The sequence below is a fragment of the Mercurialis annua genome, linkage group LG8 (genome assembly GCF_937616625.2).
Source record: "Mercurialis annua linkage group LG8, ddMerAnnu1.2, whole genome shotgun sequence".
Classification (NCBI taxonomy): Eukaryota; Viridiplantae; Streptophyta; class Magnoliopsida; order Malpighiales; family Euphorbiaceae; genus Mercurialis; species Mercurialis annua.
Window position 1 is genome coordinate 27,589,590 of NC_065577.1, and position 72,089 is coordinate 27,661,678.

Consider the following 72,089-nt stretch of genomic DNA (forward strand, 5'->3'; position numbering starts at 1 on the left):
TTTGGAGGTTGATAGTGGTGATATGCATAGTGTTCCGATAGTGAATGAGTTCACTGATGTGTTTCCAGAGGAATTGCCTGGATTACCACCTGATCGTGATATTGAGTTTTGCATTGATGTGGTTTCTGGTACAACTCCGATTTCGATACCGCCGTATCGGATGGCTCCTGCAGAGCTGAAGGAGTTGAAGGACCAATTACAAGAGTTGTTGGATAGCGGGTTCATCAGACCGAGTACTTCTCCGTGGGGTGCTCCGGTTCTGTTTGTGAAGAAGAAAGACGGTTCCTTTCGGCTGTGTATCGACTACAGACAGTTGAATAACGCTACTGTCAAGAACAGATATCCTCTTCCTCGCATCGATGATCTGTTTGACCAGTTGCAGGGTGCGAAGTGTTTTTCCAAGATTGATTTGAGGTCTGGGTATCATCAGCTACGGATCCGTGATGCAGATGTGCCTAAGACTGCTTTTCGAACTCGTTATGGACATTTTGAGTTTCTGGTTATGTCCTTTGGTCTGACGAACGCACCAGCAGCGTTTATGGATATGATGAACAGAGTGTTCAAGCCGTTTTTGGATCAATTTGTTATCGTCTTCATTGATGACATTTTGATCTATTCTCGGAGTGAGGAGGAGCATGCTTACCATTTGAGGACTATACTACAGATGTTGCGTGAGCATCAGTTGTACGCTAAGTTCTCAAAATGTGAGTTCTGGTTGGATCAGGTTACCTTTCTAGGACACGTGGTGTCGAAAGATGGGATCAAGGTTGATCCGAAGAAGATTGAGGCGGTCACGGATTGGCAAAGGCCAAGGTCAGTTACCGAGATCAGAAGTTTTCTGGGTTTAGCTGGCTACTATCGTCGGTTCGTGCAAGATTTCTCCAGAATATCTGCACCTTTGACTAAACTGACACAGAAGGGTGTCAAGTTTGAGTGGACTGACAAGTGCGAGGCAAGCTTTGAGAAGCTCAAGGAGATTTTGACTACAGCTCCGGTTTTGGCATTGCCTTCTGGCATTGATGGTTTCACAGTGTATTGTGATGCGTCTCGGATTGGTTTGGGTTGCGTTCTGATGCAACATGGACAGGTGATTGCCTATGCTTCCAGACAGTTGAAGAAGCATGAGGTGAATTACCCTACTCATGATTTAGAGTTGGCAGCTGTGGTTTTTGCGCTGAAAATCTGGAGACATTATTTGTATGGTGCTACTTGTGAGATTTTCACTGATCATAAGAGTCTGAAATATATCTTTGATCAGAGAGAGTTGAACTTGAGACAGAGGAGGTGGTTAGAGTTGCTGAAAGACTACGACTGTACTATTCAGTACCATCCTGGTAAGGCTAATGTGGTAGCCGATGCGTTGAGTCGCAAGTCTTCGGGCAGCTTGGCTCATATCTCTGAGATTGGGCGTAGACCCATGGTTAGAGAGTGGCACAGTTTGATAGCTTCGGGCTATGGTTTGCAGATTTCTCAGGCTGGTTGTTTGTTAGCACAGTTGCAAGTGCAACCCGTTTTGATTGATCGGATCAAAGCTATACAAGCTGAGGATCCACAGTTGAAACGGATTATTGAGGAGGTTCAGCAGGATGGAAATTCTGAGTTTACATTTGTGGATGGTGTTCTGAGACATGGTTCGAGATTGTGTGTTCCGGATTCAGATGGTTTGAGGGACCAGATTCTGGAAGAAGCGCACAAGTCTGCTTATAGTGTTCATCCGGGTTCTACTAAGATGTACCATGATCTTAAGGGTACCTATTGGTGGAGCGGAATGAAGAAGGATGTCGCTGAGTATGTTTCTAAGTGTCTGACTTGCCAGCAGGTGAAGCTGGAGCATCAGAGACCTTTTGGCTATCTGCAGCCACTACCTATTCCAGAGTGGAAGTGGGAGCGGATTGCTATGGATTTTGTGGTTGGTTTACCACGTACTCGGCAGGGGTACGATTCCATCTGGGTGATAGTTGACCGTATGACCAAGTCAGCTCATTTCCTTCCGATTAAGGTTTCGTATACCGCTTCGAGGTTGGCTCAGTTGTACATCGACAGGATTGTCAGTCTGCATGGTGTACCGGTTTCTATTGTTTCGGACAGAGGTTCTGTGTTTACTTCGAGGTTCTGGAAAGCGTTACAGGAATCCTTGGGTTCTCGATTGGATTTCAGTACAGCTTTTCATCCTCAGACTGACGGTCAGTCTGAGAGGACTATTCAGACGTTGGAGGATATGCTCAGGATGTGTGTTCTCGATTTTCAGGGTAGCTGGGATACTTATTTGCCGTTGATTGAGTTTTCTTATAACAACAGTTACCACGCGAGTATCGAGATGGCGCCGTATGAGGCTTTGTACGGGCGCAAGTGTAGATCTCCTATCTGTTGGGAGGAGGTCGGAGAGCGTAAACTCTCGGGAGCGGAGATTATTCAGATTACCTCAGAGAAGGTACCGTTGATTAAGCGGAGGTTAGAGACTGCTTTTAGTCGGCATAAGAGTTATGCTGATCCGAAGAGGAAAGACATTGAGTTCCAGGTTGGTGATTTCGTATTTCTTCGGGTTTCGCCTATGAAAGGCGTGGTTCGTTTTGGTGTCAAGGGAAAGTTGGCACCGAGGTATATTGGTCCTTATGAGATTTCGGAGAGGATTGGAGCTGTGGCTTATCGTCTGGTTCTACCGCCAGACATGTCGTTAGTACATCCGGTGTTTCACGTTTCTATGTTGAGAAAGTGCGTTTCTGATCCTTCGCACGTGATTGTGCCTCAGAGTGTTGAGATTGACCAGGAGCTGTCCTATGAGGAACAGCCAGTTGAGATTGTTGATACGCAGGTGCGTAAATTGCGGAACAAGGAGATTCTGATGGTTAAGGTTCTCTGGCGCAATCATTCTGTAGAGGAGTGTACTTGGGAGACCGAGTCGGATATGCGGAATCGCTATCCTTTTCTTTGTCCGTGAGGTACGATACCTTGATTTCTGTGACTTTTTATAATTTTTACTGTGTTACGTGTTGTTCTGATGTGATTTACTTGTCGTGATAAATTCGAGGACGAATTTTTAATTAGTTGGGGAGAATGTAATATCCCGTAAAATTTTTAAATTTATTTTGTTAATTTCCGACGTGGTTCCGGATGTGTTTTGAGGGGTATTTGAAGTTTCGTATTTTAATTGTGGTTCGATTCATTTTTGGTTCGGTTTTTTTAAAAAAAAAAAATAAAATGAAACTTGAACCATTCCCGTTCGAGAATTGAGATTCTCGAACGGGAATCTCATTTTAGGCCTGGTCTCGTTCGAGACCAGGCATTCCCGAACGGGAATCATGGCCTGAAAGGCCATTCCCGTTCGGGAAGCATATCAGCCATTGGACCCCTTCGCCCAGCCCACTTCGATCTCATTTACGACCTACTTCCACTCATTATTTAAAGTCGGTTTCTTCATAAAAAACCTTGATCACGTAACAAGTTAACCCTAGCCGCTTTTCGTTTGTTCATTCGCTGCGTATTGAATCCGTAATCATCCTCCAAAGTTTGCTGTTCAGTAAGTGTTCATAATTCCCATTATTTCAGATTTTACTTATGAACGACATTACGTAATTTGGTTCGTTCTCTTTCGTTTCTAGATCGAAATTGATTCCGCTTGATCTCAGACGTTCTAGACTCAATTCCCTACGTTTCCCTATTTCAGTTTTTGCTAAACGGTACGTAATCGATCTCGTTTTAATCGCCGCCGTTTTACCGTCTTGTTTGTTCATATAAACTGTTTCTGTTTTGATTGGGTTACTGCCGTTTGTTCTTGGATCCTTATATGGATTCTTGCTCTCTATTACTTTAGTTTGAATGATTCTCAAATCGGTTTTCATCAACAATTGTCATCATGATCGTAGTCGACTCGGATCCGTAGTAATTTGATTGTTCTTGGTTTCGTTGTTAAGTTTCTGCCATTGTTTTGATTTGGATTCCTTCTACTATGCTACTGTTTATGGGTTTGATTAGGTGATTAGTGTTGTTGTTCATTTATGAATTATGTTGCTTTGTCAAGTTGGTATAAGATTTTGGATGGCTTGGGGTTTAAACGTGATGATTACTGTAACTTGTGTTAATGGAGGGAAATGGTTTGTTTGAAACAAAAGAGATGGTGAATGGGTCATTTTAATCACCCAATTATTTTGTGTAATCAATCAAATCCTTTTAGTTAAACTTTACCTTTTGCTTTGGATAATAACCTTGGGTTTAGATTTGATTTATAGTTATTAAATTGAAAACGATTGCTATTTATAAATTTAGCTAATATAATTACTCGGGTAATTATAATTAAATTCAAATTTCAAATTGGTTTAAATTGGCTAAATTACAATTCAGTCCCTAAACGTTTTAAAACTTATTTAACTTAAGTTTTTAATTAGTAATTTTATGTTTTGTTTTAATTATAAATAAAAGCAAATAAATTGATTTCGGATATCAAATTGACTAAAGTACAATTTAGTCCCTATTTAGCAAAAGTACAGTTTAGCCCCTAATTGGTTAAAGTACAATTTAGTCCCTGAATTTATATTAACTTTAAATGATTAAGTTTTTGATTTGTAACTTGGGTTACTTAGAATTGAAGTTATTGAGTTCCGCATTTAAAATGGATTATTATTTTGTTAATTTATTTTATAAAAATAAACTTGGGTTTATTTTGATAATTGTTTTGAGTCGGGTTAGACTTGGGTCACCCGACCAGTGAGGTTAGCTTGGTAGTTATTGGTAACTCGGCTAACCCACTATTTGGAAATTATTTATTATTTAAAGTTATTAAATAATATTTATAAATTGGATTTTAAGCGGGAACTCAGTAGACTTATATTAAGTGGGCTTTATTACCTAATGGGTATGTTTGTGTGTTCTGGTTTGTTTATTTCCGACGTGCTAATTGTGCTAGTCCTATGTGGTGTCTAGTACTCTTTAGAGTTAGGGTCTGTTTTTAATAATTATTTTATTTGTCTAGACCCGTCTATTGTTCGTGCTCCAGAGGCGAACCAGGATTAGTTGCTTGCCGGTATTCACGTGGATTAGCAAGCTGTGAGTTTATATTTACTATTTACCGCTTTATTAAGTAAATTGTTATTTTAATATTAATTATATATACTGTACGTATATTTCGAACTGTTTTTATATTATGGCTCTTAGTTGGAACATGCTACCTAATGGGCATCATTAGGACTGCGTGCGCACCGGTATTGATCTGGGTAAGGTATATATGGAAATGTGGTAACTCGGTGTGAGCATAGCTCTCGGGACCAGGTAGAGTAACTCGGTGTAGCTCAGCTCTCGGGACTCTGGTATAAGTGTGGTCAGCGGTAACTCGGTGTAGCTCAGCTCTCGGGACCAGACCTATTGGATTATGATTATTATTTAGAATTGTGGATTAGGGTTCCAACTATTATCCGTAATATTGTTATTAAACGTTTTAAACGTTTTAAAGGTTTTCCACTTAATAAATGTAAATAGTGGTATGAACTCATCTCAGTATATCTGACCCCGTTGTTTTCCCAATTTTTCCCAGGGTTATGATCTGAGAGAGTCTGGTGATCTCCGCATTTACTTTTCCTCGGAGGTTCCTTTTATTTTGATAAACTGTCAAACTATTTTATTCTTAGACCGCAGTAGTTGACTAGACGTCTTTATTATTATTACAGTTGTTTGTCGGATTGGTTTGACTGGTTATATTGCTCTGGCATGTTATGTATTTATTTCGGATTATTCATGTTATGCCTATTTTAGACTCAAAATTGAATAAGCATGTTATATTAACTGTTGATTATTATAACTGCTAGTTTAGACTGAAGTCTCGGTTGCCCCCGAGCATTGGTTTTCTGCAGGTTTATGTGTTTATGAATTAAATGAAAGGCTAGCTACGGGTTTCGGTACTACATTACCCATACCCTAGCGCCGGTCGCGATTCATGAAAATGGGTCGTGACAGACATGCTTGGTAATGATTATCACACAAAACCCAACTCAAAGCTAGTCGGAAATATAAAAAAACAACACGAGTTTTGCAAGTTCGATTCGACCGTGTCACAACACAATCAAAACAACCATTAAACTGACAAAACCTCAACTCAATAACTCATTCTTACCTTGATATGAAGCTTGGGGAATATAGAGGATTGAATTCCGAGAAGATCGATATAAAGAACGCGTGATTCCGTCGAGAAACAATCAAACCCTAGCCATCATCAACAATCTTCTTCAAGTTTGCTATCTGATGTTCATTTGATCATATGAACATTTCATATTCATAATTATATCCTTATATATTTAGGTGAAGATGCTCCTTAGGTCCTTCAACTCTTTAATCTCTACCATTTCTCTTTGTAACTTTCATTTCCAATCAAACGGTTAATTGTTCACTTTAACTCAAATACATACGTATTATCTATACCCAAATAAATAATACTAATCCATAATTATTATTTTCTGTCGATAATCTTTTATTTGCAATTCTCGATAATTAATTTATTATTTACCAATTTGGGACTCAAACTCTATTTGAATAACTTTTCTTACCGTTTCCTTTAGTCCCAAATTCCATTCTTTTAATTAAGTTCTAATACCAAATTTTCCATATTAGAGTTCTCAAAATCGACCTACTCGGGTCTTGTCTTAATTTATAGCTTCGATAATCTTCATCCTACTAGCTCGGGTTATCGAAAAGAGAAAATTGCCTACTTTGGCAACATCAAATGTACGAAGTATTACAATTCTTGTGACAAAACAGGCTTGGCACGTCATGAGGGGTCTCCTCACGTCGTGAGGACGTAAAATCCAGCTCTAAACACGAATCCGACGTGTTTCCAACTCAATTCCAACCTAATTTCACGTACCCATTAATGCCACAAGTCATAGAAACATCAAAAACGCACAATCCAAGCTTAAAACTAATGAATTACGTAACTTCGATTCGGTTTCATCGAAACCCTAACCGTTCTAACAAAAAACCCATCAATTTAACTCAAACAAACAGCAATACAATCACCTTACCTTGATAGACCTTCGATTTATGATCGTTTTGCAACGAGAATCGTTGAAATCGATTAAGAAACGATAACCCTAGGTGTAGCCGAAGTTTGACGTGAAAATTGAGCAAAATGAAGTGTGTATCTTCATTTCCCAAATGAAGAAGAAGACTAACAGATGGATTGGCTAAAGTGCAACTAGGCTCAAGCAGCTCAATCTCGTACTTTAACTCAATTTCTTAATTAACGTCCACGTCCAATTTTAAAACGACCTCGGCATTACACGTAACTTTTCTGATAAATTCTTAAAAATATTTTACGGACGACGGTGTAAAAATTATAAGCTCAGGACCTATATTTTATTTTATATAAATTTTCTTGACTTTTACTTAGTTCCGCTAATACCCGCTCTAACGAATAATAATTTTCCAACTAAATTATTATTCTGCGATCAATTTTATAAACTTATTCCTATAATATTTCATAGCATGATTCTTATTTCCGACCTACTTGACCTAAATTTCATAATTTAAGACACATGGTACGATCTAACACCTTAACAATTTATGGGTTATTACAACATGTGTGATTAAGCTAAGGATGTAAAGGTTTTCTTCAAGAACATGCTTAATATAGTATATTTTAGTTTACTCTCAAATCGTATGGTCAAATCCTATGAAATTTGGAGGAAATCATCCTTCTAGGTATATCCATAAAGCCTTATAAGAGTTTTCAGATTTTATGATTTTTATGGGTGTTTTGTTGTTAATGATATTTGATGGTTTGGTGGTTTATGTGTTTTTGATGATGATGATGATGATGGATGGATGGTTTTCATGTTGTTAGATCATGACATTAGGTGGATTAATTTCTAGAAATAAATATATGCACGATTAAATTGGATTTATTGATTAATTTGTCATTAAAATGGATTAGAAATTATTAAATTTATATAAATATGAAATTTGGTGGCTTTGCAAGTCATGGAATTTTTGCCTTGATGATTGAAATTATGATGTGGGTATATGCTTAGAATTGTTTTTAGATGAATTTGTGTAAGTTTGGTAAGATTTGGATGAGTTTAGTTAAAGATAAAGTTTTGAGGTTAAAGTGTAACTTTTGTAAAATTGAAGGAACAATCCGTATTTTAACCATATTTCCGGATTATTGATATGTATACTCTGATTTGAAATGATTTTAATAAATTTTAAACAATTTTGACGATTTTTTGAACAAATTTGTGTGTGGTTGCCGATTTTTAAAGTCTAAGGACTAAATTGCACTTTTTGCAAAACTTAAAGAGGTATTAGGTCTTTTTACCAAAATTCCATATTATGAATGCATTATAATATGAGGTTAAATAATTTTGGGTGTATTGAATGATTTTATCAATTTGAAAATAGATTGGTTTACGAAAGGATCTAAATGGTCAATTTGGAGAAGTCTGGGGATAATTTTGGTAGTTTAACCAAAAGTGGAATTTAAGCCAATGTGGGGTTGTTTAAATAGTTTTCTAGAAAATGAGTTTGATTTCAAAAGTGTTTTATCGATTTAAGCTCTGAGATGGAAAAATGTGGATTTTTGATTTTAAATCGCCGTATCAGAAACATCAAACTTAAAAATAATGCATAAGTCGGCAGATTGATACGAGGGCAAGATTGAGAAATTTCAGTTGAATCTGGAATTCGAGACATTTGATCAACGTGCCGGATACGTCATTGATGATATGTTTTGAGATAATGATTTTACCGAAGCTAAATACGATAGCGAGATTTTAATAAGGTTTTAAACATGATATCTTGATTTGTTGATTTGATAAGTTATGCGTTTAAGTGGTCTGTGTATGATGTGTTTAATTGTTCTAGATTAAGATAGTGACATTGTCTTAATGTCTTAGGATCCCATGTGTTATAAGCAGCGAATAGAGGATCAAATTACTAACATTAACATGTGTCAAGGTTTTGGGATAACAAGTTGTGAGTTGTACTTTATATTTCGGCATTATATATATATTATATACCTTTAAAAGTACAGATATAATACTAACGAAACAAGCTTTTCTATTGGGAGACAATAGAACTGTGTGTACACTAGTAATAAAATTAATATAAATATATTAATGTAAATGTGTGGAAATACCGGACTGCCGTAAAGTTTCGGGTCTGAAGGATTAAGAAACAGACTGAGAGTTTGAAAGTTGGGTCTCCCGGCTGAAGACACGGTGAGCTAATCCCCGATAATCCGAGGATTGGGAAGATTGCAAAAGTATGTATGTACGAATACTTTGTGTAAGTTGCACGTCTGCAATCGTGATGAAAGTTATGAAATACCAATATCTGAAAGATCGACGAGAAAGTCGTACTAATAATATCCTATAATAACTATGGATTCCGGTTTAAGGTTTTGTCTAGAATATATATGAATATATGTATTATCTATTTTTTTAATATTTATTTGTAACGTGCAAACTCACAAGTTTTAACTAACCCTTTTTACAATTGAACTATTTTCAGGGTTGGTTCAAATGTTTTGAAGATTACCTGCCGACTTCTTGTTCTTGGAGGTATATTTTGGGGTTTTAAGAGTTGTACAGTTCTCACTCTAGAGAATTCGCAGTAAGCAGTAAATAGTCTGGTATTAGTTAGCCGTCGAGAAGATGAGGATGTCAGACCATAGTCGAGTCTGTCCATATGTTGTTTATCTACGTAGCTATTTGTCTATATGCTTTGTACATTGATACGATTATGATTGTATGATCAGCTTGGGCTGTTATTATGAGATTATGAGTTGATATGCCATGTTAGGATAACTAATACTTAGACATGAGATAACAATAATGTATGCTCACATGAATGCAGAATAGTAAGAGTAATAATATGTTGAATAATAATGTGATTGGATGCATGCGGAACATGTTTGTTTGAATCACGAAAAACATTTATAACGGATTTTATAAAAGGGTTTTAAAGAAAATGTGTTTTGTTTAAAGGCTTGTTACGGGTTCCAATGCAATCACTCCCGTTACCTAGCGTCGGTCGCGACTCATGGATTTGGATCGTGACATGTATCTCGCTAATCACTCGGTTTAGGCTCCCGGGACAAAGATCTCGATTGAGTAAAACTTTCTCTGAGGACTAGACCTTATAATAATGTATCGCCTTTTTGATATGGTTGAAATAAAACATAGCTTGAATCAAGATTCCCTATATTTATAAAGTTCAATACTTTGTATATACAACCAAAATGAGAGCGATTGGTAATACGTACAAGATATATCAGTTGGTTTTGCTATCAATGTCAGGCATATAGGACACATCGCTCGGCTTCGCTATCGATGTCAGGCATATAGGTTACATCGGTTGGCTTCGCTATCGATGTTAGACGAATAAGATACATCAGTTGGCTTTATTATCGATGTTAGACGAATAAGTGTTAGTGATATGCACTAGGTCAATCATGTTTGACCATGTATTGACTTTATCGTTTTGTTATTTATTGATTGGCAGTTTTTATCATTTTATATTATGATTAAAATACTTGAATGGTTAATTCTTTATAAGGTTATCAAGTATGTGACTTGATAGTAGAACCCTTAGGTTTTATAAAAGAATTTTATTCCATCTATCCCTAGTCTTAATAGTACATTGAGACTAGTATGATGTTGACTGATGATTATGTTTTACTAATCATGTATATGAGATATAAAGTCAAATCATAGGTGCTATTTGAGAAATAAGGCACTGGATGACCCACCATGAGAATACTACATAGATAACTGTCATAAATAATTCTCATTACAGTTCTATTAGTATAATCCTTTGACCTTGAAATCATCATGGATTTCTACATAGCTATTTCATATTTTGATACAGTCTTACATTATCTTTAACAGGATAGTGGAATAGATTGTCATTGGATATGCAAGTAACTATGTGAGAAATGTGAGTGACTGAGAAGGAATTTGCCCCTCATTTATTTGAGTAAGATATCTATGGGCCCCTTGAAGAAGATAGACTGAAAGAAATGCATGGCATGCTAAATGAATTGATAAAGAGTTATCATTTTCAGTCTACTTAGAATCAGGAAACTAATGATTGAATATTATAAGTATGACAGGACTATGCCTTATATTCAATCAGGATATCGAGAGACACGGGGATTAAAATATTATTGTAAATGGTTAAATCAGATTATCGATATTCGTATAAACGTGGGTAGTCATAATGTCTTGCTAAAGGCCACTTCTGACTTATGGGCTGAAATAGGGATTTCGGGCCTACTGCCAACGTTATATGAACCTACAGGGTCGCACACTAAGAACATGCCCAAAACAGTTATTAGTTATACAAGCCCAATGAAATTAAGTAATTAATAGATTATTATATATATATATATATATATATATATATATTAATAAATATATATTAATTGAAATTTGAAATTTAAGGATAAGTGTTTTTCTTAAAATATTATCTTTTGAAGATAATAATAATAATAATTACTCCGTCCATTCCACAATGTAAGTCGTTTAAGCCTTTTCTAAATATTTCTAAATGTATGATGTTATGACCTTTAACACCTATTTCTACCTAAAATAACCATGTGTTAAATAGAGTTTTCTCTTTCTAAGTGAACAGTTCACTTTCTCTAACTCATCTTCTTCCTTGGACATTTCTCTCTGTATCTTTACTCACACAGAAGTTATGTCCTTTAAATATGTAAATTTATTAAAAATCTACTATTTATTTTACTCCCTCAAATTTCAACTTCAAAAAACAAGTTCAGATCTCTATTTTACAAGATAAAAGAAGAAGCTTTCTTGTTGAGTAATTGGGTATAATAATAATACATAAATTTCTTCTCTTTTCTCTAAAGAAATACTAGATCCGTTTTTTCTTTTCAAACCCATAAATCATTTGACTTTTTTTTCTTTCATTGACACTCTTGTATTTTTTGTTTTTTTTTTATTTCTTAAATTTCCAGAAGACCCATTTTTCATTTCTGCATTCTAATAATCCATGTATAAATAAAATGCTTAGTGTTCTTGGATTATTTTTTTGTTTTACATCAGATTTGCAGGTCATAATCAAGATGAAGAAGATGAATGAGGTAGGGAAGACGAAAAAGAGTTAAAATTAGTGGCTGTGCAAAGATTAGATCAGACTCTTTAATAGGGGTAGTTTAGGAATTATAATGTGTTTTACCTATATCCTTAATATGTGTGCCCCATTCTACAACGTCAAATATTGTTGAATGGAGGGAGTAATATATATGTGTAATTATCAAAAAGAGTTTTTGATAGACATGAACTCAAAAGAGTTATCAAAAACGTAGTGTTTGTATATGATTGCAAAACACGTTTTTGAGTAATAACTAGATGTCCTATTTTCCTATAAATAGACTCTTAAGGCTAGGGTTTTGAGTTATGTGTTTTTCGAAATAAACACAAGACACAATCACTAAATAATTTGAATTGCTTTGTAAAGCAATAAGTGCTAGCACACAAGCACTAGTTTTGACTAAGGTCTGTTCGTGTGGATACTCGTAGAGGACGCGTTCTTTTAGAGGCGTTTCTGATCTGAGGCCAGGTATCACCAAAGTGAACCACCTCCTTCCTTCCTACATTGCTGTTTGAATTCAGCATACAAGTAAGTATTTATTATGTTATTAATCTATTTATTCAAATTACATGGATCTTAGTTTGGGTTTTAGATAAAATTTTAAAATTCCGCTGCGTTATGAACCTAGAAAACCCAACAATAAGATACCAACTGGCTTTACTATCGATGTCAGGTAGGTGAGGCTAAATATGTAATAGTTATAAGTTAAAAGTCGTATTATATAATTGAAGTATGATTGTATGGTTTTACGAAATATTTTATATGAATATTTCCAAAATATACGTAGTAGGTAGTTCAAATGAAAAATGTTTTCAAAAGACTCTAACTACATAAAGTGCCTTTAAAGTGTTTTACCCTTTATATAATATTTATTAGTATTATTCTGAACTCACTCGGTTTAATACTGATCCATTGTCCATCCAATTTTTCAGGAAAGACAGATAGATTCGAAGAAAGCTTCTGAAGTTTTATTTTCTCAGGAGTCATTTCGTACAAGACATGAAAATAAGATTTTATATTCTAGAAGTCCGTAGTAGTATAGGGTTTTGTGATTGTGTAAATGATATGTCCAGCGCGCGCCCATATTGATAGAGTGTGGATAGAAAATGTTAAGCCTAGGCCGAGTCCGAGCTGGGCTTACATAAAAATTAGTAAAGCCCGCCTGTGCCCCGCCTACCGCTAGTCGACTATCGACAACTAATGACCCTCCGACCGACCATATTCGACATCAATCCATATTATAAAAGCATAAAGACTAAGTATATATAATAGGAGAAGGGGCATATATGGCCTTAGTATGTGACATGTATAACTAAACCCATTATGATATTTCGATCTCATTTAATCCATTAAAATTTTGAAACTAATCTAGTTAAACCCTTCAGATTAACAAGTTTAACAAATTAAACAATTTTTTCAATTTTTATTTACATGGAAAGTTTTTGATGCTAACGTGTTGGATATGTAAAGAGAGTGGGTTCCATCCCATATGTGCATGTCCATAAAAACCTAAACCACTGCTTAGCTATTATCATTGAATGCTCTCTTCCACCACATCAAATATGCCTGTTATTTAAAATACCTTGTTTTTTGAAATTTTTATAAAAATACCTTTTTTTTATAGTTTATAATAAGTTATTGATAACTCATTGGTAGATTAGAGGTAAAAAGGTGTTTTTACAATTTGTTTTTTAAAATAAGGTATAATCGATAATTTTTCCAAATATAATCCTCCACCACCTTTTATATTAATACCAGCGTCTACTTTTCTATGTCACTTTCGACACTTACTAACAGGGCTGTGTAAAAACCGAATTGAACTGAAAAATCGAACCAAACCATTTTTTTTTCGGTTAGGTTTAGTTTTTTGGTTAAAACGGTTTGATTCGATTTTTGTCAACCTAAAAATTTGATATTCGGTTTTCAATTCGGTTTTAGGTTCTTGCAAACCGAACATACCGAAAAAATCGAATAACAAGTTTTTTTTTGTTTTTTTGAAAAAAAATTAAAATTATTATATATATTTATACTTTTTTAATATTAATTTTTTTTAATTATATCTAATATATAAGTTAACAAATTTATTATAATAGATAAAACACATTAATAATATATGTAAAGTTATTATAATCAACAATTTATTAATTTTTATTTAAAAAAACTGAAAAAAAATAATTTCAAAAAATCGGTTTTAAACCGAACCGAAATTTCAGTTTTTTTATTTTGGTTTGGACCAACCTCTTTTTCGGTTCGATTTTGGATTTTTCTCCAATTTCGGTTTTTGGTTTTTTTGGTCCGGTCGACTGAACCAACTGCCCTACCTACTAACGCTTTGAAGGTGGTGGAATGTTTAAGTTTTAAAACGAATTTTCACTCATCTTAAGCTATGTTTGGTTCATGAAATGGAATAACATGGAATAGAATAGCTATTTCATAAGGAATGGAATAGCCATTTTTTAGTTTTTGAGAGGAGTACTTATTTCACAAAATCATGGAATAACAATTTCATGAAATACCTATTCGATGAACCAAAGCAAAGAATTGTTATTTAATACGGAATAGCTATTCCATTCCGCACCTATTTCATGAACCAAACATGACCTTAAAGAAACCCCAAAATGAGTACCAAGTTGGGTTCTTGAATATATTTAGAAAAATATCTATATTACACTTCTAAAAGAGAAGCAAATAAACACTGTACATTGTACAGTAACTTTTAATTCCTTTAATAGCCCTTTCTATCTTTTGCTTTGATATCACTACATAATTAGGTTTTTATGATAATTTGTTAGTTTTACAGTCCCTTAAGGACATTTACTTTGTTGTGTGCAGAATTTTAACGTTGTTAGCTGAGAGTGAGATATATAAAGGAGAAGTGAAGTTTGGTAAAGCAAACATGTGGTGTTATTTACAACTGACTGTGATGAAGGCCGTTACAACACTGTTACATACATCACTGACAATGATAAACACCGTTTGGGCAAGTTTTGTACTGCTGAAGGGACATGACATTCCAGCCTTTCTTCGACATCTGATGCTCTTCTATTGGCTGTGTATAACTAACTCATATGGCAGCTTCATGTCCATATGTTTTTTATTGCCCTTTCCTTCTTTACCCATACAATGAATACTATTTAAGTTAGCTTTCGGAAAGAAAATGCAAACACTTCAGCAAGTTTCACATTTGATCAAGATAGGAACACACAAAAAAAAGTTAATTATTTTAGAGTAGACAGCCATTTTCTTTGTATTTTCGATTTACAAAAACTTCACTAGCTCTTAGATTTGGTTCTTTGCTTATTTACAATTCCAGTATTCATTTATGGTTTCATATTAATACAGTTTTTGATCTTTGCGTAAATATTATTTCAGTATTCATTTACAGTATTATATTGTTATAATTTTGTTGTTCTGTGCTTATATAGTATTCATTTACAGTAACAATTTTGCTTATTAGCTACTATTAATATTGAGGAAGAAACCTATAACCAGAACTCATTTTTGCATCTGGCACTGACACCTGGGTTTTTTTCTTTGTCATCTTTTAAACACGGACCAAGATCAAATGCCAATTTCTCATGTGTAGTCTGGCTTCGTTCTTTATTTTTCGCAGTAGAGCAGATCTGAGGTCGTCCGCTACGCGTTCTTGCTTGAGTCCGACTCCCACACCTTAAGCCTCTTAAATTTATTTTAAAACACCGTCGTCTCTTCAAAAATTGTTCCCCAATATTTTAAAACACCGTCGTCTCCAAAAGCCGGCCGTTTCGAATGCTTCCAAAATTGTTCTTTTATTTTTAGCAGTTTCTTTTTACTGCTAATAATGAAAAAAAAAGTGCTTTCAATTCAAATTTTCTGGGTTGTGTTGGTTAGCTCCTTAGGGTAATTCCAAATAAAGAAAATAAATAGAAGATGAAGAACACGGTGGCTCTGCTAGATCAAGAAAATATATAGGGATTTTAGGCTTTTGATTACATAATGACTGATTGGGATGAGTATAATTAGGATTTTTTTATATTAGCTTTTCTACCTCAACTCCACGCATGGGCATTCAGGGCTGTATTTTGGGCTAGCGAGACATATTGACTGGATGACATTTATTTTAGGGCTAAGTACATAAATCACCAAAATAGTCCATTTGCTCTCATAAATACATCATCTAATAAATATATGCAGATATCTCTCAATAAAATAATTAAGTTTTCATAAATACCTCAAAACCAAAAACACGGAGATTTACTATTAAAATAGGACAATTCTGCCCTTCTTACCAACTCCTTTCTTCTTTCTTATATTTCTTCAAATCATCACCATCTTCTCTCATCACTATCATTGTCGTCGTTCTTAATCCTTTCCGCCGTTACTCTGTTCTGTTATTCCGCCGTTATTTTGTTCCGCTATTCCACCGTTCCGCCATTCCTCCGCTCTGCATTTTTTCTTAAAATTGACGATGAGCCTCTGTTTTGTGAGTTTCTACATCTCAAAAAAACCAAAATTTCATTGAATCAATTTTTTAATGTTTTTAGATTTTTTTTATAACTAAGATTTGCAATTGAAAGAGTTTTAGTTTGACAGAGAACTTTTAATTTAATAGTTAAATTATAATTGAGTGAATTCAAATTGAAACCAATTCACTTAAATTGAGCAAGAATTGATGAACATGGAATATAAATTTAAAATTGTAGTGTTAATTAGTTGAAGAAAGAAGAGAATGAATTGGTGCTTGTTGGTGTTTCCTCGTGGCAGATCAGTGGAAATGTTGGTGATGGAGTGGTGATGGACTTAAAGTGTGTTATACTCCAACCTAATTGCAACTGAATTTAGTATATTTAGCCTAGCTTTTAATTATTGCATGCACAAATTAATTTGTTATAAATTGATTCTTTAATTTCATTTGGCAGAAGACCATTTGGTCAAACTGAAAGTGAAAAAATGGAGAGAATCAACAAATGGAGATTGCAGGAGAAACGCGGTTACTGGAGGAATGACGATTAGAGGAGGAGATAATAGTGGTTGGATGATGATAGAGATGGCGGAGACATCGGCGGTTCAGATGACGGAGGAGAAAGCAGAGAAAGACATGGAGTAGAATGGGCGGTTGTGGTGTTTAACGGAAGAAGCAGTGACGCCGTTGTTGCTATGGACATTTTGTTCGGTTTGGAAGAAGAGAAGCAAAATGGCGCCTAGGGTCATATGTATGTATGAGTTTGTGTGTGGAGTAATTAACGTTTGATATTAGGTGATATCAGGTTGATTTTACGTTGAACTTAAAATTATCTAATATGTACTATTAATTTGTTTTTAAAATATTAAAACTGCACAATTCAAATTGAAAATGTTTGTGTCCTCACTTCTATATTAGTGAAAAAGAATTTTGACATTTGGTTGATTTTCAGTTGATCTTTGGTTGACATTCAGTTGATATGTAGTTGATCTTTAAAATTTTATCAGATTACATATATAGAAAAATAAATTTTAATAAATTAAAGAGAACTCGTTAATATAATCAGGTTGGGCAAATGGTAATAATAGTTTTGAACTGTTTTGCGTAAGAAAAATAAAAAGTAAGTCTATTATAATTTAAATGAATTATATAGTGGATTTCCAGTTGATGTTCAGTTGATTTTAAGTTGACTTTCGGTTGACATTTAGTTGATTTTTAAAATTTTGTCAAATTAAAAGAAATCAACAAATTACAGAGTACTCATTAATATAATCAGGTTTAGTAAATAGTAATAAATTTTTTGAATTGTTTTGCGTAAGAGCAATGAAAAGTAAATCTATTATACTTAAATTGAATTATATAGTTGATTTTCAGTTGATTTTTAGTTAACTTTCGATTGACATCTGGTTGATGTTTAAAATCGACACCTGTCAACCTTAAGATTGGAAAAATGATAATAATAATTTTGAACTGTTTCGCATAAGAGTTTCAACAAATTCATAAATATATATTTAAAATATAAAGTTGATAACGAGTTGATTCATGATTACATATAAACATATGCTAAAATAATAAAATATTTATTTAATATCTAAAGTTGATAATGAATTGATTTATGGTTATTTAAACATATGATAAACTAATAAATATATATTTAAAATATAAAGCTAACTATAGTTTGCTTTATAGTTATATAAACATATGATTAATAAATATACATTCAAAATTTATGGTTGACATGAGTTGATTTATGATTATTTAAATACATTGTTAAAGTAATAAAAAAATCAATCTAAATTTAAAGTTTGATTTTAGAATCAGTTTACTATACTCTCATTTAAAATATAATAAAAAAATAAATAAAATGTCAAATAACTGAAAGTTGATTTAAAGTTGATTTAAGGTTGATGTAAATTTTATATATCTCCAAGAAAACAAATTGCACTGTATTACTATCATGTTTGGGTTTTTTTCCTCAGAATTAACACTCACCAAAACCATATGCCATTAAACATCTATAAGCTAGTAAAACATAAGATACGCTTCATACAAAGAGAACCCCATAACTTAAGCACGTTGATTTTAATCAAGCAATAACTAGCTACAGAAACCAGTCATTTAATGGCACCCAACAGCTTTAAAACCTATGTCAAAGCTTACAGAGAAAAAGAATGAAATAAGTTGCAGTTTTAGTTTGGTTTGGCTTAAAGGATTGAAGGGGTAAGGGTAACAGAGAATTGAGATTCATATTTGCAGTGATTATTTCATTTCATCAAAAAAAAATCTCCACCAATGGTATACTCCAACCAGCCCCAATTCTTTGAATAATTCAAGAAAAAAAATTCTTGTGCGAGTAACTGGAGATTTTCAGCCACCAACAACTGTTGAACGACCGTCGTCTCCTTCCTCTAGCGGTGGCGCTCTGCAACTCCTCCTCCATCGTTGTTATCATCACAAGGTGAATAATTTTTTAGATCTGATTTGAAATTACCCGAAATCTCACTAAACAACGGTCATCGGAACATAAACGGCGGTCATTGGATATGGATGGCGACCGTCGTCTCCTTACTCCGGTGGCGGCGACCTCAGCGGTATGGTTGGTGGTCGTCATTTATCCGGTCATTATGTTGGATTATAAGGTCTGAGGGAAGTTAATGGGCAACATGAATAAAGCAATGAAGGGTAAAAGGGAGACATAAATTATAATGAGGTATAGATGAAAAGTATTTAAAATAAATGAGAATTCTGCACTTTTTAATATTTTGAGTCACTAATGTATACATTTAGAGAAATTGATGTATAGGGTGTAATTTCCTCTTTATTTTAACGTTTATAATGGAATGATGCTTTCATATGCTCTAACAAATAAACTTTGCAAAATTAAAATTTATATCAAAATAATTACAATAAAGTAACTATTTTGAGAACGAAAAATTATTAGATGAAATATTTAAACTTTATAATTATCAGCCAAAATAAATTTAAAATCTTCTAACTTAAAAAAGACTATGCTAGCAAAATGGTGACAAAGACTAAAATTATAATTAACTATAATTATTTTAAATAAATTTAATTTTAATATTTATTTTTAATACTCTTATAAAGTATCGTATAAAAACATATCAAAAATTTATTTTATACACGTATTAAAAAGTTAAATTGATTAGTATTTTTGTAATATTATTAATTTAATTATTCCAACATTGTAAGTAATTACTTCACACAATTTAAAGTTATTTAAAACGATTAATTGTACTATTTATTTTTAGAATTTTAAATTGTACTATATAAAAGGATAAAATGAATTTGAAATTTATGCATGGTACAATCATGCATCGGCATTACTTTGAAATTGTCGACAGATAATTTCGCAACTTTTAAAAAATAAAGCTTAACTAGATGATTATATTATGTTTCTTTATCGTAATAATGCATTTTGATGTTTGGCTATTTATAGCAAGACATTGCGACTGGTTCCAAATTTAAGAGTATCTCCAATACAATGCTAAAATGGAATGCTAATGTCATAATTTAGCATTAAATCTTAAAATGCATTTCCAATCCAATGCTATAGTTTGTGTTAAATTTAGCATATACTATATCACGTGCTAAATTTAGCACAGACTATAGCATATGCTAAATTACAACCAATAGCAATTCATTATTAATTACAATTTTACCAGGATTAATTTTTTGTATTTATTATCTTAACCTATTTTTATTTTACTTTTTTATTTTTTATTTTAAATTTTGTACTTCTATTTAATTTTACGACATCGATTTGATTTTTTAATAGTAGACCATACATCACTATAATGAAAACAATTAAATAATTTATTTTTAGTTCATCGTTTTTTTTAATTATTTCTTTTGAAAATCTCATTATTATATTAAAAAAATATTACATAAATTTTAGTTTGAAATATCTAATTAAAAAAATTATTAAATAATTAGCAATTAATAAAATTGAGAGATAATTATCCTAATAAATAATTATAACATTTTTTTTTTAATTTTGTTCATTGGAGTAAAAATTAAAATGCTATGTTATCTATAGCATTTTACCATTTTTTCATGCAAAATTTAGCATAAAAAGTAGCATTCCATTGGAGATGCATATGTTATAATTATATTGTTCTAATTCTTTTTTAATTGTTTCGATTTATTTTTAAAACCCCGAAGCAACGCGAGGGTGAATCTACTAGTTGAAAAATAGAAAAGAGTTTGGCAATACATAATTAGAGCATCCCCAATGGTATTCTTTAAAATAAAGAGCATCTTTTGTAAAATAAAGAGCATCTTAAAGATAAAGAGTGATATTTAAATTTTTACTCCAATAAACTCTTTAATCAGTTTTTTATTGTATATAATTTAAATAATTAATAATAAAATAAAATTATTAAATAATGATAATATTAAATTAATTGTCTCTTTAATATTAAATTTTATTTTATTTTGTTTTCATAAAAAATATTAATAAAATATTAAATATTAATAAAATAATTTTTTAATTTATTTTATTATTTTTTTATTTATTCAATTTTTTTACTAAAAGTAAAAATATCTATACTATATATAAAAGCACGGATGGGGGGGACAAACAAATTTACTGAATAATCCTTTTCAGTTTACTATTAAATAAAAGTTTTATAGTCATTAACTAATTAGTTATTTGATTAATCATTATTGTAATTAAAGTTCTAATTAGAATAGGTAGTTAAATTATCTCCAATTTAGTATTTAGTATGTAAAAAATAACTAAATTGTCTCCAAATTAGTAGGAATACCTATCTTTTAGTTTGATTGAACTACAAAATTAAAATATTGTTTGGTCAATATATTATTATTTAAATTTTTATCTTATTATTTTTAAAAATATTATTAATAAAATTAAGTTAATTATTTAATTATGGTTATTATAAAGTCAAAAGAATAATAAATTCAGTATGGAAAAAAAATTAATAACCGAATATATTATATTTACTTTTACAAATTTTTTTAACTAATTTAATATTAATTATAAATAAAAAATTAATATAATTATAATTTACTAATATGTTCATTAACGAGTTACATTACGAGCCACGTGCATAGCACGTAATGTGAAACTAATAATATTTTTTTTGGTACAGGGGGTGGAGGCATAAGCCTAGAAACTTAGCTCAACAAAACAGATCTACTGTATGAAACACCATGCTTGTCATGCTCAAGCCAATGGATTAAACTAGGAGGGGGAGCTGTGTGTCTAATGACTCCCAAACAATGATCATCCCCTAGAGAAGCCAAATGGTCAGCGGCATAATTAGCCTCTCTGTAAACATGCTTGAACTTCACAACCCAAGTTCTCGATAACAGCGATCGGATCGCATTCAACACATTCGAGTAATGACCAATAGAACTATCATTATGCAGGTGATCTACAACAGTGCTATTATCCACCTCAAGCTCAAGCTTCTTCACTCCTAAAAACCAGCATAATTCTAACCCATGGAGAACCCCTCTCAATTCTGCACTAAGGACTGTACCCATACCAGTATTAGCCGAGAAACTGCCAAGCCAGTTACCGTTGGAGTCTCGCAAAAGACCGCCAGCTTTAGTGATTCCCGTTGAAGTATTAAATGCCCCATCAGTATTAACCTTCACCCAAGTTGGAGGAGGACAACACCAGGAGATATCAATGGTACTATAATCATCTTTAGGGATCCTAGTGTTCATACACTCCAATTGAGACTTTGAAATGTAGATAACGTTTCTTTTAACATCATTAACAATGTCATTTAAAGATACGATAACATCACTAAATATAGTTTGATTTCTCCAATTCCAAAGATTCCAAATAGCCACACCAAAGAATAAATTCCAATTACCAACTTGACCCATGCTTTGCTTCCCTGAAATGTTTTGCATAATCCAGTCATTACAAGACAGGTTGAAAAAATGAACATGATCTTGAGGCGGAATAAAACGAACCCTGAAAGCCCGAGCTTGGAAACAATCACGCAGAACGTGAATTGCTGATTCTATCTCAGACTTACAGCGCATGCAAATGGCCTCGCTAGAGATATGACGACGCATTCTCTCGGCGTTAGTAAGTAGCCTGTCATGAATCACTAGCCAAAGGAAATGCTTAATCTTCTCAGGTCCCTTCCAATTCCAGATTTGCTTCCAACAGTTAGCTTCAATATTCCTCTCATCTTTAGTAATCTCATGGTACGCGGATTTGGTAGTGAAAGACCCAGAAGTAGAATGACCCCAATACATGACGTCAGCTCCGTTGTCAACACTCGGAGGAATAATACTCCCAATTCTACTAAGCCAATTAATAGGAAGAAAATGCTCAAACCTCTCCCAATCCCACTGTCCATCCTCTTTGACATAGTGCTTAGCCTTTTCATTGATAATACTATCAGGAATCTGAGTAGTAACCACCTGGCAAAGAGTAAGATTATCTCCAAGCCAAGCATCAAGCCAAAATCTCACACAATCTCCATCACCGAGAGCCCATCTGATCCCATCAACCACCTGCTGCCAAACACCATTAAGAGAGCGCCAGACAAGAGAAGCACCATGCGTTCTATTCAGGGACTGGTAATTCAAATTATTCAGATTGTATTTGGTTCTAAGGACTTTGACCCAAAGAAAGTTTTCATTAGAAATGATATTCCAGCCAATTTTCATGAGCAAAGCTTGATTCATCTTGAACATATTTTTGAAACCCAAACCACCACAAAGCTTTGGTTGCCTAACATCCGGCCACTTAACCAAACTGATCTTCGTCTTGTTCAGATGAGACCCCCAAAGAAACTTACGACAATTCTTCTCCACCTCCAAGCAAATACTCTTCGGGATTGCCATAGTTTGCATGGCGTAAATGGGAATTGCCTGAATAACAGAGTTAGCCAAAGTAGAACGACCAGCTCTAGACAAAAATTTGTTATGCCACCCTTCTAACCGCTGCGTCATTTTATCAACCACCATTCTCGAATGCCTTTTGGAAACTCTCCCATGGATGAGAGGAACTCCTAGGTATTTACCTAGGTCCAAAGTTTTTGTGAATCCCAAACTGGTTGCCATTGCAAGACTATCATAAGCAGAGACATTCGACGAGAAACAAACTCTTGTCTTTTCATTATTCACTCGTTGGCCCGAGGCTCTGCAAAAAACATCAAGCACTCTTTTCACCACCTCCACTTGATCAAAAGTAGCTTCACAGAAGAGCATGAGGTCATCGGCAAAAAACAAGTAGGAAAGAGGAGTCCCTCCTCTGCTCAGCTTTATAGGCTTCCAGGAGTTATTAGAACATTCAATATTGATGAGATGAGCTAGCCTCTCCATACAAAGAACAAACAGATAAGGGGATAACGGGTGTCCTTGTCTGACTCCACACGACGGCTCAAAAGTGGAAGTAGGGCTACCATTCCAAAGAATATTCATTGACGGAGTGGAAATACATTGCATAATAACTCTTGACAAAGAGCTAGGGATACCAAGAACATCCAGAGTATCCAAAATGAAGTCCCACGACAGCCTATCGTATGCTTTCGCAAGATCAATTTTGATGGCCATGAAACCTTTCTTTCCTTTCTTTTTCCGTAGGGAATGAACAACTTCTTGAGCAATTATAATATTATTCGTTATATGCCTGCCTTTCACAAAACTTGTCTGAGCCGGGCCGATAATCTTAGGCATAATACCTTTAAGCTTATTAGCAATAATCTTAGTAATAATCTTATATGAGACATTACAAAGACTAATCGGACGGAATTGGCTGGTGAAACTAATAATATTAAAAATAAAAATAACCACCTTATTTTTTAAAATTTAAAATTTTATTATTTCAAAAATGAAATAGAGAGTGAAAATGGCTCTTTATATGTGAAGAGTTATTTTCACTCTCTACTTTAAATATAAAGAATAGAGAATTCATTAGACTCTTAATTTGTTGTCAAACTCTTCTTTAGGTTAAAGAGTTTGACAATTTTAGAGAGCGCATTGTGGCTGCTAAGTAGTTGCAAAGGAGATGCAAAAACCCCTGCTCTCAACTATTCTCTTAAACCCTAACACTATGCCACTCTCTTCTGCTGCTATCCGTTTATCTTCCTCTCTTCTCCGTCACCCCCACACTTGTCGCTTCTCTCGCCCATTCTTCTCCACTAAACTCGCCCCGTCCCAGCGAAACCGCAGTCTGTCCGTCACGCAAGATTGCAATGGAGGTCGCGTTCTTCCTGTCGAGCTTCATAAGGAGGCCACCGAGGCTTACATGGCCTATGCAATGTCGGTCTTGCTTGGCAGAGCTTTGCCTGATGTTAGAGATGGCTTGAAGCCTGTACACCGTCGAATTTTGTAAGCACTTCTTCTTTTCTCTAATTTTCTCTATTTTTTTCAGACCTAATTGTCTTTATTACTAGGTTTGCAATGCATGAATTGGGTCTTTCTTCTAAAAAGCCCTTCAAAAAATGTGCTCGAGTTGTCGGCGAGGTTCCAAATTCTTCCTCCTCACTTTGTTATTACTATTGCTATTAGTACTGTGTTTTATTATTCCTATGTTTTTCAGGTTCTGGGTAAGTTCCATCCCCATGGCGACACTGCCGTTTATGACGCATTGGTTAGAATGGCGCAGGATTTCTCCTTACGAAGCCCCCTTATCCAGGGACATGGCAATTTCGGTTCCATTGACGCAGACCCTCCTGCTGCAATGCGTTACACAGAGTGCAGGCTGCAAGTATGCTCTTCTCTTTTCTTTTTGCTTTCCTACTTGGATACTTTACGAAATTGCCCAATAACTTTGCAGGCACTCACAGAAGTAGTTTTGCTCGCTGATCTTGAGTTTGATACCGTAAGAGCTCTTCTTTTATATGCATTATCAGTTATGCTTTTTCCTCTTTTAACTTGCCCATTCTACTATTCTAAACCTTTGTTTTCAGGTTGATTTTGTTCCGAATTTTGATAATTCGCAAAAGGAACCTTCACTTTTCCCTGCACGTCTACCGACATTGTTATTAAATGGATCGTCAGGGATTGCGGTAATGTTATAGCTATTCTTGTTTGCTTAAGGTGCTTTATATGCAAGTTTTCTCCTTCTTAAGATAAATGTTCTTTTGTTGCACACAGTAGTTAATGTATATAAAGTATTTGACATTTGGTAGGTTGGCATGGCAACCAATATTCCTCCCCATAATCTTGAAGAACTCGTGGACGCGCTGTGCGCGTTAATTCACAATCCGGAAGCCACTGTAAGTGCTGAAAAATGTAGCTGAATTATTTAACTTGTATATGTGATGAATGTTAGTGAGTTGTAACACTCTATCTACCCACTCTCTCTGTCTACTATCTGTCTATCAATGCTTAGAGCACTGGTTACTTTTGTCATATAATACGAGCTGGTAACATCTTTGTATGATTTGATACCGAGGTTTTTTCTGTCACTGTATTGTTATCTCTAGCACTGTCACTATATTACAAAAATATTAAATGTTTGGATAAGGTATTAGATGAAGTTGAGGTGAAATTTTCTGATTAACATAGTAGTATTTCTGAAACTCAAAATCTCTAGGACGATTTTAAAACACTGTTTCGTGATAGTTGGCGTCAAAGTTAGCTTGGTTTTCGGCAATAAATAGTCTTTTTTTGCTCTCTGAGGCCCATTATATTTGTTAACATTTTCCTAGTTTAGAACTTTAGATTGCCTTTCTTTAGAGTATCTAATTGGAATATGAGTCTGTATGGCTACAGATTTACAACTGATGCTATGGATTCCAACACGTAGCTAATGCAGATTAATGTTTATTCTTCGCACAGGGTTATCTCTTATATGAATCATTTGTTGTTACAGTTGCAGGAGTTGTTGGAATACATGCCTGGACCCGACTTTCCAACTGGAGGACTAATTTTGGGAAACCTTGGGTAAGTTAAATATGTAGAATCTTCTATTTAGTTTCTTGTTTCATTGATCAGGCATGACGAAAAGCTTTGGTCATAAATCACAGCTTGTAAACCCATATGACTTGCTTGCCATATGTACCACAGACCCTTTTTAACATTTCGATTTCTGAAGCATGCAGCCTTCATAGTTAATATTCAAATTACATGTTAAATGATGTTAGGCAATGGTTTTATGTGTTGAGTTTTCGAAGCAACATACACAACTATGCATTTTTCCCCAGTTAGTTTTGGCCGGCTATGTTGATTTCTCCCCCTTCATTTCAAATGCTGTTTGAGCTACGTGTGAAGCCATATATCTTCTTGCAGTTCTTTTCTCCAGGGTTGGTAGGGTCTACTGTTTCTTCCTACACTCAATCTACCCTACTATAATTGACCTTCCTAACTGGTGCATGAGTAGTATATGGCTCAGATGTCCAATTAGAAATCACCTTAATCTTCATTCTCTCAATTTGTTTTCAGTGTGTGCCACACTACCACTCCAACCTTTTTCCTTAATTAATCTCGTTATAGACGTCATCCATCTCTATATATTTGGACATCCGTCCGTCTTAGCTTCCTCATTTTTCTAACACTAATCTTGTGGGGATATTGAGTCTTTGCTGCTTTCCCATACATAGTATATGTCTGTCTTCTCAGTGGTAAATTTTTACTTTCAGTTGATTTTGCATCTTGCAGCTGCAGTAACATAGAATTCCTATTGTATTTCTCCGCTTCGTTGATCACGCGTCAATTTTATGGCTAGTGCATATTATCCTCCCCCTTCTCCCATCTTCAAGGTCTTTGAGGCAGTGCTGCACCCTTCCTTTTCATGCAACTCCCTTTCTTTCTAAAGCAGTAGCACTACTAGTGTAATTTAGCGGGTACTGTGCTTTGCAACCAAGTAGCTTTCACAAGGACAGAAACTTTGAGATAGATGATTTCAGTACTGCAGCTTAACTATGCTAAATCTTGAACGATTATGCCTACATTAGAATGTGAAAACCTTTGTTGTGACAGTTGTTGCCAATTTATGTGTTCCAGCTTGTTAAACCCATAGAAATCAGCTGGTTATAACAATACCTCATCTCGACGCCTACAATGGTCAGGAATGTACAGCATGGATATTATCTTTCTACTCTGTTATAACCGACCTCTTCAAGCACCTGGCTTCGTTTTCTAGACAGTCTTATAGTTTTAATAGAATTGGAAATAAAGGCTCATATTTCTGTGGATTATTATAAGAAATAATATTCATTTAGTAGTTTCTACTGAATTTTTTTTGAAGTTATTAAATGTATATTTTATCTTTCATGATTCTGAAAAGAATTGAGTTGCTGTATTTCAATGTGGTCGTGCAGTCACCAATATTTATGTTATTGGCTCTAGATCATAATTTAAAACTTATACTTTCATGCTTCCTGTTTTTTTTTTTATATTTTAACTTGTCTGCAGGATATAAAAATGAAGTTGAAAACCATATTAAATCATCATCTGTCTGTTTGGGGTTGCATTCCTTTTCATCTATACATGCGTTTGGTTTGAAACTTAATGGTTGGAACTGGCTTCAAGTAGAGTTTTATATTAGTCTTAAACTTACTTTTCAGCACAGCATGTTTTTCCGCTTTTCGTTAAATTACTTCTACTAACCACTAACAGGAAATCTACCACAATAGTAAACATTGTATTTGGGAGGTGTTGCTTACTTTTTTGGTACCTTGATTTTCATTTATTCAGTTTTTTATTAACTTCCTTAAGAGAAAACTAGACTTGAGAATCTTAATATCTTTACAAGAACTTTCTACATCAAGTAAACAATTCTTAGTTGTAGAGTGATCAAGAATTCAAGGTCTGTCTTGCATCAATATGATATGCTCTTGCATTTGTATTATGGCATTTATCCTCTCTCTCAATCTTTTAAAAGTTTGACCTTGATAGTCATTTATTTATAAATAAAATTAGTACCTTCTCTTATCAATCCTTTAAAAGTTTGACCATGATAGTCATTTATTTATAAATAAAATCAGTAAGAGCATCTAATTATAGGTTCCCTTCAGGTTGAATTTGAGAGATTCTGAGATAAGAAGGCAAAAGAATCAACCAGCAAGTCAAAATGATTGCGATATTAAGACTTAATGTTCCAATTAGCTGTATGTGGATTCTGATGTTTGCATATTTGTCAAGGATATTAGATGCATATCGAACCGGGCGAGGACGTATTATCGTGAGAGGAAAAACAGAAATTGAATTGCTTGACTTGAAAACCAAGCGGGCTGCAGTTATCATAAAAGAGGTGATCATTTGTGTTGATTGTAGGTCTTATTATCGCCTGTATTTTAATTTGTAAGATGAGAAGAGAGTAATATTTTCCAATCAAACAGATCCCCTATCAAACCAACAAAGCGTCACTTGTGGAAAAGATTGCTGAACTTGTAGAGAATAAGGTAATTCCCATATTATTTGATGTACTTAAATATTTTTGTGGTTTGCAATTGCAGTATAGAATGTGCTGGAGCTGGTTGAATAGCAACTAAAATGTCTTCTATTCCCTTTTAAAACAATAATTTCTGTGATCAAATGATCTGTCATCTGCGTGATTGTCTGCTAATTTTCTATTATTGATTTGTATGAAGGTTACTCACTTGTAAGTCATGAACACGTAATCTTGCTTCTTGTTTGGTTCTAAATTAAAAGTAAGGAAGGTAATAAGGTATTAAAGGGAGGTGATAATTCCTAACGAAGGTGGTATTTCTATCCTCTGCTAAAGAAAATACTCCCTCCGTCCCAATAGACTTGTCCACTTTGCTTTTATCACACAGTTTAAGAACAGTAATTATTGTGTATAGGTTTTATAAAATTTTACTTACTTTTTTTATAATACCCCTATTTAATATAGGGTCCACATGCAATTTACTATCACTTTATTCATTAGTGGATTTTAAATAGGGGTAATATAGAAAAATTGAGTGTAAAAATTAGTTACTGTTTGAAAGTGGAAAAGAGTTTTGGGACAAAAATATTTCTCAAAGTGGACAACTCTATTGGGACGGATGGAGTATAATAGAAAGACAGTAAGCAAGAAAAGAATATCATTGTTTCCACTTTGTGATTTTCATGTCTGTAGGTGGTGTTTCTGATCAATTTTGTTTAAGTTCATATAAGCCCGTGCTCATGTCTTCTTGCTTTCTAAGCCATGCATTTACTGTCCGAAAAGACATATTTCCATGAATTGTCCAAAGAGACCCATTTCCATGAATTGTCTTTTTGAGTTTATGGAGAGCTGAAGAAACAGAATTGACTTATCTTGCATAATGGTGGTCTAATGATCTGAAAAGTGACTGATAATGTTAATTATGTTTAACAATTTCATTATCAAGTTATGCATGTGCTCCTCAAATGTATGTCACATAAATAATTGAGCGTCGGCCTTTAACTTTCGAGACTGTTTCATGTAGTTCCTATTATTAGAAATGCCTGTTTAGCTTTGGTCATGTAATTTTTGTTGGCAGTCCTAATTAAGCCTAAATCACATGAATATTTGATAAGCTGGTGGTCCAAAGTTGAGTCAAAATTTCAAATATTGAATTAATATATTTTGTTTAATCTTTTTTCTGGCAGAGTTTGGATGGCATTAGTGACATCCGTGATGAAAGCGATCGTTCTGGAATGCGTATTGTGATTGAGGTAAGTAAATATATGCGGTGCTTCTTTACACTAAATTTATTGGGGTACTTATGCTAATGTCTTCTCTCTCATCTAACAGCTGAAACGGGGATCAGACCCATCAATAGTGTTAAATAATCTTTATCGTCTTACTCCTCTTCAATCTAGTTTTAGCTGCAATATGGTCGGGTAAGTAATTTATTCCTAGTATCCTAATTCAAACTCGCTGGACATTCAAGAATATAGATTCTGTTACACTTTAGGTTTACAATCTTAACAGTTTTTTTATATGATGTTCTCTACCTTGTGATTTGCCGGTGACAATTCAACTCTTCTTTCTAAACTTTTTGGCCGTATCTATTATGAATTGTGTTCAAAATATATGATTCATGATCCGCATATGATTTGAGTCTATTCACTGCATCATCGATACAAATCTTATGGGTGAATTGAAAACTATAAGAACGACTCGCAAATCCATAGAATCACAGGCGAATTGAAATCAATATGAATATCTGATTTGCACTGATATTTACTTATTTAAGAAAAGCCAAAAGATCTGTAGAACTGATATTTTTAAACCAATAGGAAAAATCATAAAACCTTCATAGAACTGATATATTTTTTTTGGAAAAAAGAAATTTTATAATATAGTAAAGGACAAGTCAAACCAGAAGTGTAAATTGTTATGCAAACTCCCACTATGATTTTATTGTTTCCAACACATATCCCATTAAATCTTCAGTTTGAACCATAGTTGTTAAAGCGCTAAAGCGCAAAGGGCCTCAAATAGCCCGAGGCGCTAGGCGCAAAAAAAGCGCACGCCCGAGTGAATCTAGGCGCATATACGTAAAAAAGTTAAATACCTATTATAGATATATAAAAGCTTGCTCAGATGACATGATTCTTTGTCCATGACCTTGATTCTTATTTTAATGTGATAAAAAACAAGATCATCGATCAAGATAGAGGAGTCTTGAGCATAATAGTTTTTAAGTGCAATATTTTTATATTTGTAAGGCTTCTGTTTTCTTTAATTGTTTTATTTATATTTGATTTTTTAAAAGCTCAAAGTCCAAAGCCCAAAACTTTAACAAATACAAAAAAATAGGGTTTCCAACAATGTCTCTTGCCTGGAAAAAGCGCACTTCATGCCTTAAGCGCACCCGAAGCGCACCCAGGCGCACCACCCTCGCCTAGCGCTTTTCTAGCGCCTAGGCACGCCTGAGGCGCGCTTTTGATAACTATGGTTTGAACTAGTACATACCCAACTTAACTTGTGGTCAAATATTTATTTCATTAAATGGTGGGAAAAGATTTGGAGTTTGAACTTTAGATAGCCAAAACAAATAAATAACTAATAAATCCAAAGGTTTAATTATCACGAAAGGTTATAATTATGGTTTTATTATCTCTAACATATTCCACACGCGAATGACCATTGGAGTTGAAGCTGGATAAGTACAGACTCTCCTTACTTTGTGCTCACATATTTAAATTGCAAAGATTTGAAACTGTAAATCATTCAATTTGATCTTCCTTGTATACTGCTCTTTTTAAAATTGACAAGTGTGATATATAATCTTGGTATCTAGTTTTTACTTCACTAATTTGAGACTTGCACTAGATTTCTTTAGTGAAAATAGACTACATCTACAATGTCCTTATACTTGTACAGCTCTACTTTCCTTTTATTCTTTCAACTGTACAATCTCTTAAAAGGTTTGTTTTTTTCTTTAGTCAGTAAGCAAAATGGCTCGATCCCACTAGGCTATTATTCGTTTTGTATTGTAAAGATATTGCATTACTGTATCCACTTGTTTCTAATATTAAGTTTACTGTGCAAAACTTTATTTTACATTCTGGTGTGCTTATGCTGCGTCATAATTTGTTGAAACTTGCTCGGTTTTTGCAGTATTCTTGATGGACAACCCAAACAGATGGGTCTGAAAGACTTGCTACAGGTTAGTGATTACAATTCACTTGTCAAGTTCTTGTTCTTACATCCCCTATGTATTTGAAATTTTTATTTGCAAATGTGCACCTTCTGCTATTTTAAATTCTCTTCAAATTTTGTTTTTATTGTTGTGTTTACATTTCCGTAGTATTAGAAAATGGAATCGAGTTAACAACCTTTTTGTTCCTATTTCCAGGCATTCTTAGATTTTAGATGTTCTGTTGTTGAAAGACGTGCCAGGTTCAAGCTTTCTCAAGCACAGGAGAGAAGACATATTGTTGAGGTATGTCGAGGACCTTAGAATCTATCTTGGGGATCCAACATTTATATGCTTCATTTTATGTCTAAGCTAAGTTCTCTTCGTTTTCTTTCTCTTGTTTTTCATTCTCTTTTCTTCTACCGTTCTTCCTTTTGTGACAATGTCCTTTATGTCTGTGATGCCGCACAGCAGCAATAGGTAGTTGATTTTTCATTACTCTTTAAAAGTGAATGGGTTGACTTCCCTATCATGAGATGCTTTATTTTGATTTATTTGTTTATATATATGTTCAATTAGGGTATTGTGGTGGGACTTGATAATATGGATGGAGTAATTCGCATAATTAAGGAGGCTTCAAGCAATGCAGCTGCATCTGCTGGCCTGATGAATGGTAAGCTTTGATTCCTTTTTATATTACTTGTTTTTCTTTTCCCACAATTCTGCTTTGTAGTCTTTGCACACTTATGCCTTGGATAATCTTGCTTCTAACATGCAGTTGACATTTTTCTGCCTTTTGATATACATACTCTTAGTTTTCATACATTATTTGGGTGCATTACCCAGAAATTGCTGTGCAGCTATAGTATTTAATACATGCATCATCCTGAATTAAAAGTTGTCTTGTGCATAACCTTTCCAGTTATGCTTGCACCTTGGAGATTTCAGTGAATGGTTGGATGTGAGGATGCCAAATGCATTATCTGCACAGTTGTTTCTTTTGGCAATCTAGAGAGAAATGAGCAATTTTTTTAGTATTATTTAAATGGCTTTTATAATTCATTAGAAGTTTCTATAAAAAACTGAGCGTAAAAGTGCCTTAACAAGTCAAATTTATAGAACAGAAAACAACTGGTCTTCACAATTCTCAAAAAATAATCATTTGATTGCTTAAGGATATGCATGACTATAGTGATAAGCAGTATGAATAAATTTGTTACAATGATTTTGTATAGGTGCAGTAGACCACAGGAAGTAATAGAGAAATCAAACTCTAACCTTTTTAATTTTTGCAGTAGCTTGACATTCAAAAATGAAAATTGTTCTCATTTTTTTCTTTACATACTTTTCTATTCCACGTTTTTGATTGAAAATCTAAAAGAAAAAGCATACCAGAATCGCTGGTTGGACTGGTTTGATCAGTACACACTGACTTGCTTTCATTGATGCTGACATTTACTTATTTATTCTTTGTTTTATCTAAAAAATTCCAAGAAATATCTAATAAGTTTTGCTAATACGTTTTCAAATTTATCGACGCAGCATTCAGTCTTTCTGGGAAGCAGGCTGAAGCTATTTTGGACATAAGCCTGAGAAGACTTACTCTTCTTGAGGTGCTCATATTGTGCTTTTTCATATTTTCTATTTTCTCTGTTAGATTTTACATTATTTTTTATCAAATTTATACAAGCTTACAACTTGCAAATGATTTCATAAGAAAGAATTGTTGTGTAGAGAAAAAAATTTGTCAATGAAAGCAAGTTATTAATGGAACAAATTTCAAGGTTAGAAGAACTACTATCAAGCAGGAAAAACATATTACAGGTAACACTCACAACAAATGTAATTTAGTAATTTTTGTTTGGGATAAATAGTGTTGGAATTTCAGGCAAATTGCTACTCTATGTCTATCTGATATGCATGGTTACATTAGCTTTCCTTTCCAGTTATCATTATAATCTTGTTTCTTTCTGGCTGCCTCTGTTGTGTTGTTTAGGGTTTAATTTTTTGGTCCTGACAGCAGCCTTTTGATGAGTTTTAAGATAAAACTAAACTAATTAGGTTAAAATATTAAAAAGCTGCTGGCAGCAGCTATTTAATAGAGTTTAAGTTGTAATTAAACTCTAAAAAGGCCCACACAACTAAAACACTACTTAATTAAAAAAAGAAAACAAAATAGGCCCAAAAGTCACAAAGGCTCGCCTGGCCAGCGCCTCGCCTCACAGTAGAGGCGCTAGAGGCGTGCGCCTTTGTGACGTCGCCTGCCTTTCAGGGGTTGAGGCGACTAGGGCATCGCCTCACGCCTCAGGCGAGCCTTTCACGACCTTTAAAAGTTATCAATTTCATTTACCATCTTTAATTTTTTTGCAATTACACCACCGTTTGAAAATCTGGTGAGTTTGAGGTGACGTGGCTATCGGAGGAACAATGTAGCAGTCATGTATGGGACATACCCTTTTATTGAAAAGGGGAGTATTTGCAAAAATAATCACAACCTTTACCCAAGGAGTGTAATTTGAATAAGAAGAAAGTGCAATAAGTCTGCTACCTGTTTGTGCAAGGGCAACATCAGGAATGCTACGAGTGATTGGATTTCAGCCGCTTCATGAAGGGCAAAATTCTCAACTGACATGCCAATGTCTTGGTACTGAGCATGACATGTCTCCTCTTCTAACCTTTGTAACACTTCACCAATCAGAAGAAGTGGTGCCAATGATTCATCCTCGAACCTCATCAAACTAAATGTTGTGTCCTGCAAGAAATTAGTAAATACGGGAAGGCAGGAAACCTCAATAGTATGATAGTAATATTTGGTATCTTCACCGGATTTCCATTCATAATCGTTAAGCAAATCCACTTCATGTCAAAGACGTCTTTAGGAATTGAAATACCTGGTCACCGAATCTTGTCCTTACTGGATTTCACCAAGTTTCAGAGTCAAATCATAGACGTATGACTGGTTGCCCAAATCAGAATACATTTGATTCACGTTGTCCCATAGTTCCTTGGCTGTGGAGTAACACATATAGTTGGAACTAATTTTATCATCCATGGAGTTCACAAGCCAAGTCATCACCATTGAATTTTCTGCATTCCAGGTTGCATATGTAGGACCATCCCGTTACATATCCAATCTTCTCTCTTCCTCTTATGTACATCCAAACAGATTGAGACCACCCTGAAAAATTATCGCCATTGAGCCGAATGGTAGTGATTTGGACATAATGGCTATCACCATGGGAGTTTGGGTTTGTGCTCGATAACTGATTGTAGGAGGCAGCGCTAAAGTAGAGGTGACTTCAAACATGGTGTTCCAGCAGAGCAAAGAAAACAGAAGGAAAAAATAAGAATATTTTCTTTCTTTTTTTAGGATGGTTCCAATACTATATCAGATAACCAATCCACCTATAAGTTCAAGCTGTTAGGTGATGCTCTTACATAGTTATCATTATCTCTAACAAAATCATGCTTCCTTTTTTAATTACTAGTTTCGTATTACGTGCTATGCACGTGGCTCGTAACGTAACTCGTCAATGTACATATTAGTAAATTTATTATAATTATATACAATTTTTTATTTATAATTAATATTAAATTAATTTAGAATTTTTGAAAAAGTAAATATAATATATTCGGTTATTAAATTTTTTCCATGCTGAATTTATTATTCTTTTAGTTTTATAATAACCATAACTAAATAATTAATTTAATTTTATTAATAATATCTTTAAAAATAATAAGATAATAAATTTAAATAATAATATAATGACCGAATACACTATTTTAATTTTGTAGTTAAATCAAACTAAAAGATAGGTATTCCTACTTATTTGGAGAAAATTTAGTTATTTTTTACATACTAAAAACTAAATTGGAGTATAATTTAGCTACCTATTCTAATTAGGACTTTAATTACAATAATGATTAATTAAATAACTAATCAAGTAATGACTATAAAACCTTTATTTAGTGTTAAACTGAAAAGGATTATTAGGTAAATTTGTCTGTCCCCCCCCCCTCCGTGTTTTTATATATAGTATAGATAAACTTTTTGCATAATGGTTTAAATCTTTTGTTTCTCTTAGTTATCATTTATGAGATTCATAATTCTAAATTTCAGGGGTTCCAATTTATTCTCACTCTATGTTGATTATTTTATTTTGTTTATTTCTTAATTTTCTCCTTTCTTTCAAATTTGATGTGTGGTTACATTTGAATAACTTGGCTTAGGGCATCTACAATGGACTATTTAAAATTGTCAAACTCTTTAATTTAAAGAGTTTGATTATAAATTAAAGGTCCAACAGATTCTCTATTCTTTAAATTGAAAGTAGAGAGTGTTGAGAGCCATTTTTACTCTCTAATTTATTTTTCAAAAGTTTTAAATTTCAAAAAATAAGTTGGTTATTTCTAATATTGTATTTTAACATGCAATAATTTTTATTTCTAATACAAAAATTTTAGTAGATAAATTAGTTAAAAATAAAAATAAATTTATATTATCAATATTTAAAATGTTATTATTATTATTATTTTTATTATATTAAATATAAATTAATAATCTTTATATTTAATATTTTAATTATTATTATTACTATATTTTGAAAAGAAAATAAAATAAAAAAAGCTAATACTAGAGTCCATTAGAATAAAACGAAAAATATCACTCTTTATTTTTGAGATGCTCTTTAAAATAAAGATTGGAGATGCTCATACCATCATTTATGAAGTTGTTCTCTTCTATGGATGTTACAATTTATGATAGTAATATAGCACAAGTTTTAGTGCTGCAGAATCCTCTTTTTTGCTTAAAAGATTATGTACATTTTTGCATCCCTAGCTGGTACAGTTGTATCAAAACTTTGTTTATATATGCTATGGCTGACATTACCACTGTATTTACCTATAATTATCATGTAAAAGGTTTTTTAAATTAATTTTACCAGATTGTAGATACTCTTGGATCAGATATCTGTGATGCATACATATAAGATATTGTGATATCCCATTTTGTAGACGTTATCACTTTTTGGCCTCTTACATTAGCCTCTTTCATTAGCACTGTCCTCATCTTTAATGATATGGTTGTGCAACTATCACAATGGAAAATCAACATCTAACAATTACTCTTCAACTCATTTCCTATTATTGGTGCCAATTGTGATTTTAATGTTTCTCATTTCTTGTTTTAGTTAATCGAACAAGAAGCAGTAGAGCTGAAGAATAAGTTTCCCAGTCCAAGACGTTCATCCTTGGAGGATATGGACAGTGGTCAACTTAATGATTTAGATGTTGTTCCAAATGAAGAAATGCTTCTGGTATGTCACATCATGAATATTTTATTATAAGCTTTTTCTCGATGATGTTCTTATATGACGATGAAGTTTTGGACCCTCTCTTTGGTTCTATGATGTTGAAATGTTGAATTTACTCTATTTTCTTCTTTTATAATTTATAAACATATACTGTTTGCATTATATTTCTTCAAGAAGCCTTTTTCTTGAATTTTCTCATTTGATTTCAGGCCATTAGCGAAAAGGGTTATGTTAAGCGAATGAAGCCTGACACGTTTAATCTTCAAAATCGTGGAACAATTGGTAAATCTGTTGGAAAACTGAGAGTCAATGATGCGATGTCTGATTTTGTCATCTGTCATGCACATGATCATGTGCTATACTTTAGGTAATCATTTCATAAACTGTCATTTCTATTCTTTAGTTGTTCTTGAATATGTTAGTGAGCTAAACCCTAATCTGTTTTGTGTTTGCATATCTTGAATGTATTGTCGCAGACCTTTGAATAATCCTCACCATTCTTATATTTTTTTTTTGTTTAGATGACTAAAATTTCAGAAAGTTCTTATGTTTCACATCTGTTGCCTTCATTAGGGTATCTTCCTTTAGCTTTGATTTCTATCTAGCATTTTGCCTATGGCATTTACTAGTTCAAAGTCGATTACATAACTCCCTTTAATATGGCTTATGGGCAATTTGTTGGTGCTATCATTGAGAATTAGATGTACATGGTATGGTTGAAGTTGGTGTTTTTGGCTAAATTTTTTATGATGATTCCTGTCTGAGCTTAGGGTTTGTTCATATCTTGTTCGAGCTCTCCATAATTACATATTTCTATGAATAATTCTTTTTTTTAGGGAAAGTACCAAAAAACATCCAACGTTTTATACCACTAACAAACTAAATCCTATGACATTTTTTGTTACACAACAAATTCTAACCTTTCAAGAACTTTTGAAATAAGTAAAGAAAAAGAGCAATTTTGCGTCCTATATTTATAACCGTGAACCCAAAAATCAAAATTTTATTAAAATATAATAAGTTCAAAATTTAGTTAGAAAAGCTTATAACGTACAATTTTTAAATAAAGTAATATTTTATAATTTTCAAATAATAAAACTATACTTTTAGTAATATTTATTATCTTTCTTAATTATTTACAGTTATGAATCATAAAAATTAGGGTTAATTTCTAAAAAAATCACGAACTTTACACGAAATTTCATTTTAATCATGAACTTTAAAAGTTGTCATTTAAAGGCACGAACTTTCATTTTGTTTCAAATCTATCGCCAAAGTAAAATCCGATGTATTTTATCGAACCAAAAATTCCTAATCCTATATACTATAACTAAAAGATAATAAGATTTAATGTCGATTTATAATTTGGGTCTTTCATTAATGATTTATTAAAGAATTTAGTCAACAAAAATACACTGAAATGATAGATTTGAAACAAAATGAAAGTTCGTGCCTTTAAATGACAACTTTTAAAGTTCATGATTAAAATGAAACTTCGTGTAAAGTTCGTGATTTTTTTAGGAATTAACCCTAAAAATTATATCAACTTACTATTTTTTTTTTTGAAAATATTCATAGAATTTACCATTCTAAGTAATTTCCACCACTCACATGCACCAAAAATCAATGTTTATAAAAAGTTTTTCTCATCATCATCATCGTAATATCATTTGTATATTAAACTTAATTATTGTCAATATTAAAAAAATTAAGTCAGTAAATATAAAAATATTTCTTATTCTATTAATAATGAAATAAAATAAATTTAATTGCTTTTGAAAATTTAAAGTACGCGAAATAGTTAAATTATGAGAAAAAGTAATAAAATTTAATAACTTTATGGATTGTTATATGGAAAAAAAGTAAAAAAAATTATTTTTATTCTCAATTTTTAATATCATTATGTGATTTTTTTGTAAAATTGGTATTTTTAACTATACGCTGAGAATATTAATATTTATATAAATAGAATTTGATAAATTTTTGATAGTGAAACAAATACAATATCTAAAATTAAAAACAAATCATATTTCACAGTAGGGAGCTAGACACAAAATAATATTATTATATTAAAAATAAATAAGTTATTGTTATGTGAGTTTCTTATTAATAATTTAGAAAAGGATAATAAAAAATTTAAGCTTTGTTTTACACATTATTTGGAAAGCATTATTTTTAAGTTTATTTTTTTAAATGTCTTATAAACTCAATTTAAAAAGTATTACACTTCAAAATAAAAATATTGGACTAAATACTTTTTTTTTTCGAATATTTGGTTCTTTTTAAATTTAGGACACATCATGTTTTTTTTTTCTTTGTTCATTTTGAATTTTTTTGAAAGGTTAGGGTCTGTTTGTAGCAAAATTTATGTAGGATTTAATTCTTAGCGGTAGAAAAAGTTGGGTGTTTTTTTTTATAGTTTCTCTCTTTTTTTCTTTTTACATTGAGATATAGCATATTGCTTTATATCCCATTTACTTTTCTCTATAATTACTCATTCTGTAACGAATTCTTATCATACATTTTTGGTTGTATACTGACAACTTATTTGGCAGTGATCGGGGAATAGTGTACTCTGCTCGTGCTTATAAAACTCCTGAATGCACAAGGACTGCTGCCGGCACACCACTAGTCCAGGTATTCACTAGTGCTTTTCTCTTTGCTGTTATAAATTCATTCTCTCATGTCTTGAGGATGCCAATATACCTATCATGCGGGAGATAGATCTTATCTTTGTCTGAAGGTGAAAGAATAACTTCCATTATTCCTGTGAGTGATTTTTCTGGAGATCATTTTCTACTTATGCTCACGGTCAATGGTTACATCAAGAAAGTGCCTTTGAATGTTTTCTCAGCCATACGGTCCACAGGAATCATAGCAATTCAATTGGTTTGCCCTCTTCTCTATATCTATTCAATTTCATAATCTGTACCTTATTTATTGTTTTTTTTTTTGAATTAAAAATCTGTACTTTCCAGGTTCCTGGTGATGAGCTAAAATGGGTCCGCTGCTGCACAAATAATGATCTTGTAGCTATGGCTTCACTAAATGGAATGGTCATCTTGAGTTCCAATGAGAATGTATGTTGTCTTAAGTTTTTCTCTCTTGTTTGTTGTTGGCCTTTCCAATCATATGGGACGCATTTATTGTCGCTTTGAGATTACTGCCAAAGAACTTTTTTTTTACCTTTTGCTGTATCTGGTCCCTTTCCTTTCTTAGTTTGCATTCCTTGCCTAGAACCTTAAGTGTAAAGGAGTATGGAAGTAGAAGAGACGACTAGGGTTTTTTTTATTATTATTATTAATGAATCCAAAAAAAGGAGTGTGGAAATGGGAGTGACATAACAATATGACTTTTTATTAATGACGAGCTTGATTGCTCATCAAATTACATAGGTAGCTTGGAGGACAAGAGCTCCAAAATTATAAACCAGATGCGCAGCAAAATTCACTGATCTATATAAGAAAATAATTCTACAATCTAGAATATCATTCAATAAAACATTGCTCATTGATCACTACGCCCATATAACTCAAATCTTCTATATTGCTTCTCATGGCAGTTACTACTGCTAAAGCGTCCATTTCCACCACAACATGTGAAAAGCTTCCCCGCCTTTAACCAACCCAGAGCCTAGAAGAGAAGACTAGTTATAGCAATACAAAAATGGGCATGGGAATGTAGAGAAGACAATAAATAAACTAAGCATCAGACTGTATTATAACAAGTGTCCTTTGAGATGGTGACGGTGTTACTTGTCCAAATTAGACTACTGAAAGATTTTTTTAAAACATTTATATTTGGCGATAAAATTCTTGATCTGATTGCACATCGGTCCTTAAATTTGTTACATGTTAAAATGCTTGTCATCCCAATTTTTATATCCAGTGATCCTGGTATTTATAATTGAAGTGACCATTTTTTTGATAAGCAGCTTTCAAAGTGTCTTGAGCTAAATGTCTTGAGGGAGTTGGTGATATTTTCCTAAAAAAACATTTGAGCATTGAGCATCAATGAGTTTCACTCTTCTGCAATATTGGAAATCCATTTGAACAGTTTCTCCAACAAAAAGTTATTTGGAGATTAATTTAGCTGTTTTAACACTTATCATATAGACCACTTGTTATTTGTCTTCATGGTCTTGGAGGGCCACTTCTCTGTGGTAATTTTTTTTTGTTCATTTGTTTTGCACTGTGCCTTAAACATTATTTCAAATAGAAGATTATTTTTAGCTCTCATCTTATCCTTTTAATTACCCATTTTACCTATATGATTTTATTTATTTATCAACACAGATTCGAGCACTAGGCCGAAATAGCAGAGGTGGAGTGGCTATGAGACTAAAGAAAGGAGATAAGATGGCAAGCATGGACATAATCCCAGCTTCCATGCGAAAGGACTTGGAGAGGGTGTTGGAAGATCCTAGGAGCTAGTAATTTCCTCGACATTGTCCATATTTGCTTTGCATTACTTTACTTGGTTACTAGAATAATTTTGATTCTGCAGTAATCTTTTTCACGAAGCTAGAAAACTTTCCCGAAATCTAGTTGGCCTAAAAATCCAAAAACTCCCTCCGTTTTAAACAGTTTTTTAATTTTTTCAATATTAGCCTGATTTGAAAAACTCTGTTTTAATTAAAGTCTAATTGCAAAATTTGAGAGGGGAGATTGCGTCTTTTGCTGATGTGGCTTCTGTGTTGGACCTACTTTGTGCAAATGTAGGTTTCATTTGGATTTTTATTGTATGTGGGAAGTTTTTATGTCAATTGGTGCCCATTTAGATGCTATTGAAAGTTCTCTATAAAATACTCTACAATTTTACAAATATAGATGATCTTATATTTGATTAATAACTTCAATGTAAACAATATCGATCTCGAATAAAAAGTCCGACATTATTTTTCATTTTCATGCCTTAAAATTAGAATTTTTTATGGAAGTTATTGAAAATCTTAAGGAATTTCTTTGACCTGACAAATTTTGTTATGGGTCATAAGTGTCACTAAAATAGATTTTATAGTTTTAACTCTTAAGTACGATACATATTGCTAAACTTAGGAGTATCCAAATGTATGCTGGAATTCAGAAACCTTCTAACTTATCAGAACTTTTATATAGTTATAGGGTTCGTCGCTGAATGATAATAATACAAATAATGTTCGAGTTACTAGAATTTACATAAAAATTCAACTAGGTCAATCTTATGGTTTCATGCTATAAATGTAATTCTCACCATGAAGTGTGTACTCTGTAATTGCGTGGGACAGCATCAAGGGCAGTGGTCCGTGGCTGTTATTTGTCTCTGAGAATGGTTATGGAAAGAGAGTTCCTCTCAGTAGATTTCGTCTCTCAGTTTTGAACAGAGTTGGTTTAATTGGTTATAAGGTACCATGGCAATAATACTCCCTCTCTCTCTCTCTCTCTCTCTCTCTCTCTCTCTCTCTCTTTGCGCGTGCAACCTAGCTAAAATTGCTAACTAGACATTCTCCCTTTTCTTTCTCAAGTTTTCTGCAGAGGACCGATTGGCAGCAGTCTTTGTTGTTGGATTTTCTTTGGCAGGTATTATTATATAATTTATGGTTTTGACATTATGCTTTCTAGTTCTCTGCTAATGAGACATTGTCTCGTCTCTTTTAGGAGATGGAGAAAGTGATGAACAAGTGGTTCTAGTAAGCCAAAGTGGTATAGTAAATAGAATTAAAGTACGGGATATCTCAATACAATCTCGTTTTGCAAGGTATATATGTATTATTTTATACGCTGCTTTTATTGAACTGAATTATTTTGCCAATTAAATATGCACCAGGCTATAAGTCTGTAGGTTTCATGTTCCATGTTTTCAGTTATAAGCCAATGTTTTCACCGGTTTCCATTTTAACTCTTGAAAACATCATTTGCATTATAGAAAACCACATTCATGAATTTTTCTCTCTTATGTCTTGGAAATGATTTTGTCTGACTACTTTTGTTATACTTAACTAGGTAAGAATTGGAATGTAACTGTTGGCTCTCTTACGATTTGTTTATGAGTTTGGATTTATCGGTGGCTGTGGTTGTTTTACTATAACGTTAGATATTTCTTGCACAAATATATCAGGGGAGTTATTCTGATGAGGCTTGAGCAAGCTGGAAAGATACAATCAACATCTTTGATTTCTGCAGCGGAGGCAGAGCCCGAGGAATCATTATTCAACGAAACATCAAAAATGTCGACACCCGAAGTTGAATCACCTGCTGTGTTTTCCCAGGCATCATAACAGATTTTAAGAGTTATTATTGTACATGCCTTGTAAAATAGTGTGCTAATTTGGCTATAAGAAAAGTAGCTTATGCTGCCCAAATTAACTTGGATTGTTGTAATAGTAGAACCTTTCGTGGCTTAAATTATTTACAAACATGGATGGTGGTACTAGAGATTTTTGTACCGAGTGCCTTCTATTTTTGCTTCACTTTTAAGCTTGAAACGCTTAGCAATTGTAGCAGTTTGCTTCTTTCATCTTTTTGCAGGTCAACTACTACTTACTACTTGCTGCTTAGAAATGTATTTTAGGGAAAAAAGAAAACAAACCATGCACACTTTCTTCAGCTGAAAGCATAACCGAATAAAGTTTAATAAATCATAGAAACAAGTGGTGGTGATACTTGCTTATACTGCCTGCCTTATGCCTGTTATTTGGTTTGGTTCTTTTGTATTTAGAGTATTATTATGAAGTGAATGTATTAGGATCAATTTGTCTATCAATTAGTAGCTAAATTATAGGCTAATTAATTATGATTGATTGTAACTAGTTATCTCGTAGATTTTTAGATTAAGATATCTGTCATGTATATATATGTGAATGCTGGTAAAAGTTGGACATAAGTTCCTCAAAAAGCAATGATACTATTTGGCCTTAGCCCACGAAGGATTTTTAGGTCGTCATCGCCTAGTTCAGTAGGGGTGACGCTTTTTGACTGGCTAGTCCATAAAATCTGGAGAAAATTATGCAATAATTACTATTGCGGTAGTTTTTTTTCTCAAATGTCAACATTTTTTTAAAGTTTTTTCCTTTATTCAATGTGTTTTACATTAAATAGCCGAGTTGACATATTACATTTTATACCTACTTCTCTTCTATCAATTTTTTTGCTATGTCTAAAAGAATCACCTATTGGACAGTTAGACATCTTACCATGCTGGTAGGCTTCAATTGGTTAATGCAGTGCTCTTTAGCATGCAAGTTTACTGGAGTGCTATCTTTGTGTTACCTCTGTCTGTTACCGGGGGTGTGGAGAAGATGTGCAAGAATTTTCTGTGGAAGGGCCCAATTAATTTTAAGCATGGTAATTTGGTTTCCTAGAAAGATGTATGCATGTAGAAATATGAAGGTGGGCTGGGAGTAAAAGATATGGTGATTTGGAACAAATGTGTTGTTATGAAACACATTTGAGACCTGATTGCAGTAAAAAAGTCTCTTTGGGCTCAATGGGTGATCAAGAACAAGCTGAAAATGCTGAGTTTCTGGGGTATAAGCAAGCCTCTGGTAGTAATGGTTATTGAACTGCCGGTCTGAGTTTGATCCAACCTACAAAAGAAAATAGGTTAGAAGGATTCGAGCCGGTGTTGGCTCGAATACCCTCCGATGCCTAAGTCAGATAGCTTGGAGTAGTGTTGAGAGTGAATATGAGTGAAATTAGGTTTACCTGACTCAGGGCTCGGTTTATATACACCATTGTCATTGTAATGTGTTAGGAGTCTTCTCCTTTATTCTGATCTCATCTTCTAGATATGATGAGATGTTCTTTGTCCTTGTCCCTGATCTTTAGGGAAGATTGACTTATCCGTGTTACTAGTTAGTTACTGTTAGGTTCCGGATCAGGGACCTGCGACTGGTCTTATTGTTTGAGACCCGCGTCTTGTTGCAGTCTTCTGGTACTGTTTCAGGTGTGATATCCATCATTAGTCCCTCCCTCAAGATTGTGTCTTTCAAGCATTTATGCTTGTTGGTCTGGGCCATTTGTTTGGGCCTGTTTCTCGTTGTGCACCTTTTTCTTTCTGCCCGTTAGGAGTGATTGCCCCTTCTCTTGTCTTTTCAATTTTGTTTTTCAAAATTTAAACTGCCATCATTTCGTGTTCCTGAACGTCCGCCACGTTTTTATCCTAGTAACTGCTGTCACGGTTACCTAGGTTCTTCTTTAAATTTCCTTGCTTTTCTTTCCATTTTCTTCTACTTTGTTTCTCGCTGATTGCTTCTAACATTTCCTTGCTTTTCTTCGCCGCCATTATTACTTTTCGCCTTAGTTCTTCCTTGTGGTTTCCAGGTAAGCTTCGTCTTCTTTCTTGATTTTCCATACTAGGTATGACTCGTACTAGGTCTTCTGTGTCTCTCCCTTCGTCCGGCGCTGCCGTTGATTATCGTAATTCTTTAAGTTCGTTTGTTACCAATATTGATAGAGAGTCTTTGGGTGAAATTCGTGATGATTATGGGATTCCAGTGGCTTATTCCCTTTCTGTCTGTTGTGCTCGTATGAGTGCTAATGAGAATGTGGGTGATGGGAAAGTAATCGTTTATAGAGAGTTTGATTGAGTCTTTTGTTAAGGACTATGGGATTCCCTTAGGTCAAATCCATCCGAATGTCATTCGTGTCTTGTGTTGCTTTATTGAGTTAGTCTGCGACAAGGGTTTGACTCCTTCTTTGGGTCTATTGAATGAGCTTTTCTTTATAACGCGTAGGAGTAATGAATTTTATCACCGTTTGGCTGCTCATCGGGGCAAGCGTCTGATTGATGCTTTGCCAAAAATTACTAAGCGTTGGCAACGTTCTTTCTTTGTTGTGGGTCATGATAGTGCCTTTGCTAACTTCCCCTCTGATTTGGTAGATGACTCTGAGTCCCTATTTTTTTTCTCCACTTTGCGTTACTGACTCAGAAGCCATAGATTCTTTAGTAGACGATGCCCAGTCTCGTTTATTCGATTGTTGTGACTTAGTGGATAGATACATGTACCGTAAGTTTCCTCATATTGAGTTGCCTCCTCGTACTGTGATTGAGGGGCCTCTTGAAAGTGATGATACCCTGTCCCAGTCTTGCCGTTCTCCTTCACCTCTATCTTTTGTAGATTTGACGTCTGCGTCTCAGGGTATGCTTCTTGTTAGTCTTTATTTTGCCTTTATCTTGTTTGGATGTTTATTTATGCATGTTGCCTTTGCAGGAATGGGGGATGATTTCCTTGATGCTTTGACTCTCACCTTTGACGATGACTCGGCTGTCATCACTGGGTCTCGTCCTGCTTCCTTGTCATTGCCTTCTCGTCCCTCTGTCAAGATCGAGAAGGGCGTTGAGCCTGGATTGCCTGCTTCTTCTAGTAAGAAAGGGCGTGATATGCGTGAACGAACCAGACAGGGGTTTGCGAAACGTCTTAAGAAGAACTTAGATGCCTGCCCCAATCCTAGGGAATGGTTGGAGCAGAACGTCGAGGGGCTGTCAGCTTCTTCTTTTGAGGTGGGTGCTTTGTTTTCTCAATTTGTGCAATTTCCGAAGGACATGGAAGTTTGGGATAGTTGTACTGGGTCTGGTGCTTGTGACCTGATCGATTCTGCCTTATTGCAGGTATTCATCTCTTATTGCTTCTGTCTTCTGTGACCTTTTAGTGTGTTCTCTTTCTTCATACTTTGTTTTTCTGTTTTCAGCTTATTCAAGGAAATGCCTTAGTTCGTCGTAAGGTGGAGGAAACTGCGTCGTTGGAGTTGAGGCATGAGAAAGAGATGACTTCGTTACGAGACTCTATGTCTGCGGAGAGGACAAAGCTGAACAAGAAGCATCAAACAGCCCTGGATCGCGTTAAGATCCTAGAGAAGAAAGTTTCTGACCGTGAAGCTACTTTATTGCAGCTTCAGGCTACATGTGGGAGGCTGACTCAAGAGCAGCAAAACAACAAAAGGGATGCAAATATTTATATGAGTGGATGCTTGACTGACTTTTGTGCCACGGTGATCAAGATAGTACGTGAAGATTATCCAGATTATGACATCAACAAATTTCTTTCTATTGATCTCCGGGCTCTGGGTCAGCGTGTTGCGGCTAAGGTTGCTGCTAAGAAAGCTGGACAGCCTGTGTCGCCGATGCTTCCTTCTGATGTTATCAGCAAAGGTGTGAAAGATGTTGTAGATCCTCCTGAGAAATTATTGGGTTCTGACCTAGATGCTGGTAGTGACAAAGGTCTTCTGGGTCAAACCTCTGCGTCAGAGACGGCCTTGGTATTAGTCAAAGACTCTCATCTTTCTGATGCTCAGGATCAAGATCCCTTAGCTTCTGATTTGATCGAGGAAAATTTTGAGGACAAGGTTTCAGAAGATACGATTGGTCCAAAGGAGGGAGCGACCCATCCAGAGGAAGTGTAATTGGCTGTATGTTGGGCCGTTTAGCTAGCTTTCTAATTTCTGTACTACTTCTGTAGCACTTCTGTTCTTTTGTTTCTTTTGCTTGGAGGGTTTCATGGGAAACTCTCCTTTTTCTGGTATTTCTGAACATTTTCGCTACTTTATGAATGTTGTTTTCGTTTGCTTTTCGTTGCGTCTGTTCACTGAGTCATAGTCATGCATGATAATTTAGTGGATATGTTTAAAAATGGAAAAAATACGAGATGCAACTTTATTCATTATTCGTTTGTTACATCTTTTATTGGAAATATTTTTTCAAGTTCTCGATATTCCAGGTTCTAGGCAACGGCGTGCCTTCTAACTGAGCTATTCTATATGCTCCTTTTCCTACGACTTCTGTGACTCGGTAGGGACTGTCCCAGTTGGGTTCGAGTTTTCCTACTCCGGCCGCTCCTTTCCCTATCTCTGCTTTTCTAAGGACTAAGTCTCCTTCTGACAAGCTTCGTTCCTTGACTCTGGCATTATGATACCTAGTCATTTGTCTGCGATAAGCTTCTGCGCGTATGGCTGCTTGGTGCCTTCTCTCCTCTAGTAGATCCAAGCACAGCTTCAATGCTTCTTCATTGCGCTCTTTGTCTATGACTTGTACCCTTAGTGTGGGCATTCCTATTTCTACGGGGAGGACAGCCTCTGTTCCGTAAGTAAGTCGGAAAGGTGTTTCCCCTGTGGCCCTTCTGGGAGTTGTTCTATAAGCCCATATGACATGGTATAGCTCGTCTATCCATCTCCCTTTCAAGTCTCCGAGTCTCTTCTTGATCCCGGATAGGATAGTGCGGTTGGTGACTTCTGTGAGTCCGTTCGTCTGCGGATGTGCTACGGAGGTAAATTTCAAGTTGATCCCTAACTCAGCGCAGTATTCCCTGAACTTGGCGCAATCGAACTGTTTCCCGTTGTCTGTGACTAGGGTATGTGGTGTCCCAAACCTGTTACGTATTAGTATTCTTTCATTTGAAAGGTCTTTATTTATATAACTTTGAAACTTTACCTGCTCATGACTTCATTTGAAAGCCAATTGATGATCTTCTGGGACGTTATGGTGCTCATTGGTTGTACTTCCATCCACTTGGTGAAATGATCCACCGCGACCACAATAAATTTGACTTGTCCTCTAGCTGGGGTGAATGGTCCAAGTATGTCCACTCCCCATGTCATAAAAGGCCATGGACTTCCAATTGCTGACTGGTGGGCTGCTGGAGTTCTTATGATTGTGCCAAATCTTTGACACTTGTCACATTTTTTCACCATTGCTTCTGCGTCTTTCTTCATAGTTGGCCAATAGTATCCCATGAGTAGTGCTTTCCTGCTCAGAGAGGTTGCTCCCTCATGTGCTCCACATTCTCCTTCATGGATCTCCTTCAGTACATAAGCTCCATCTTCTACCGAAATGCATTTGGACCATGGGTGTGTGACCGAGGTCCATTACAAGGTACCTTCTATCATGGAGTAGACGGACGATATCCGTACCAGTTTGGCTGCTTCTGCTCTCCCTTCTGGGACTGTTCCGTCATTCAGGTATGCAACTATGGGTTGCATCCAAGAATCCATCTCTGTGATCGGCAAAATTTCTTTCTCATCTATTATGGGACTCACCCTCTCCTCTTTCATGTAGAGTGAGAGATACAGAGGACTTTTTGCCGCAGCTGCCTTTGCCAGGGCGTCTGCCCGTGTGTTTCTTTCTCTGGGTATTGGGATTATCTCCCATTGCCCGCCGTTCCTTTCTATTTCCTTTAGCACCACCTTTGCTCTTTCCATGTATTTTGCCATGTTTGCGTCTTTCGTCTGGAATTGGCCCAAGATCTTACTTGTGACCAGCTGGGAGTCGCTGTGGATCCTCAGCTTTTCTGCTTTTACTTCTCTCGCTAATGTGAGCCCTGTTAGAAAGGCCTCATATTCTGCTACATCATCAGCCAGACATGAGCGTCTAAGTAATTATATGCAAGGAAAAAATATTTACGTACTCGCGTACCTGCCACATTGTTGGTAGCTCTAAACTTCAGATGTACTGCATGCTCTATGACTACCTTATGAGGTCCGAGTAGTACTATTCCTTCTCCAGCCCCCTGTTCACTGGAAGCTCCGTCCACGAACAGGTTCCAGGTTATGTCCTCTGCGACTGCGTTAGGTGGTTTCTCAGTCATTTCTGCGACGAAATCTGCCAGTGCTTGTGCCTTCAGCGTCTTTCTTGGCTCGTACCTGATATCGTGCTCTCCCAGCTGTACCGACCAGCTTACTAGCCTTCCAGATGTTTCCGGGCGATGGAGAGCTTTGCGTAAAGGTTGGTTTGTCCGGACGATGATTGTGTGCCCTTGGAAGTATGGTTTGAGCTTCTTTGTCGTAACCACTACCGCTAACGCCAACTTGTCAATGGTTGGGTAGTTGAGCTCTGCGCCTTTAAGCGTCCTGCTTACATAGTAGATAGGTTGCTGTTCTTCCCCTTCTTCTCGGACTAGGACGGATGCGATTGTCTCTTTCCCTACTGAGAGGTATAGGTATAGCGTCTCTCCCGTGATGGGTCTGCTCAGTAGTGGTGGTTGAGTCAGGAAAAACTTCAGATTTTCAAATTCTTTCTGGCACTCTTCATCCCAAGTGAATTTTTTCATATTCCTTAGTTGCTTAAAAAATGGTAAACATTTTTTAGCCGATGAAGAGATGAAGCGTCCCAGTGCTGTGACACGGCCATTCAACTTTTGCACTTCTCTGATGTTCTGCGGAGCCTTCATTTTTGCTATAGCTTGGATCTTTTCAGGGTTAGCCTCTATTCCCCGTTGGCTGATCAGGTATCCTAGGAATTTACCTGCTCTGACTCCAAAGGCGCACTTGGCTGGGTTGAGCTTCATTCTGAATTTGTTTAAGACTGAGAAGGTCTCTTCTAGGTCTTGGGCGTGTGTCTCCTCCGTAAGACTCTTTACAATTATGTCATCCACGTAGGCTTCTACGTTCCTTCCTGACTGATATTTGAACATGAAATTTACCAATCTCTGGTACGTTGCTCCGACATTCTTTAGTCCAAATGGCATGACGTTGTAGCAGTACGTCCCTTGGTCTGTTACAAAGGATGTCTTCTCTTGATCTTCTTTGTCCATGGGTATCTGGTGGTACCCTTGCGCTGCGTCTATGAAACTGTACAAGAGGTAGCACGCGGTTGAGTCTACTAACTGGTCTATGCTTGGGAGCGGGTAACTATCTTTGGGACAAGCCTTGTTCAAGTTAGTGAAATCCACGCACATTCGATATTTTCCATTTGACTTCTTGACTAGGACAACATTTGCTAACCAGTCTGGGTAAAACACTTCTCGGATGAAACCAGCCACTTCCAATGTCCTAACTTCGTCTGCGATGACCTTCTGTCTTTCTTCTGTGAATCGCTGTTTCTTCTGCACCACAGGTCTGCTCCCTGGTTTTATGTTTAGCTTGTGTGAAGCCACTTTTGGGTCGACTCCTTTGATTTCTGCTGGTTCTGTAGCGAATGACTCTGAGTTGTTCTTTAGGACGGACTGTGTTTCTTCTTTTACTTCTTTTGGGACCTCTGTCCCTATCTTTACTACCTTGGTCGCAATTATTTTGAAGTCCTCCATGTCTCCGACTGGTTCTGTGCCTCCTACTTCTTCTTCGTCTACGACTATCCCAGGGAAAGTTGCGATTGGTAGGCTTTCTCTATCTTCCGTTGTTATCATGCAGCATTCCCTGGCCATTTCTTGGCTTCCCCTTACTACCACTGTTCCCTATGGGGTAGGTATCTTTAAGGTCAGTAACCTAATACTGGTTACTGCGCTTGATTGGTACAATAAAGGTCTGCCAAGGATTCCGTTGTATGCTAGAGGTAGATCCACCATATTGAACTGGGCATGTAGTTTCTTGAGTGGCCCTTCGGTCTTCTCCCCTAGCTCTACATACAGGTTCACAGTTCCTTCTGGCCGAATAGGCTTTCCTCCGAGTCCGATGAGTGGGACAGACGCTTTTCGTAAGTCGGTAATCGATCCTTTCATCTCCTTAAAGGCCTCCAGGGTTAGTAAGTTCACCGAACTTCCTTCATCTATCAAGATACGTTTGACCTGGTGGTTTCTTATGACCGCCTCTATCACCAATGCGTCATTATGAGGTCCTCGTACGTGTCCGCCATCTTCTGGGCCGAATGAGACTTCCTGTGTTACTTCCCTCTCGATTGCGAAGATCGTCGCAGAACCTCTTCGGTTCCTTTTCTTCTTTTGGGAGTTGCTATAAGGGTCTCCTCCATCGATGACATGTATTACGCCTGCGACTTCTTTGGCTTTCTTCGTCTGTTCCTCTTTTTCGGTGGCGTCTCCTTTCCTTTTTTCTCCTGTCTTTTCATGGACGAATTTTCTTAGCACGCCAGATTGGATTAGTTGTTCTATTTCTCTTTTAAGATCCCAACAGCGATCTGTGTCGTGACCGTAACCTTCATGAAAACGACAATACTTGCTCTTGTCCCGTTCTTTGTCTGGGTCCATCCTTCTAGGGGTATTGAACATTACTCGGTTTTGTTTCATCCAGCTAAGTATATAGACTGGGGCTCAGTTCAATGGCATGAAATCGTAATGTCTGCTCAATCCTCCAAATCTCTGTGTCCGGGGTCTCTCCTCTTCCTTCTTTCCTCGATACCTGGAGCTGTCTTGTTTCGTTGTCTCCGACTGCTTGGTTAGAGTTCTCCTTGCTTCGTCTAGTTCCACATACTTGTGTGCTATCAGCATCAAGTCCTGGAAGGTGGTTGGCTTTTTCATCAGGATTTTGTCTCGGAGCTCTTCGAATCGGGTTCCCATCTTCATAGCCTCTATGGCTGTGTCGTGGTTGAGATTCTCGATCTGGACTGCCTCTTTATTGAATCTTTCTACAAAAATTTTCAGTGTTTCTTGGTCTCCTTGTTTGCACTTTCTCAGGTCGCTGGAACTTTTTTGCAGGGGAATGTTGGTCCGGAAGCGTGCTTTGAATCCTGTGGCCAAATCAGAGAAGGAACTGATTGAGCCAGCTTTGAGGTGTGAGTACCACTTCTGTGCCGAACCTTGCAGTGTTGCTGGGAACACTCTACAGAGCATTGGGTCTGTCACGTCTTGTAGCATCATAATGGTTTTGAACTTAGAGATGTGGCCCTTCGGGTCTTCTGTTCCATCAAAAGAGTCAAATGTTGGTAATTTAAATCTCAAAGGGAACCGTACCAGTTGAATTTCAGATTTGAAGGGTGAGTCTTCGTCCTCCTTGTCTTCGTCTCCTCCCTTTCCTTCCTCTCGAAATTTTGTCATTGCGTTATTGATCTTTTCGTCGATGTCTATTTGCTCCTCTGCTCCTCTTCTCTTGTTTGAGGAGTGGCTTTCTCTGTCTTTCTCTCCAGCCTTCTTCTTTCTCTGCGCTGATACGGCCTCCTTGGATACGGGATCATCATCAAGGTGGATCCGATTGTTCTTTGTTGTCTCTGCGCCTGCACCCTTCTCTTTGTTCCCCAATTCTCCTTCTTTGCTTCGTGGGTGAGCATTCGCCTTATCTTTGTCTGCGTCTTTCCGCTGAGGCACTGGCTCAGACTGCCCTCTCCTCGCTCCTTCTTTCGCTCCTCTACGTTGCGTCTGGGCTTCGAGTCTGCGTCTTTCCACTGGGATCGTAGTTTGTGCTTCCTTCCCTGCATGTCGTTCTGCTGACTGGTTGGCTAGTCCCACCAAGTAATCCTGAAAATCATTAACACTTTTCATTACTTCTTCATGGTATAATGGAGGCAATGGTACGCCTTGTGGTACGTATGGCGGAATAGTTGTAGTCGATGTCACTGTCCCTTCTGTGTCTAACGACGGGAACGAAATTGGTTGGACTGGTCTCTGGTATCCTTGGTAACTGGGATGACTCCAAGGAGGATATCCTGGGTACCATCCTGATTGCGGATACGTCATGGGTGCTTGATATTAGGGGGTGTAATAACCCCATTGGGACTGCGTCTGCCCCGGAATTCCCCTTATTAGGGGCGGTGGAGTAATGTCGTACGGCACTCCTGTTGTTGGGGGAGCAAGGTTGATTCCTGGTGCAACTCATCCTCCGGTGCTGGCTATAGGGGGAAGAATTGGGCCGCTGCTTATGGGCAGGGCTCCTTTGTTCACCACCACTCCTGGCGGCGGTGGTTCTTCCTCGTTATTCATTCTCTCGGCGAAAAACCAAAATTAAGAATTTTTAAATGCGTAGAAAACGAACTAATCGTTCCCACAGACGGCGCCAAATAATGGTTCTTGAACTGCCAGTCTGAGTTTGATCCAACCTACAAAAGAAAATAGGTTAGAAGGATTCGAGCCGGTGTTGGCTCGAATACCCTCCGATGCCTAAGTCAGATAGCTTGGAGTAGTGTTGAGAGTGAATATGAGTGAAATTAGGTTTACCTGACTCAGGGCTCGGTTTATATACACCATTGTCATTGTAATGTGTTAGGAGTCTTCTCCTTTATTCTGATCTCATCTTCTGGATATGATGAGATGTTTTTTGTCCTTGTCCCTGATATTTAGGGAAGATTGACTTATCCGTGTTACTAGTTAGTTACTGTTAGGTTCCGGGTCAGGGACCTGCGACTGGTCTTATTGTTCGAGACCCGCGTCTTGTTGCAGTCTTCTGGTATTGTTTCAGGTGTGATATCCATCAGGTAGCAAGCTGGAATTGAAGGTCTTTAATTAAGCTCAGAGAAGGGATGTATGATGGTTTTAGGGTTGAGCAGGGAAAGGGTGATATTTCTTTCTGGCATGACCCCTGGATTGATGGGAAGTCCTTATGTGACAGGTTTTCAGGTATCTCAATTCCTGACTCTGATATACCCAAGCAAGCTAAAGTAAGAGATGTATGGCATAAGGGTTGTTGGAAGCTACTTGACCCTATGGATGATCAGATTGAAGCAGCTTGGGATCTGATTAAGAGCAACTATAAAGTTCAAGAGGAGCTTGAAGATAAAGTCATCTGGAGGCTTAACAAATCAAGTGTTTTTACCATTAGTTCTACTTGGAAGAGCTATAGAATTCAACATGATAAAGTTAACTGGTGGAGAATGTTGTGGAGTTCTGGTTATGTCCCAAAACACAGTTTTATTGCTTGGTTAGCTATTCAAAACAAGCTCAGAACTAAGGATAAACTGAAGGCTTGGGGTTCGATTGACAATGACATTTGTGGTTTATGCAATGTTGCTGTTGAAACTATTGATCACATCTTCTTTGAATGTCCTGTCTCCTTGATGGTGATGCAGAGAGTTTTGCAGAATTGCAACATCAATAGAAATGTGCTTAGCTGGAGAAGAGAAGTAGCATGGTTTAGCAGGAAAACTATGGGAAAAAGTGTTCTAGCAAGGGTTAGAAGAATTGCTTTTGTCATTAGTATATACAACATCTGGAGAGGGAGGAATAGAAAGATTTTTGAAGAAGTTAATGTTACCGGTGAAGAAATTTTCAGATGGGTCAGGCATTCTAAGTAAAGTAATTTTGGGTTAAACTTTAAAACGTGTTTTGTGGTCATACATTGTTTGACCACATGTTGTTTTAAGGGTTTTCATAAAAAAATTATTTTTATTCAATTTGTGTTTTAACAAATAATCAAAACAGAAATTTGGTTTTTAATTTCTTGATTTTAGTAAATTTTCCAGTAAAAGAAATTATTGTGTTTTAAATGCGATGTTTGTTTTGGTGTTGACAGTCGATGATTTTCAAAATGAAATTATTTACGAGATGATTCCCCGCGTTAAGAATTTAACGTTGATTTTATTTTTACCATGTTGTTGTATGTCAATATTTTAAATTTTTGAGATTTACAAATGGCTGCTTGTGATCAAAAGATTTCTCACTTGAGTTTTTAAACTTCAGTTTCACGTTTGGGTCATGTTGAGCTCCTAATTTGAAAGGGAAAAATTTTGTTTAAATACTTTTTCCGGATTTACAAATATTTTGAATACGTTTTATAAACGGTTATTTTGGGTTAGACATGGGTCATCCAAATTTAGGAGTTAAGCTTGGTAGTTGTAATGATTCGGCTAACTCGATAGTTTAATGAATTGAGATACTTGGGTATTTGTTATAAGCAATTGATTTATAAGAAGATATTTTTCTAGATACTGATTTTATTTTAACAGTGGGGCTCAACAAAATTTGGAAGTTTTATGGTTGACTTTAAATTTCAAAATTTTTTGAAGCGTACTCTTGAAGATGAATTATTACAGGGTAATTTCGTTATGAAATTTTAAGCTTGTTGTGGCATGTCTTTCTATTTATCTTTTAAGTATGTTTGAGTTAATTGTGCTTAATGGCAATGCTTACGTGGTTTATGGTTTGCAAAAATCATAATATTTTGGTTTAATTGCGTTGTGTATCTCGCAAGTTTGGTTGGAATATGTTGATTGTTATTGCTGTGTCCCTTCTTGCGGAGTAGCACATGAGGCGAATTAAATTCATATGTTCTTCTGGCATATCCTGATGTTTGGTATGATTGTTATTTGAACCTTCATTTAGACTCTGTTTTGCTCTAATTTTTGGTTTAAGTCACGCTAGACTTGGTGTTTTGATCTGTGGATCGAAATCTTTGAGTTCAAATATAGAGGATGTAGAGGGAAGTATTTTTCCCCTGGAGTGGTTGATGGTTTCTGATTATCCTGGAAAGGATATTGGAAATTATGTCCGAGAACATAGAGCGGTGTATTAATACACTGGTATTTTTATCAAGTTAATGATGCGATGCAGGAGCTGGCGGTAGGTTTCATAGGAACGAATAAGATGTGTTATTTTCATTAAGTATAAGTTTTAGTTTGGGTTGAAGTTAGTTGGTTACTTTTCATACGGAAGAGCTCTTATCGAAATATTAGGTTGAGTTGTTAATCTATTGTTTATAGATTAATAGTATGGATTTGAGAAGCATTTTGAGGTTATTGAGTACACATTTCACAGAGTGTAAAGTCTAGCAAATGTTTTATTGGGAAATGGATTTCAAAAGTTGATCTGTTAAAATATTTGAAATATTTTCAACACGTAATTGTGCCTAGACATATCATGAACATGCATTTTAAATGTAACGAATAGGATTGCATTGAGCACTAAGTATGTTCACTAAATAAAAGATAAATCAATAATTGATACATGCATAATAGTGCATGCATCACGTGCATAGAAATGATTAGGGTTGGATGCTGTAATACCCCAAATATTTTAAAATAATTAAGGCGTGCCACGTGTCTTGAATTCCGATAAATTAAATTAAGAAGGATTTAATTTAATTATATCAGGAATTTGGAATAAATTTTTAATAAGCGTATTAGCGGGAATTGAGAGAAAAGCTAAGAAAAATTAATATAAAATAAATTATAAATCCCATAATGGAATTTATTTCGCCGAGGTCCGCGAAATATTCTATAATCTTTTCGGTAAAAGTCTCGAGTCAATCGGAGACTGTTTAAAATTTGGACGCGGATAAGTTTTGGACTAAATTGCAACTTTTGAAAAGTTTCAAAGACTAAAATAAAATTTAACCATTATATATATAAAACCCTCATCAGTAAGAAATGAAGGATCCAGAGCCTTCATTTCCTTTCCTTTTTAATGTTCAGTTACGTTTCATCGCTCGATCTCTGTTTCTCGTCCGTTTCCGACGTTCTATAACTCGAATCGATCGTATTTTGACGGGGAATCACGGTGAGCTTGATGTTTCGCCTTTTTAATGGATGAAATCAATTATAAATCGAGTTAAAGTTTTTGGTCACGGAACGAATTTATCATTTTAATGATTTTAGGATCGATTAATAGCGTTTTGAGTTTAGATTTTGTGATGTTGGTGTTTTTTAGGGTTACAGGATTGAATTGGAGCGTTTGATAAGTTGGAAGCACGTCGGGATTAGCCTTGGAGTGCGTGCCACAGTTGTATGTTGCACAGCCGAGCTGTGCGATTGCACAGCCCATGTGTGCGACCGCACAGTCAGACGTGCGCTCGCACAGCAATTCGCCCGGTCGTTTTATTTTCAAATCGCATCCTGTTTTAGCATAGTGTTATCGGAATTGGTTACTTTATAGATTAATTATTGATTAGTTCGAGTTATTTAACCTAATGAGGTTAAATGAGAATCGTTTCAGAATAGAGATACGAACCGTAAACGAGTTAAATACCGTTTATCGTAATATTCGCGTGAGAAGCACGACGGTTAATAAGAGTAGCGTGTTGTGTCTCAAGTCTAGAGTCAATCTTAGAATAGGATTTTGATGTGAGTCAAATGTTTTGAAATCGTTTTAGATCCGGCGAGGCAAGAAGCAGCTGGACCAGGAGCTCGGGAAGCTTGACGTTTCTGAGCACCGAAGTATTTTTGGATAGCGTTTTCAGTGAGTTTATATAAATTTACTTTTAAAGTATTTAAACAAGCAAATATTTTATATTGCTTTACATTTGAATTGAATACTTTCAACGCAATATTTTTATATGAAATACGTATATGTTTGGTTTGAAACCAGTATTGATCCGATGGAACATGCTACCTATTAGGCGGCAATAGGACTGCGTGATCACCAGTTTTGATTTATTACAGCTGTAAACTTGATTATGAATACGAATATAGAAGTTGGATATATGAATGTGATACGAGCGAGAACTCGGTTAAAGTAACCTGAGCCCCGTATCTAGTGGGTTGGACCCACCACTTGGGATTAAGATGTTGGTCGCGGCTGACGTGGTTGAGTTACTCCCGGACCGGACCATTTGAATTTGTTTGATTCAATCATATACGTTTGGCATGTTCGAGGATTAGGGTTTCAATCGGATCTTGTACTTGGCTACACGTAATTTAAACGTATTGTATTGTTTTATGTTTTAGATGAATACTTATTAGTAAATATATGAACGCACTCAGTATATTCCCATATACTGACCCCTAAGCTTTTGAAGCAGCGAACTTCTATCCTTGTTCCAGAAGTTTGATATTTTGAAAGTATGTAAAGATATAGTACTTTACTTCTAGAGCTGCAGTAGATTGGTGTTTATATTAGTGTTATCAAACGGTTTTCTGTAAATCTAACTCTGATGTTTAAACATATGTATATATTATGTTTTCTGCGCTGTAACTGTTTGTGGCTACCAGATGACATGTACGGCCTGGCATGTTCTTAGCATGACACGTGTATGAGTATGTCATGTATGATATGTGATGTTTAAGAAAGAATAATTTACGTTTTTAAGGCTTGCTACGGGTTTCGGAGCTACCACTCCTATTTTCTAGCGCCGGTCTCGGCCCATGAGATTGGGTCGTGACATATGCAACTCTTTGGGGATGAGAGATGTCATCACCCTGGCGCACAATTATATTAAATGGATTTTATCGATAAAGTGTTTAAGAAAGATGTTTTGAAACAAGCTCCCAAGTCACGTTGTGATAATTTATTTATAAAGTTGTTGGATTTCAAATGATTTTGAAACTGTTACCAAGAGGTAGCTAGACAAATATTCTGTGATGATGGTGATGGATATTGGACGTTTACGTTGTGAGTGATTGGTCTGTAGTATAAGAATCTTGTGGTTATAAGTAAGAATGATATTTGAGGTTGCGCTCGAATTTTAGTGGTGCTAAGTGCGGTATAGAGTATTTTTAGAATAGAAAGCTTTCGTGAAAATTCCCGTATTGTTAATTAAGGATTTGTGGATTAAGGATATAGATTATGCTCATGTGTGTGTGTGTATACACTATATTTTGTTTAAATGAGACTTTATCTTTTCAGATTAGATTTTGTCTATGTACTTTGGGTATATTTGTATAAAGGTAATTTCATAAAAGAAAATAAAAGAGATTTGAACTGCTAAATTTTACCTTTCTGAGGAAAGAAAGAAATTTTGTCAAATTTGATTCAAAAGGAATAATAAATTTTTACAGTCGATTGATTTCTTCAACTTGTGTTTTGATTGAGAGTAAGATTTAGGAGCAATTTAAATTTTGGATGTTTGAAACATCAATGTGTATTTTAAATACAGAGGATTTTGCCACAGTTTGAATTTTACGAGAAAAGTATAAACTATTTTGGCAAGTTTGATTTTCAGATAATATAATTTTTGTCAGTTGAACTGTTTCATAAATTTGCAAGCGTGATTAAAAGTAAAGAAAATTTGCGGCATCAAATGCGAGTAATTGAAAAAATTTCAAGGGTTTACAAAACCGATGGTTTTTTTCAACGGTAAAGGTATTTCGATTTTGAACACAAAAGAAGGTGTTAAACGTAAGATCTTTTAAAGAGAAGTGGAAAATCTTGAATATAAAATGTTTTGTATATGGAAATTTTTTTATACCCTAATGGGTTGGTTTTGAGCATAACTAACAATCTGATCGGGGTAAATTGGTTGTAGTGATCTCGCGTTGTATACGAGGTTATGGTGAATTGATTAGAGTAATTTTGAGAATTTAAATTTGGTTAGGTTATTTGAGCTAGTTGATTCGGAAATCTATAATCGTGTTTGGTGAGTTTCGACGACAATGTTGGTTGGTCGATACTGTTAATTAAGAGTTTAATTGTTGAAAGTCTTGATATCGTTTGGTTCAGATATTGAATATTTTGTGTGAAATAAAGATAAGTGTGTGAAACATAATTTAATGTAAGTTTAATGGTTAGTTACTTTAGGTTATATCAGACTATTCATATATAGTCTAGAGATTTTTGTTATCATGAGAGAAGTTCGTTTTCTTTGTATTGTGATATGAGTTTTTGTTTTGTGATTCACAAGTTAATAATATTATCGAATTGGTATTAATCGTTAGGATTGGATGATTATTATAGTGTGTGTTTTAGAACCGAAATATTATATGAAGGATATTGGATTTTGTTATCGATTATTTTGATGTCGATCATGTTATAAATGGAAGGAAGAATGTGTTGTAAAATACAAAATTTTATCAGCTCGTGTTTTTCGGTTTTTCCTGTCGAGACAATAGAGTTTGGAATGGTAAGAGCTATAGTTGAGCTTTGGGCTTAATCTTGCACTTTGATATTCATGATTTTATTATAGATAAGATTAGAGCTGGTTTTGGAAGCCATTCCGGTACAGAGTAATTGTGATTATCAATTGGAAATTTTTCGTTTATTCACATTTATAGTGGGAGCACCAAGTTGATAGAACCTGAAATTTTTTGTACATGTGTGTTGTAACCATTTATTTTGCGAATCAGTTACAGATTTGAAATTCGAGGTCGAATTTTTCATAAGTTGGGGAGAATGTAATACCCCCGTATGTATTTTCGGCATGTTTGGTCTTGTGCTGACCTTCTCTTAGTAGACATTTTGATTAGAGTTATCATTGAAAATATGGAGTTATCGTTTATGCTAAGTAGTGTCGATGCTTTAGTGATCATTTGAGATTGTTCGGTTTATGCAAGTGGTGGTGTTGAGCTGTTTTGAGGGACAACCTGTTGAGTTATGTTCACACAAGTGCGTTGGTCGTTTCAATTGGGTTGGTTCTTGGTTGGGGACTATTTTGGAAGACAGAGTTCGTTTGCGTTATTGTTGTTGTTGCTGTCTTTACTTACGTTGGGTATCTTATGGATGCATTTCCACATTGGTTACGGGCGTTATGTTCAAATTGGTGTGTAGTTTTATGTTATGTTGCACGAAGATTGTTTTAGTTTTAAATTCGAGGACGAATTTTATATAAGTTGGGGAGATTGTAATATCCCGTATTTTTCCGTCTTTGTTTCGTAGTGTTTCCGACTTAGTTTTAGATTATTAATGGTGGACTTAGCAAGTGTGAAACTTTAATTGGGGTTGGAGTTGTACCTTGTACGTGTCGTATGTGTCGTGTAAGTTTTCGATGACGATTTGATTTGTATCTGGATTATAATCGATGTTGTGTTTGTATGCCTTCTGAATCTGATATGTTTTGATAAAACATCAATATCTCCCAATTGCACTGTTTGATCAGACTCATTTTTAGATATGTTGGGTATCTTATGGATGCATTTCCACATTGGTTACGGGCGTTATGTTCAAATTGGTGTATAGTTTTATGTTATGTTGCACAAAGATTGTTTTAGTTTTAAATTCGAGGACGAATTTTATATAAGTTGGGGAGATTGTAATATCCCGTATTTTTCCATCTTTGTTTCGTAGTGTTTCCGACTTAGTTTCAGATTATTAATGGTGGACTTAGCAAGTGTGAAACTTTAATTGGGGTTGGAGTTGTACCTTGTACGTGTCGTATGTGTCGTGTAAGTTTTCGATGACGATTTGATTTGTATCCGGATTATAATCGATGTTGTGTTTGTATGCCTTCTGAATCTGATATGTTTTGATAAAACATCAATATCTCCCAATTGCACTGTTTGATCAGACTCATTTTTAGATATGTTGTGCACGACAAAAAGTTGACCGTTGGATCAAACTTTTAGACGCATTGGAGTAGTGTGCGAACGCACATTAGACTCATATGGTGTGCGTTAGTATATATAGACCTGTTAACGCGTCTGTTCTATTATTTTTCTAAAACCCTATTCTTTTAACAAAACCCTAGCCGACTCAATTACCCTAAAGCTCTGAGAAACACTACGCTAATCATTCCTGTCACTTTCAATCCAAGATTTCGGTAAGTTTCACGTCCTTTTGTTTTCTATATGATATCGTTACATCCGGTTATTAACTCGTAACTTCATTGTTTTATTATCAATCTGAATTATTCTTCGAAGATTCAATCTCTATATAGCGACCTCGTTATTCATTATGTGTTACATCTCGAATTGGTACGTAACAATCTCTTCGTTTTTCGTCGTACGGATCACCGCCTTCTTGTTTGATTTCTATCGTTCCTTTGATTTTGTTACTGCTGTGTTATGGGTATTGGTTGGGTGATTAGGTTGTTACTAAAGGCCATGTAAGATTTCTTATGGTGTTTTGTGCATGGGGTTGGTTCGGCAGAATCGTGATGCTCGTGAGGCATGACTGTTCATAGATGTTGTTTCATTCTTTTCATGTTTTTGTTGTGCATGGATGGTATGGCTGGTTATTAGGTTGGGTATGTATCAAGGTTGTGTTAGATCAAGTATAGTTTCACCTTTATGAATTGATTTTTCCGAATACCAAATCATGTTCATGGTTAATTGGATATGAAGAATTGATAAAGATGATTGTTTTAGGCGACAAGGTTGTTGTTTCAATTTCATTGGTCATTGGCTTGTTAGTGTTATGAATTTAAGTTCCATTTAGTACCTTAAATTGATTTGTACTTCATATTGGTTTGGTTCTTTTTGATTGGTTGTTTCTTTTGAATAATAATAAGGGTATTGATTGTTTTAATTGACGGTTGAAACCGGATTTTCAAATATCGTTTTAAATTCTAATTTATTGATTAGCTAGTATTATTTTTATAAATAAAAACAATATTATTGTTCCGATCTTCAATTAATTATTATATATTGAAATGATATTTATTTTAATCTTTTAAAATCGAATAATTACTTGGGTAATTATCGTTTTTGAGGACTTTAGATTGTTGTGCCATTTTGGCTAAAATTACGTTTTAACTTTTAAAACGTCTTCTTAACTTATTTTAGTTAAGTAATTGGTTGTAACTTGGGTTACTTGATTTATAAGTTATTCAGTTCCGCTTTAAATTTTGATTATTATTTTATGAAAGTTGTTTCTATAATTATAAACTATGATTTGTAATTGGTTATAATTATGATTATTTAAACAAAGTTATTTTTAGGAATTATAAACTCTGGTTTATATATTTGATAAAATATGTTGGGTCGGGTTAGACTTGGGTCGCCCGACATGTGAGGTAGCTTGGTAGTTATCGGTAACTCGGCTAACCCACTATTTGGAAATTGATTTATTTTATTATTTAAGTACTCCCTCCGTCCCGTTTAAGAAGTCCCATATTCTATTTTGGGATGTCCTATTTAAAAAATCCCATTACTATTTTTAGAATGTTTTTCCATTGAATATCCTATTTTACCCTTCTTTTAGTCATCTTAAAAGAACAATTTGAAAAATTCCACTATAATTAATAGGGGCAAAACATGAAAATATATGAAAAGACAAGAATAATAAATGTTTTCTTAATCTGTGTGTAAAAGCAAATGAGACTTCTTAAGTGTGACGGAGGGAGTAATATTTTCTAATTCAGATTTTAAAGCGGGAACTCAATAGACTTGACTTATTAATTATTTGAGTAAGGTGTTACTCGATATTATCCGTATTTTGACTCGGGTCATAATGTGCTAAATTGTCCATTCTGCTTTGGCTTTACCTTAACTTGTTGTTTGTGCTAGTTCTATGTGGTGTCTAGTACTCTATAGAGTTAGGGTCCGTTTGTAATAATTATTTTTATTTGTTTAGACTCGTCGACTATTCGTGCTTTTGAGTCGAACCGAGTTTAGGCTGCTTGCTAGGAGTTTTCACGTGGATTAGCAAGCAGTGAGTTTATATCTCTATTTACTGCTTTATTAAGTAAATTGTATTTTTGCATATATATATATATATATATATATATATATATATATATATATATATATATATATATATATATATATTGTATATACAACTTTCGAACTGTTTTCGACATTATGGATCTGAATTAGAACGGGCTACTCGATGGGCATCATCGAGACTGCGTGCGCACCAGTATATGATCATATTGTATTTACGGTAGATTTGAGATACGTCTTGCCTAGTGAGGGCGCCGGTGGAAGATATGTCTCATGGGACTCACGTGTTATTTGAGTGACATTCGGGGATCGGTTATGGAGAAACGTCTCACCGACACGACAACTGGATTTAGATTATTTATGGTTTAGGGTTTCAATGCTTATCCATAATGATAAATTAATTTACAAATGTATTAAGGTTTTTTTAAAGGTTTTCACTTAATAAATGTAAATAGTTGTATGAACTCATCTCAGTATGTCTGACCCCGTTGTTTTCCAAATTTTTCCAGGGTTATGATTTGAGCGAGTCAGCTGGTCTCCGATTCTTTATTTCCTCAGAGGTATTACTATATTTTATTAAAATTATTGAACTAATTTTACTCTTACACCGCAGTAGTAATTAGAAGTCTTACTTTGCTATTACTTGTTCTCAAGTTTAATTCAATTGATATATTTATTGTTTTAGTATTCTTATATTGTCACGACCCAAAATTGAGAACCGCGGCCGGTGCTAGGGAATGGGAGTTGTAGCCCTAAAACCCGTAGCAAGCCTAAAATCACAATAAATTTTTTGCAAATATTAATTACATAACGACCTTACAAACGGAAGCATTTATGCAAACGTACTTTATATACACTAGTAAATCATTACACTTGCTTGGGCCTATCGTTTCCGTACCTTGTACGTACTAACCCAATATATACTACTAGTGTCAAAGTCACTTCACGGGTATCTACCTCCGTAGAACAAAGAATAATAATCATAGCAAAACAAAGCGTATATATTATGACAGCAACAATAGACATCATAAAAATATGTTACTGTGCTAGGCCAAGACACTGGTTAGACATCACACTACTGCAGCAACTGCGGAAGTCGGACAGTACATACCCAAAGGGACTTCCGGTAAAAAACGAACTTCTAGCCAAGTCTAGAATGAAGGTACCTGAAAAACAATTAGTGACGGATTTGTGACGGAAATTCCGTCACAAATTTATGACGGATTCTTCAATTTTTCCTATTGACATTTGTGACGGAATATTCCGTCACAAATCCGTCACATATTTGTGACGGATTAATTTTTCCGTCACAAATTATTTGTGACGCCCATTTTAGTTACAGACAAAAATCCATCATAAATCCGTCACAAATGACGTTTTGTGACGGATTTGTGACAGATTTATCCGTCACAAATCGCCTGTTTTTTTGTAGTGTATTATACCAATAATTGATAAAATAATTAAAATTATAATAATCAATACAAACTAATAAATGACATAATTAGTTATTTCTATACCCTTCTATTGATAATTGAGTTATTACTATATTAGTCAAATTCTCATTAAATATTTATCATTTTTCCATATAATAAATTTAATTTTAAATGAGGATAAAAATGAAAAAGTAAATGAAAAAATTATAATTATGTTAATTTTGCCAATTTAAATGGAACACCAAAAACTCCAAATTCTGTTAAATAGAGTGAGACGAAGGAAGTACAAAATAGTTGAAGATATATTAATTAGCATAAATTTTATTAAAGATTTACTTGTACTAACTACTTTTCATCAACAAAAGACGTATCAACTTATAGCAAAAGTTAATCACTCATTTAAGTATGAAATAAGATTAAATTTGGAAAACAAAATTAATTCATTAGATTTATAAAGTAGTAAAATATTTTTTTAATTTATAATATTAATCATTTTTCTATATATATCTCTGAAATATTTTTGGGCCATTTTTATTTGTCAGTTTTATAAATTAAAACAAATATATCCACAACGTGTCTGATTCGATGTAAATTATTTTTGTCGATTTAGTTGATTGCTCCATGTATAATTATCTCAATTCAATGCAACAAAAAAAACCGACTAAATCATATTAAGAGTTTGAATTTAGAGTTTTTTTTTTGTAAAATTCATGTGTAAATCTAAAAAGAAACTAATAATGTATGCTATTAAATTGTAAAAGAGTTAAAAATAAATATGATTTATTTATTACTCCATCTGTTCAAATAGAATTGTTCACTTTATACCTTTATCATACAGTTTAAGAAAATATAATTATTGTTATAAATTTTATAATTTTTTCTACTTTTTTTTATCATATCCTTATTTAATGGAGGGTACAATTTCAATTTACTTCATTAGTGGATTTTAAATGGGGATAATATAGGAAGATTGAGTTTGAAAATTGTTATTTTTTAAAAGTGGATAAGAGTTATGGGAAAAAAAAAATTTCTTAAAATAGACAAAAACGGAAAGAGTATTAAACTTTATCAATATTATTTTGCAGAAAAATTGTATAAAGACTTTATAATCTAAAATAATCTTATAAAGAAAAAAATAATCATGTAGCCTTTATTTATGTAGTTATCAGCATATATCTTATAATAAGATTATGAATTTTATTAAAAATAGTAAAAGACCCATCTAACAATTTTGATATGAATCGTACAATATTGAGAAGCAGACAATTTGATCCACAAATTATTACCAAAAATAATTGTCGACAAAGTTGAGACAATATAAATACAAATCACTGGAGAAAAATAAATCGAACTCTAACACCAAAAAATATATGAAATATAAAAATATAAAAAATGTATTAGTTTTTATTAACATTCATTTTTTAATAAAATTATAATTAAAATATTAATATTAATATTAATATAATTTTCGCGCAAATGCGCGGGTTTACGTATAGTATTATATAATTGAGAGGACCAAATAGAGCATTCTCATAGTTTCCAACTTTTTAAATTACTTCAATTATATTTAATTTTTAAATTAGAAATTGAAACTAATAGATAAGTCACATTACCTTTCACGTTTTTTAAAATACTTATTTTAATTAAATTTGCTATGACTTTTAACATCCTAATCAATATAAACCACCTAATTTATCAATATAAATACAACATATATTCATTTTCTTTTTCTGGCTGTGATTTCTAGCAATTAGGATTTTATTTTCGCTCAAAAACGACGGGAAGGTTTGGCACCTCGATGTCGGCTCTTCGCCACCTGGGGCTGTAGTATGTTCCAAGGGTTGGGCTGTTCGCCCATTAAAGCGGTATGAGAATTCCACCAGAGCGCTTTCTACTTCTAATAGAGTAAAATTAGAGTCCCCAGAAAGCCTCTGTTACTACACAAAAAAGGGACTTAATAATGTTCTAATACCAGGGGATTGCCCGGAAATTTAGATGCCCTAAACATGAGAAAAAAAGGGGTCAGTCCCAAAAAAAGATAAAGGAATCCCAGGTCAAGAAAGTTGGAATCAAAATTGCTGAATTTCCTTGAGTATCGTGCAAACTAGAGTCTAGGTGTATAGATACGTATTTCCCAGATAGGTACATATTTACTGATAGGTACGTATTTCTCAGAGTTATTCTCAAAAAACGATTCGAGTATATGGGACTTTGACCTATTGCATAAGTGACTCATAATAGGGAATACTCTAACCCTGGGAACCGGGGCTTGGCCATCCTTCGTTTTCGGTCGACATTTCGTTCCTTGCTTTTAGCTTTCTCCCTTGGCATTACTCAAATCACAACTAGACAGTGCACTTGAAGGTTTAACATCGAGTTGGACTATGATTATGTAAGTTCTTCGTGTGTCATTTGTTGAAGAAGATGGTGATAAAGAGAGTAAAGAAATGAAGAAGACAAGAAATGTAGCCGAGTTTTAAATTGAAACAGAGATAAAAATGTGTGGCTGAGTTTATTGTTGTTTTGCTAGTTATTTGAACTGGGTGTTCTGTAGTCTATAGTAATATATAGTACTCTTTCTTGGTGAAAGGTTATTGAAAATTGTACAGATTATTTTGTATATGAACTGAATAATTTGAATGAGTTAATTAGGTTAAGTTTTTATATAATCTTATTATGTTTAATTTTTTTATTACTTTTCACTCATTCAGGTAGATTATTTTTAATTAGGCCGTTTTGATTATCTTACGAACAAACATCAATGAAATATATAATTATTGAATAGGTTCCTTACTGAAATAAATTAAAGGTGATCCTTAATTGAGTGGATGTGTGTAATCTTTACTGAAACAAATTAATGATAATCCTTATATGTCTCATGAATTTACTAATTAAATTACCTATCTATTAAATTGGTATCTTTTTTAACTTTTTTATTCTTATATTATTATTACTAGAGAATTTTAATTAAGTTTTTTTTTTAGATTATTATTTAACATTTGCATGAGTTCTAAATTTATTTAAATTATTATAAAATTTATTATTAAAAATAATTTTTACAATTTTTCAATGGGATTATTTGCGAAAAATCTAAAAATAAAATTATTAAAAACTGAAGGGCTGTGCAATCGATCGGTTCGGTCGACCGAACTGGAAAAACCGAAAACCAAAATTGGGTGAAAATTCAAAACCGAAAAAAGATATTTGTGAAATTAAAAAAAAGATATTTTTCGTAAATAAAAAAGTCAAAAAGAAAAATAAAAAACTGACATATAAAAGTATAAATAAGTTACCGAAACATGTATTTTAGGAACCACTTTTTCAATCCATATATACTATTTCTTTAATTTAATTTTATTTTATAAAAACTGTTATATACAAATTATTCTAAAAAAAATATTATTTGTTTAAATTTTTTATTTTTATATTTTATTGTAAAATTGATTATTTCTAAAAAATTATTATAATTTTTTCAAATTCATGAATATCCTCAAATTCTGAATTCTTATTATTTACTTTTATTATAAAATTATTATTTTTTAAATTAATTTAATTGAAACTATTACCAATTATCTGATCAATTGATGTTATTTTAAAATCTGATTATATTGAAATTAGATTACGTATAAAAATGAAAATAAAATATATTATCAGGATCGCGCTATACAGCACGGGTATACGACTAGTTATATATAATTACTTAAATGATATAATTCAATGAGGAAATTAAAGTTTTGCCGCCATAAACTTTTAAATAAGTTATTTTAATTGTCAATTATCTCTAATTGAGCCAACTATATTCAATCCCTTTTTCAAAAGGAAATTGTAAGAAATACTCCGTTTTTGAAAATATTTGCAAAGATACTCTGTTTTTTGAAAAAATATTTTTTTACCTTTTTTTTGAAAATTTATTTTTTTACTCCGAATTTTTTTTTTACTCTGAATTTTTTTATAAAAATACTCCGTTTTTTTAAACTGTTTGAAACTGTATTATAAGCGGTTTCAAAGATGTCAATTTTTTAAAAAAATTTGAAACCATTTAAAGCTGTAATTGAAACAGTTTTTTAAAAATATTCCATTATAAACCGTTGAAACTCTATTAGTAACTGTATTTAAAACCGTTTGAATATCTATTTTTATGAAACCGTTATAAACCGTTGGAAACTCTATTAAAAACTGTATTTGAAACCGTTTGAAATTCCATTAGAAACTATATTTGAAACGTTTTTGTAAAACAGTTTTAAATTGTATTTTTTTAAACTGTTTGTAACTGTTTGAAACTGCGGAGTAAAAAAAATAAATTGCAGAGTAAAAAAATAAATATTTAATTTTTTTAGGTACGCTTGTAAACTTTCAGTGTTTGAGGTAAATTTACAAATGTTTATAGTTTTTAGGCATTCCCCTAAACTTCCCATTTTCAAAAGAAAATTAACCATATGCAACATGTATTAATTAATGAACTTTTTAACGAAAAGGAATCTAAAATACTCCAATTAATTAATTTTTAACCAATTATGATTTTACATTAGAATTAAAATTCTACTTGATTTCTACTTCTCAATTTTTTGAATTGTACGTTCTCATTAGAATTAGTGTTGTTTGATTAATTAAAAATTTATCTTTTTATTAGAATTTTTTTTATACTTAACTTTATAATTCTTTCAATTATTAAAGGCTAATGTTAAAATTTGCCAATCTCCCTTGTCAATTATCTCTAATTGGTCCAACTGTATTCAATTTTCAAAAGAGAATTAACCATATGCTACATGTATTAATTAATGAACTTTTTAACAAAAAAAATCTAAAATACTCCGATTAATTAATTTTTAATCTATTATAATTTTACATTAGAATTGGAATTCTACTTGATTTCTACTTCTCGATTTTTTGAGTTGTACGTTCTCTTTAAAATTAGTGTTGTATGTAACTGTCACGACCCGATTTCCACCCCGAAACTGGAGCCGAGAACGGCGCTAGGGAATGGGAATGGTTGTTCCGAAACTCGTAACAAGCCTAAAATCTCTATTAATTTTTCGCAAATATAAATGTAGATCGTATCTCAAGTGCGATCCGTTTTCAGAAAACGCCGTTAAAACATTTTTCCATTTAACGTGGATATAGTTCTGAAAATATTCATATAGTAAAATCGCGTTTTCAAAAATACTGGTTGACAAACCCTAATTATTCTGACCCACGTGCATTTCTGAAAACCAGTGCAGTGGTCCAGGGACTTAGCTCACATGCCTTCCCTCACATGCAGCCCTGTCTAAAACAACGTATCCGAACAATATGTTTAATAAAATATATCTAACACTTTTCTTTTCAAAGCGTTATATCAAACATATTTAAAACATGCACAGCAGGCACATAAATGTAAGGCCAACTAAACTATACACAGTGTTTTTGCAGACCAAAGACACGAAACTTGGCTTACCCGTAGAGGGACACCATAAAACACCATATGCCTATTAAGTCGCCACCTAGTAGAGTTAGTCAAAGTCAAGTTCCTATCAGAGTATGTTAACAGAGGAACCCTGACGTGGCCACTGGCATAGCACACCTATATACACTATTGCAGCATCTAAGAGTTTAAAGTGTTAATTACATAACAACAAAATAAGCTTCCCTGATAGAAAAGGGTGGAAGCTCGACCAGACCCGATAGCTAGGTACCTGAAAATAATAAACAACAACGAGATCATAAATATAAATATTTCTGAGTGAGTAGATAGGTCTACAATTAAATACCAAAATCGCATATAGACAAAATATCGGTATATAAAAGGCTTAATCACCAAAAAATGTCAAACCTATACGTTTTGTGTCAATTATAGCCAAACCTTTAAAAATCACCAGATTTAGCCAAACCTTATATGTTCTATTTCTTTTTTAGCCATTTTTGAATCGAACCGATTTTTTTGACACCGTGTCGTCCACGTCACCGCCAACTAAGCAATTGGCTGACATGTCAGCTGAAATATTTAAATAAGGTTTGGCTATAACTGACAAAAAAAAAATAGGTTTGGTATTTTTTGGGTGAATAAACCTAATTTTAAATTCAAGCCAATTTTTAAGTTTAATAATTAGTAAATTAATTATATCATTTATGAAATTTATATATATTTAAAATTAATTAATATTTTCTATTTAATACTAATAAATTTATATTATAATATATTTTAATGAATATGTAATTAAAAAAATGAATGAATATATTACTTAAGAGTTAATGTTGAATTAAATTTGGTGAAAGGATTTAATGTTCATGATGATTTTGAACTTGATTTATTATTTTTAATGTTGTTGAGATCTTGATATGACTGGATTTAGGTAATAAATAAAATAGTTATGTGTAAATTAAGGTAAGCATTTGGCTATGCCGAGTAAAATAACATATGCGTTTATACTTATAAACATCATGATATATATCGATTACACCACAATGAGCTTCACTTTTTAAAGAAAAAAAATGAGAA

General features: G+C 34.3%; 2 protein-coding genes across 2 annotated transcripts; one reads left to right on the forward strand and one right to left on the reverse strand.

Annotated features, from left to right (window-relative positions):
* Positions 1–24,524: 24,524 nt before the first annotated feature.
* On the forward strand, positions 24,525–43,865 carry LOC126660279 (DNA gyrase subunit A, chloroplastic/mitochondrial). The gene is made up of 26 exons (XM_050353686.2): positions 24,525–24,883; positions 24,949–25,018; positions 25,095–25,262; positions 25,332–25,376; positions 25,465–25,563; positions 25,687–25,773; positions 26,373–26,443; positions 28,643–28,751; positions 28,840–28,902; positions 30,077–30,142; positions 30,222–30,310; positions 32,037–32,085; positions 32,275–32,361; positions 32,635–32,728; positions 33,598–33,668; positions 33,790–33,879; positions 37,248–37,373; positions 37,580–37,737; positions 39,926–40,007; positions 40,095–40,259; positions 40,349–40,450; positions 41,666–41,802; positions 42,637–42,754; positions 42,874–42,928; positions 43,007–43,106; positions 43,467–43,865. The coding sequence occupies exons 1-26, from the start codon at positions 24,561–24,563 to the stop codon at positions 43,624–43,626; spliced, it is 2,784 nt and encodes a 927-aa protein (XP_050209643.1). The 5' UTR covers positions 24,525–24,560; the 3' UTR covers positions 43,627–43,865.
* A 7,645-nt stretch (positions 43,866–51,510) lies between these two features.
* LOC126661810 (uncharacterized) lies at positions 51,511–52,257 on the reverse strand. Its single transcript, XM_050355681.1, has one exon. The coding sequence runs from the start codon at positions 52,255–52,257 to the stop codon at positions 51,511–51,513; it is 747 nt and encodes a 248-aa protein (XP_050211638.1).
* Positions 52,258–72,089: the final 19,832 nt, after the last annotated feature.

What these genes read in the sequence shown, in the direction of transcription:
- LOC126661810 (XM_050355681.1), bottom strand. Translation starts at nt 52,257, where the DNA reads ATGGACCCAGACAAAGAACGGGACAAGAGCAAGTATTGTCGTTTTCAT.
- LOC126660279 (XM_050353686.2), top strand. Translation starts at nt 24,561, where the DNA reads ATGCAAAAACCCCTGCTCTCAACTATTCTCTTAAACCCTAACACTATG. An exon ending in GATCATGTGCTATACTTTAG is followed by an intron (nt 37,738 to 39,925) that starts GTAATCATTTCA and finishes CTTATTTGGCAG; the next exon opens with TGATCGGGGAATAGTGTACT. An exon ending in CCGGCACACCACTAGTCCAG is followed by an intron (nt 40,008 to 40,094) that starts GTATTCACTAGT and finishes TGCGGGAGATAG; the next exon opens with ATCTTATCTTTGTCTGAAGG.